The 71,558-nt window shown below is 42.0% G+C and overlaps 3 protein-coding genes and 2 long non-coding RNA genes across 8 annotated transcripts; all 5 read right to left on the bottom strand.

The window, feature by feature from the left end:
* Nucleotides 1–50,740: 50,740 nt before the first annotated feature.
* On the bottom strand, nt 50,741–51,458 carry LOC119559645. Its single transcript, XR_005220895.1, has 3 exons — nt 51,263–51,458; nt 51,140–51,201; nt 50,741–51,082 (listed from the first exon to the last, which is right to left on the bottom strand). It is a non-coding gene; the product is annotated as an uncharacterized LOC119559645 (long non-coding RNA).
* A 2,716-nt stretch (nt 51,459–54,174) lies between these two features.
* LOC119559643 lies at nt 54,175–55,901 on the bottom strand. Of its 2 annotated transcripts, XM_037872692.1 has the most exons (3): nt 55,607–55,901; nt 55,389–55,498; nt 54,175–55,318 (listed from the first exon to the last, which is right to left on the bottom strand). In XM_037872692.1, exons 1-3 carry the CDS (start codon nt 55,763–55,765, stop codon nt 55,009–55,011), a joined length of 579 nt encoding a protein of 192 aa, XP_037728620.1. In that variant the 5' UTR covers nt 55,766–55,901; the 3' UTR covers nt 54,175–55,008. The 2 variants fall into 2 exon arrangements, 1 of the variants encoding a protein (XP_037728620.1); XR_005220892.1 differs by having other exon boundaries at nt 55,178–55,318; nt 55,372–55,739.
* LOC119559644 lies at nt 55,898–57,908 on the bottom strand. Of its 3 annotated transcripts, none has more exons than XR_005220893.1 (4): nt 57,587–57,908; nt 56,990–57,529; nt 56,260–56,942; nt 55,898–56,193 (listed from the first exon to the last, which is right to left on the bottom strand). XR_005220893.1 is itself a non-coding variant. In XM_037872693.1 (3 exons), the coding sequence occupies exons 2-3, from the start codon at nt 57,394–57,396 to the stop codon at nt 56,873–56,875; spliced, it is 477 nt and encodes a 158-aa protein (XP_037728621.1). In that variant the 5' UTR covers nt 57,397–57,529; nt 57,587–57,908; the 3' UTR covers nt 55,898–56,872. The 3 variants fall into 3 exon arrangements, 1 of the variants encoding a protein (XP_037728621.1); XR_005220894.1 differs by having other exon boundaries at nt 55,898–56,171; XM_037872693.1 differs by having other exon boundaries at nt 55,898–56,942.
* Nucleotides 57,909–62,212: 4,304 nt separating this feature from the next.
* On the bottom strand, nt 62,213–62,872 carry LOC119559646. The gene is made up of 3 exons (XR_005220896.1): nt 62,735–62,872; nt 62,612–62,673; nt 62,213–62,554 (listed from the first exon to the last, which is right to left on the bottom strand). It is a non-coding gene; the product is annotated as an uncharacterized LOC119559646 (long non-coding RNA).
* Nucleotides 62,873–65,890: 3,018 nt separating this feature from the next.
* Nucleotides 65,891–66,838, bottom strand: LOC119559640. Its single transcript, XM_037872688.1, has 4 exons — nt 66,835–66,838; nt 66,524–66,780; nt 66,306–66,415; nt 65,891–66,235 (listed from the first exon to the last, which is right to left on the bottom strand). The coding sequence occupies exons 2-4, from the start codon at nt 66,680–66,682 to the stop codon at nt 65,926–65,928; spliced, it is 579 nt and encodes a 192-aa protein (XP_037728616.1). The 5' UTR covers nt 66,683–66,780; nt 66,835–66,838; the 3' UTR covers nt 65,891–65,925.
* Between the last annotated feature and the right edge of the window lie 4,720 nt (nt 66,839–71,558).

Raw genomic sequence — 71,558 nt, 5'->3', positions numbered from 1 at the left:
TTGTGTTGTTGTTGTCGCTGTTTCTGTTGTTGTTGTTGTTGTCGCGGGTTGTGGTGTTGTTATTGTTGTTGTTGTTGTTTGATTTGAAGTGATTTTAGCGACTGCGCATACTAACAGTAATAGGAATACGTGAAAATGCATTTTTTTTGTTCGAAATGCTGGAGAGAGAGAGTCGAGAATAATTTCCAACATACTAAATCTACTGACCAACATACAGTCAATTTTATAGCTGAATCTATATACTATTTTCCCATTTTCTTTGTTTCCTTTTTACAATCTCTCGCTCTATAATATACACACACACACACACACACACACAACACAGGAAGCCTCCCACTTATTATTCGGATATACTAGATGATGACGATGATGTCGATCTGAAATATATAAATCAAATAAAATAATTGATATATATAGTGACGTGTCTGCACTGCGATTTCTCAAACCGTTCACAAATAAACAGAATCGCCAATTTCGGCTTTGATTAAAAACGATACAGAAGCTCGAGATCCCGCAATGCAAACAAACAAAGAAAATTGATTAAGTCCGAATGTCAACAACGACGTAATTCCATAAACGTAAAAATCCAATAAGATCGCAAAATCTAATAAGACCGAATTATGTAAACATAAACAAAGAAGTGGCGATCGCATCATCCACTTGCGATTGCGTCACCTAATGCACTAACAGTAAATTCTAAGACGCAAACCGAGGTTTCATTCTAACCAATTCTGTAACATACAATTAGTCTTTTTCTAACGTTCTAATAAAGAATAACCAACCAATATAAAAAATCTCCTTATTTTTTATTCGGGCGAAGAACGACTCATGTAAATGGCGCAGTCGGTAGGATCTCTTTAAAAAAAAAATATCCTTGCGAAAAAACAAAGTCAGTAGCTTACTGATCAATTAAAAGGATATTTCTAAACAACTAGGATATCCAGAACAGCGCGTGGAATTGCCCACAAGTAAGCAATTTATTCGACTAGCTCGGAAGTGCAACTAAGAGATCCGCAAAAGAACCTAAGTGCAAATTAAAGGCACTGAACAAAAAATATAAAAAATTAAATTTCAATCGACTACTGAATAAATCCAATTCGCTCAGTAATAAAGTTGAGTGGAATTTAATTAAACACAACAAAATGGACCAACAACCACCAGCTCAAGGGCAACCACAAATTGGTGTGGCACCCAACCCATTGACGGAGCAAAACTTAAATCAGCTTTTGTCCCAGATCCGGAATATTCCAACGTTTGAAGGAGATCCATCTACCCTAGGAACCTTTGTCAGAAGAGTTAACTACCTTTTGCGTCTGTATCCTACAACCAATGATCGACAGACAAGCGTTATATTTGGAGCAATTGAACTTCAAATCACCGGTGATGCCCAGAGGATTCTGCAAGTTCTACAAGTCAACAACTGGCCAGATCTTAGAGCAGCCCTAATCGACGAGTACAAAACGCAAACACCTGTGGAGGAACTATTAAGGCGATTATACAATACTAATTTTCAAGGTAATCTAAGAAAATTTTGTAACGAGATCGAGCTTAAACAGCTAGTTATAAGCAACAAATTAGAACTTGAGGGAAATCCAAATGGATTAATATTGTACACAGAAGCAATGTTTAGGACTACAAAGAACCTAATACAACGAAAATTACCTGATAGAATTTTTATGACATTAGCAGGAAGCGATATTTCAACAGTACTTAAACTGAAACAAGCGGCTCAGCAAGAAGGGCTATACGAAGAAAATGAAAATTTAAAACATTATAACATCAATGTTAACAAAATTCAAAAGCATCAACAAACAAATTATACACGTAACCCCTACAATTTAATCCTGGCCCAGCTCTTTCAATTCAACCACACCCCAACCAACCCCAAAGAATGGTTCCACAAAATTATAGGTTCCAATCGAATAACCGAAATAATACTTTTGACCAAAATAGGGGAAGTTACCAAGAGTTTCGAAGAAATTTAATTCAGGGACAGCAAAATAATACAATGAATCAAAGCCAACAGCCAAGTGGACGATCGGGCTCAGTACCCAACCAATCACAAAAGAGAGTCAGAGAAAGTAATAGTGGACAATCAAGAATGCAAGTAGACGAAAATTATCAACAAAATAAGGAGTACAAAGAAGATGTTTATAATGAAAATGAAAATTGTCCAATGCAAGCCTCGGACCAATTACATACATAGAAATAACTATAAATAATCATAATTATCGTTGCCTCGTCGATACCGGTTCATCAATTAACTTAATGAAAAAGAATTTTCTCAACGGGAGCATACATAAAGATCCGACAACTATACTCACTTTGACAGGTCATTATGAACTAAATGAATTTGTAAAAGTTGCACCTAATAGTTTATTTACTCAAGAACAAATATTTTATATTCACGACTTTTCTTCCAATTATGACATACTACTAGGACGAAAGTTACTAGAGGCAAACCAGGCAAATATTGATTATTTAAATAGTCGCACTACTATTAGTGGCCGCTTTTTTTTACACAAAAACATTAGTTTGAAAAATCCAACACATATAAATGATTTTGAGGCATTTCTATAATCTAAAAATTATACTGATGAAATAAATTATGCTGTTCAAAATGAATTAGCAGAGGGAAAAAGTTATCGCTTAGAACACTTAAATGAAGAAGAAAAAGTTAAATTATTAAAATTAATTAACCAATATAAATGCATTCAATATCGTGATGGTGAAAATTTGACCTTTACGAATGTTGTTAAGCATGAAATAAAAACTCATCATGAAAATCCAATTTATAAAAAACCGTATGGGTATCCTTTTTCATTTGAAAAAGAAGTTGAGTCTCAAATACAGGATATGTTAAAGCAAGGAATAATTAGGCACAGCCAATCACCTTATTGCAGTCCATTGTGGATAGTACCAAAAAAAGAAGATGCTTCAGGTAAACAAAAATTTAGACTTGTAGTAGACTATAGGGGCTTAAATGAGATCACTATTAGTGATAAATTTCCCATTCCCAATATGGACGAAATACTAGGCAAGCTAGGACGGTGTCAATATTTTACCACCATTGATTTGGCTAAAGGTTTCCACCAGATCGAAATGGACCAAAATTCCATAAACAAAACAGCGTTTTCCACAAAGTACGGACACTACGAGTACACACGAATGCCATTTGGATTAAAAAATGCACCTGCAACTTTTCAGCGATGCATGAACAATGTCCTTCGTGAATTAATAAACAAGCATTGCCTTGTATACTTGGACGATATAATTGTTTTCTCTACGTCTCAAATCTTTTTCCGCGACACAAAAAAAAAATACTCTTTATCTCACATCACTTTCTCTGCATTTCTGTTTTTTTTTTTTTTTGAAGGCTTAAAAAATATATTTTTTTCTGATCGCGTAAAAAGATCTATTAAATATAGCAGATCTTCCTCATCGATACCGAAAAAAAATATACTCTTCAACTCACGTTACACACACACGCACACGATCGTTGAAGGTATTTGATATATTGTTCCTGTCCAACGTTCCAGTGCCATACTTTGTGAATATTAATACAAGCAATAGGTCGTTGTACAGAAACCATATTTTTTTTGTTTTGTTTTTAACAGTGTATATACTAGTTCTCACAAACCTCACATAATATTGTTTTTTTTTTTTTTTGGGGGGTGTAAGCTGAAATGAGAACGTTGCATATTAAGAGATTCTATTTTCAGGAGTAAATAAGTTTTTTATTAATTTTGATAATATATATATATGTATATAGGTTATTATTATTATATATGTGTATATAATTAATTTCGTCTTTCAATTCTATCAGCCAAATCCTGGTAGCGTTGTATTATAATATAAACTCCTACTTTGAAGCGTTTTCTAATGTTACGCAAAATCTTCATATCGGTGTCTGATATGTGTGCCCCTATCGTCATCAATTTCCTCATATTACGTAAGGTCTGTAGTTCAAAATCGGGTAGTATATCTTCATACTCAATACAAAATTCGTCTATTTCTTTTTTTAGATCATCAACTTCGTCTGCATTAACGAATGTTTCAATCTCATAACTACTTAATTCTTTCCTATTTCTGTATCCCATACCGAAAACGTCATCATCATCTTCAACAATAATTTTAGGATTTTTTTTTGATAAGTTTTCACGCAAAAAGCGATAGCGTTGCATTAGATTGAAGGCTCCCCACATGAATTGCCCCCTGATTGGGCGTAAGGCTCTGTAGTCCCCAGGCGTAATTACTGTTCCTACAGACAACAGTTTTTTTACGGTATCAGATCGCTCCTAGATATTACATCATCGTATAACGTACGAAATTCTTTAATTTTATCTTTTAACTCTCGAATTTCTCTCTCAGCAACATCAACAGCGTCTTCAATGTTGATAGATCCTCGTTTAGCAACCAAATTTTTGGGTCGAGGATCTTCCTATTCAACAGCAGCAGCAGCAGCACCAGCAACACCAGCAGCATCATCAACAGTAGTACCATCATCAGTACTAGCAGCATCACCATCACCATCAATGATAGATTTAGAAACTTGTGTTTTGGGGTCCTTTATTTTTTTTTTTTTTGATTAAAAAAATATAAATAAAAAAAGAGATGAAGAATAAATTGTAATTTTACATTCTTTTTTTATGTTTTTTTTTTTGTCTAGGCGCAGCAGGTATGGTTATGGTGGAGACCTACGTTATTATCCTCAATGGTGTCCTCAGGAATTTGTGTTAAGATCTTGTAGTCGTGGGCGGCGTAGTCTTCTTCTTCTTCTTCTTCTGAGGTTACGTAACCGGGGGTGTTGTTACACACGCTTTTGCAATTACCGCATCGAAGCGCTTTCGGTGGTCTAACCGATTTGCTTAACCAATTTGAATCGGATGCTTCTTCTGCTCCTACTACCACTTGCTTGAATTTGATCGTTTTTGACTCCATGTTTACTTCTGCTTGCTTAGTTCTGGTTCTAAGTCTGGATGTTGGTGGTGGCGGCGGCGGTGGCGGGCTATATATTGTTCACGTACTTAGTCAATGTAAGACAATTATGAACTGCCTTTGAATTTGACTGTCCCAGCGCTATTTATTGGCAATTTTTCTCTGATTGACTGTGTGTATGTGGACGCTATATTTTCTCGCAATCACTTGCAAATACAAAGTAAGTGCTTTCTTGTTTGAAATCCCTTTTGAACACCGGATGCGCGATAACTGCATCCAATGCAAAAAAAAAAAAAATTATTAATTTGTTTATTTCTACACCCACGCTCAATTTTCTTATTTAAGTAGGTGGCTTGCTGGATTTTTTTTAAAATTATGTGAAAGATAACGAAGAAAAAAAAGGGTTTTAATTTTTCTCTGATTGACTGTGTGTGTGTGTGTGTGTGTGTGTGTGTGTGTGTATGTGGACGCTATATTTTCTCGCAATCACTTGCAAATACAAAGTAAGTGCTTTTTTGTTTGAAATCCCTTTTGAACATTGGATGCGCGATAACTGCATCCAATGCATCCACGCTCAATTTTTTTATTTGAGTAGGTGGCTTGCTGGATTTTTTTGTTTTTTTTGTTTTTTTTAAAGTTATGTGAAAGATAACAAAGAAAAAAAGGGTTTTAAATTTATTGGCTGAGTGGGTGATTTAAATCCCCAACTGCGCAACAAGTGAGTGATAAAAAAATCCCGGTCTCGCCCTCCCTTCCGCTCCCGCTCTCCCTCTCGCTCTCCCTCCCGCTCTCCCTCCCGCTCTCCCTCCCGCTCACCCCAATATTAAATACGATTTTTTAATTTCACCACAATATGAAATATTAGTATTTTAATTTATTTTTAATTTTTTTGTTTTTTAAATATTTTGAGGACAATAAACATTATTAAGTTCGTGATTATTGTTATTATTATTTCGAAGTGCTGATGCTGTATCTTCAGTCATCGCAACTTTGATGCAGTCTATATAACAAGAAAAGATTATTTGAAATATTACAATTGCAAGATAGACTATCAAAAGCAATAATAAAAATATAATAGTATTGTTAATATGATAGACATATTTTGGTACAAGTGATGTTTTTGAAACATCATCGTCATCATCATTGTCTGCTGCTGCTGCTGTTGCTGAGGCTGGTGCTTTGGTGCTGGTTGTTGTTTGTGTTGTTGTTGTTGTTGTTGTGTTGTCTGCTGCTGCTGCTGATGATGAGTCTGGTTCTATGATGCTGCTTGTTGTTGTTTGTGTTGCTGCTGTTGTGTTGTCTGCTGCTGATGAGGCTGGCTCTTTGGTGCTGGTTGTTGTTTGTGTTGTTGTTGTTGTTGTTGTTGTCGCTGTTTCTGTTGTTGTTGTTGTTGTCGCGGGTTGTGGTGTTGTTATTGTTGTTGTTGTTGTTTGATTTGAAGTGATTTTAGCGACTGCGCATACTAACAGTAATAGGAATACGTGAAAATGCATTTTTTTTGTTCGAAATGCTGGAGAGAGAGAGTCGAGAATAATTTCCAACATACTAAATCTACTGACCAACATACAGTCAATTTTATAGCTGAATCTATATACTATTTTCCCATTTTCTTTGTTTCCTTTTTACAATCTCTCGCTCTATAATATACACACACACACACACACACACACAACACAGGAAGCCTCCCACTTATTATTCGGATATACTAGATGATGACGATGATGTCGATCTGAAATATATAAATCAAATAAAATAATTGATATATATAGTGACGTGTCTGCACTGCGATTTCTCAAACCGTTCACAAATAAACAGAATCGCCAATTTCGGCTTTGATTAAAAACGATACAGAAGCTCGAGATCCCGCAATGCAAACAAACAAAGAAAATTGATTAAGTCCGAATGTCAACAACGACGTAATTCCATAAACGTAAAAATCCAATAAGATCGCAAAATCTAATAAGACCGAATTATGTAAACATAAACAAAGAAGTGGCGATCGCATCATCCACTTGCGATTGCGTCACCTAATGCACTAACAGTAAATTCTAAGACGCAAACCGAGGTTTCATTCTAACCAATTCTGTAACATACAATTAGTCTTTTTCTAACGTTCTAATAAAGAATAACCAACCAATATAAAAAATCTCCTTATTTTTTATTCGGGCGAAGAACGACTCATGTAAATGGCGCAGTCGGTAGGATCTCTTTAAAAAAAAAATATCCTTGCGAAAAAACAAAGTCAGTAGCTTACTGATCAATTAAAAGGATATTTCTAAACAACTAGGATATCCAGAACAGCGCGTGGAATTGCCCACAAGTAAGCAATTTATTCGACTAGCTCGGAAGTGCAACTAAGAGATCCGCAAAAGAACCTAAGTGCAAATTAAAGGCACTGAACAAAAAATATAAAAAATTAAATTTCAATCGACTACTGAATAAATCCAATTCGCTCAGTAATAAAGTTGAGTGGAATTTAATTAAACACAACAAAATGGACCAACAACCACCAGCTCAAGGGCAACCACAAATTGGTGTGGCACCCAACCCATTGACGGAGCAAAACTTAAATCAGCTTTTGTCCCAGATCCGGAATATTCCAACGTTTGAAGGAGATCCATCTACCCTAGGAACCTTTGTCAGAAGAGTTAACTACCTTTTGCGTCTGTATCCTACAACCAATGATCGACAGACAAGCGTTATATTTGAAGCAATTGAACTTCAAATCACCGGTGATGCCCAGAGGATTCTGCAAGTTCTACAAGTCAACAACTGGCCAGATCTTAGAGCAGCCCTAATCGACGAGTACAAAACGCAAACACCTGTGGAGGAACTATTAAGGCGATTATACAATACTAATTTTCAAGGTAATCAAAGAAAATTTTGTAACGAGATCGAGCTTAAACAGTTAGTTATAAGCAACAAATTAGAACTTGAGGGAAATCCAAATGGATTAATATTGTACACAGAAGCAATGTTTAGGACTACAAAGAACCTAATACAACGAAAATTACCTGATAGAATTTGTATGACATTAGCAGGAAGCGATATTTCAACAGTACTTAAACTGAAACAAGCGGCTCAGCAAGAAGGGCTATACGAAGAAAATGAAAATTTAAAACATTATAACATCAATGTTAACAAAATTCAAAAGCATCAACAAACAAATTATACACGTAACCCCTACAATTTAATCCTGGCCCAGCTCTTTCAATTCAACCACACCCCAACCAACCCCAAAGAATGGTTCCACAAAATTATAGGTTCCAATCGAATAACCGAAATAATACTTTTGACCAAAATAGGGGAAGTTACCAAGAGTTTCGAAGAAATTTAATTCAGGGACAGCAAAATAATACAATGAATCAAAGCCAACAGCCAAGTGGACGATCGGGCTCAGTACCCAACCAATCACAAAAGAGAGTCAGAGAAAGTAATAGTGGACAATCAAGAATGCAAGTAGACGAAAATTATCAACAAAATAAGGAGTACAAAGAAGATGTTTATAATGAAAATGAAAATTGTCCAATGCAAGCCTCGGACCAATTACATACATAGAAATAACTATAAATAATCATAATTATCGTTGCCTCGTCGATACCGGTTCATCAATTAACTTAATGAAAAAGAATTTTCTCAACGGGAGCATACATAAAGATCCGACAATTATACGCACTATGACAGGTCATAATGAACTAAATGAATTTGTAAAAGTTGCACCTAATAGTTTATTTACTCAAGAACAAATATTTTATATTCACGACTTTTCTTCCAATTATGACATACTACTAGGACGAAAGTTACTAGAGGCAAACCAGGCAAATATTGATTATTTAAATAGTCGCACTACTATTAGTGGCCGCATTTTTTTACACAAAATCATTAGTTTGAAAAATCCAACACAAATAAATGATTTTGAGGCTAAAATCTAAAAATTATACTGATGAAATAAATTATGCTGTTCAAAATGAATAAGCAGAGGGAAAAAGTTATCGTTTAGAACACTTAAATGAAGAAGAAAAAGTTAAATTATTAAAATTAATTAACCAATATAAATGCATTCAATATCGTGATGGTGAAAATTTGACCTTTACGAATGTTGTTAAGCATGAAATAAAAACTCATCATGAAAATCCAATTTATAAAAAACCGTATGGGTATCCTTTTTCATTTGAAAAAGAAGTTGAGTCTCAAATACAGGATATGTTAAAGCAAGGAATAATAAGGCACAGCCAATCACCTTATTGCAGTCCATTGTGGATAGTACCAAAAAAAGAAGATGCTTCAGGTAAACAAAAATTTAGACTTGTAGTAGACTATAGGGGCTTAAATGAGATCACTATTAGTGATAAATTTCCCATTCCCAATATGGACGAAATATTAGGCAAGCTAGGACGGTGTCAATATTTTACCACCATTGATTTGGCTAAAGGTTTCCACCAGATCGAAATGGACCAAAATTCCATAAACAAAACAGCGTTTTCCACAAAGTACGGACACTACGAGTACACACGAATGCCATTTGGATTAAAAAATGCACCTGCAACTTTTCAGCGATGCATGAACAATGTCCTTCGTGAATTAATAAACAAGCATTGCCTTGTATACTTGGACGATATAATTGTTTTCTCTACGTCTCTTGACGAACACCTTACTTCATTAAAAATTGTTTTCGAAAAACTTGCGCTGCGTACAAGGCTACGGAATCTAAATCTGAAATCCCAATACTCTATCTTTGATAGTTTCCGAGATATCCGCGTTCATACTTACGATTTTTTGAAGTTTGTGGGCGGTTTGTGGGCGTTTAAGTGGGCGTGGCAAACTTTTTTTTGGGTCAATCGATAGGTATTGATGAGAACAATTCATTTCAGTTTAAATTTTTACTCTAGCATCAAAACTGTAGAAGCCAAAGTTTTGGGCGGTTTGTGGGCGTTAGAGTGGGCGTGGCACTCTACTGAAACAAACTTGCGCTGCGTAAGAAGCTCAGGAATCTGCTCGCCAAATCTCAATAGCCTAGCTCTCATAGTTTCCAAGATCTCAGCGTTCATCCGGACAGACGGACAGACGGACATGGCTAGATCGACTCGGCTAGTGATCCTGATCAAGAATATATATACTTTATGGGGTCGGAAACGCTTCCTTCTGCCCGTTACATACTTTCCGACGAATCTAGTATACCCTTTTACTCTACGAGTAACGGGTATAATTACAACTAGACAAATGTGAATTTTTGGAAAAAGAAACAGAATTTTTGGGACACATAGTTGGACCAAACGGTGTAATGCCAAATTCAGAAAAGGTTAAGGCAATCAATAAATTTCCAATTCCCAAAACTCAAAAAGAAATAAAATCATTTCTTGGTCTTTGCGGTTATTACAGAAAATTCATTCCAAACTTCGCAGACATTTCAAAACCTTTAACTAAATGTTTAAAAGCTGGTTCTAAAGTGACATTCAAAGATGATACATTTATTGCAGCATTCAATAAATTAAAAAAACTTATCATAAACGATCCCATACTGATTTGTCCAGATTTTGGAAAAAGGTTTCAATTAACTACTGATGCTAGCAACTTTGCATTAGGAGCAGTTCTTTCTCAGGATAACAAACCAATCAGTTACATTAGTAGGACTCTAAATGCACATGAAGAAAACTATAGTACAATTGAAAAAGAATTATTAGCTATAGTATGGGCAACAAAAACCTTAAGACCCTATTTATTCGGAAGAAGATTTGAGATATTAAGTGACCATAAGCCGTTAGTCTGGCTAAACAATATCAAAGAACCTAATATGAAACTGCAAAGATGGAAGATAAGGTTAGGAGAATATGACTTCGAAATAAAATATTTAGAAGGAAAGCAAAATCACGTAGCCGATGCATTGTCAAGAATCAAAATTAACGAAGTATACTATGGCAGTAACAAAGCAACAGCACATAGCGCTGAAGAAGATAATGAAAATTTAATAACAATTACTGAAAAACCAATCAATCATTTCGCAAGACAGGTAGAAATGATTCGAAGCAATACAGAAGGTGAAGAAAATGAAAATTATTTTAAGAAAGTCAAGATTAAAATAATGTTTAATGAATTAAACATCGAAAAAGCTAAGCAAATATTAATAAAACACTTTTGTACCAAGTCAAGTGCACTTTACATCGAACACGACTCTGATTTTGAAATCATTCAAGAAGCTTTTAAACAGGTTAGGAACACTACTACAAAAATTGTAAGAGCAGTAATTAAATTACAGGACATAAAAACTTACGCTGAATTTAAAGAAATTATTGTTAGCAACCACGAAAAACTATTGCACCCAAAATTGAAAAAATGGTAAGGCTTTTCAAAGAAACCTATTATTATCCCGACTACCAGAATTTAATTAATGAGTGTAATGTTTGTAACCAAGCAAAAACCGAACATAGAAAAACATCGCTTTTATTAAAAACAACTCCAGAAACAGAATTTTGTAGGGAAATTTACGTCGCAGATATTTACACGATTAAAAATCAAAATTACCTAACTTGTACTGATTTATACTCAAAATTTGGAAGCGCGATTGAATTAAACGGAAAGGACTGGATGGAAGTTAAAAGAGGACTTTTTCGAATATTCAATTCAATGGGAAAACCCAGAACCTTGAAAACAGATAGGGATAGTGCTTTTATGAGTATAGCGCTTAAAAATTGGCTGGACACAGAAAAAGTAAATATTCAGATAACAACAAGTAAAAATGGAGTATCAGATGTAGAAAGATTACACAAAACAATTAACGAAAAAATACGTGTGATCGAGACCAGCGACAATCCGGAAAATAAACTTATGAAAATGGAAGTAATACTGTATACTTACAATCATAAAATAAAACACAATGCAACAGGTAGAACCCCAGCTGATATTTTTATTTATGCAGGTACCCCTGCATATAATAGCCAAATTATAAAAGAAGCTAAAATAGAACAACTTAATAAAAAACGACAACATTTTGAGGTAAATACCAAATTTAGAAAGGCTCCCATAGTTAACGGGAAATTACACAATCCTTATAAAAAGACAGGAAATATAGAGCAAATAGATAATGATCATTTTGAGGAAACTAACAGAGGTCGAAAAATAAAACATTACAAAACAAACTTCCAGAGACAAAAGAAAGTTAATAAAAGTAAATATTTGCAGGAGGACCCAGATCAAGACCCAGAGCTTTGACTTTCATCTTTCTGACATCAATGTTAATAATAATGATGCCAATGGGTAACAACCAATTTATAGAAATTAACAATATAAAATCATACAATGGCTATTTTTATTTATGACCAACACAATCAACATCCCAGATAGTTTTGAATACCATTGCTTCACAATTAATATTACAAAAACGGAAGAAACTTACAAAAATTTGCTATCACAAGCGTTTGGCTTTAAGGAAATAATACAGATTAAATATTTAACGGAAAAACTACAAAGAGAAATGAATGGGTTAAAAATTGTTAAAAGAAACAAAAGAGGATTAGCTAATTTTGTAGGAACAGCTTACAAATATCTTTTTGGAACATTAGATAATAATGATAAAGAAGAATTAGAAGAAAAAATCAATGTAATAGCTCAAAACAGTGTACAGGTAAACGAACTAAATAATATAATCGATACAGTTAACAAAGGCATCGATTTAATAAACAAGCATCTCGAATACAACGAAAACGAAAAAATACTTGAATTATTGATTTTTAATTTAGAACATTTCGCAGAATACATTGAAGACCTGGAATGCAGTTAGCAAGATTAGGAATATTCAATCCAAAGTTATTAAAACACGACTACTTGACAAACATTAATTCTGAGATACTTCTGAACATAAAAACCTCAACTTGGCTTAGGTCAGATTCAAACGAAATTTTAATTATATCCCACATACCCAGAGAAATAATGAAACTTCCCGTATACGAAATATTACCTTATCCAGATGAAAATAATAGTTTGTATAACAAAGAAACAAAAAACCTGTTACCAACGCATGTCTTTTAGGTCCTGTTAATCAAACAAATACTAGTTGCAGCTTCACAAAAACGCTATTAACTACCCAAATTAATTATGTCGAACCAAATATCATAGTTACATGGAATTTGTCAAAAACTATACTAAATCAAAGTTGTATTAAAAATGAAATTGTAATTGAAGGAAACAATATGATCAAAATACACAATTGCTCAATTGCAATTAACGATTTATCCATAAGCAATTATAATTCTGACTACACACAAAGCATATACACAAAAAATAATGTCACCAAATTAGACCCAATATCATACATCCAAGCAAAAGAAATATTTTTTGAACAAAATAAAGAAAACCAGATTTACAAAATAATTGTAATTGTAACACTGGGTCTCTTAATATTAAGTGTATCACTGTACCTACTTTATAAATTTAAGGAAATACCTAAAAGAATACTTATAAAATACAATAACACAAAAGGTGACGACCCAACAATAGAAACACAAGAGTTACAAGAAATACCACAACTATACCCCAAAATCACATAAATAACCATACGATTTTGTCTAAGTGATGGGGGAGTGACGTGTCTGCACTGCGATTTCTCAACGGCCACCAGTTTAAAGAACGAAACCGTTCACAAATAAGCAGAATCGCCAATTTCGGCTTTGATTAAAAACGATACAGAAGCTCGAGATCCCGCAATGCAAACAAACAAAGAAAATTGATTAAGTCCGAATGTCAACAACGACGTAATTCCATAAACGTAAAAATCCAATAAGATCGCAAAATCTAATAAGACCGAATTATGTAAACATAAACAAAGAAGTGGCGATCGCATCATCCACTTACGATTGCGTCACCTAATGCACTAACAGTAAATTTTAAGACGCAAACCGAGGTTTCATTCTAACCAATTCTGTAACATACAAATAGTCTTTTTCCAACGTTCTAATAAAGAATAACCAACCAATATAAAAAATCTCCTGATTTTTTATTCGGGCGAGGAACGACTCATGTAAATATATATATATTTATTAGTAGTATACTTACAAAATTTGATAGGAGGTCATAATTTGTAATGCGTCATGTTCATCAACCAATTTTTGTTGTATGTACTTGGAATGTTGTTCTTTTTCACAATCTACTACATCATCAGCAGCAGCAGCATAAGTTGTACTCATCTCTTTGTTCGCTTCCATTTGATTAAAGGTAATATTTAAATTTTTAATATGTTCTAATCGCATATGTATACTTTGGAGAGTTTCTTTATCCTCGGGCGACAGAATGTGTAGATAATTATACCCGTTACTCGTAGAGTAAAAGGGTATACTAGATTCGTCGGAAAGTATGTAACAGGCAGAAGGAAGCGTTTCCGACCCCATAAAGTATATATATTCTTGATCAGGATCACTAGCCGAGTCGATCTAGCCATGTCCGTCTGTCCGTCTGTCCGTCTGTCCGTCTGTCCGTATGAACGCTGAGATCTTGGAAACTATAAGAGCTACAATACTGGGATTAGGCATGCAGATTCCTGAGATTCCTGCGCAGCGCAAGTTTGTTTCAAAAGAGTGCCACGCCCACTCTAACGCCCACAAACCGCCCAAAACTGTGGCTCCTACAGTTTTGATGCTAGAACAAAAATTTTAACTGAAATGTATTGCTCTCATCAATACCTACCGACTGACCTAAAAAAAGTTTGCCACGCCCACTTTAACGCCCACAAACCGCCCACAAACTTCAAAAAATCGTAAATATGAACGCGGATATCTCGGAAAATATCAAAGATAGAGAAACGAGATTTCAGATTTAGATTCCGTAGGCTTGAGCGCAGCGCAAGTTTATTACGCGAATATGCCACGCCCACTCCAACGCCCACAAACCGCCCAAGTCTGTGGCGCCCACAATTTTCATGGTAGATAAAAAATTTAAACTGAAATGTATTGGTCTCGTCAATACCTATCGATTGATTTAAAAAAAACTTTGCCACGCCCACTCTAACGCCCACAACGCTTAAATCTGTCTACCGCCGGTAGGTGGCGCATTTCCATTTTCCATTCTCCATTTTCCTTTGGTCCCTTTAGCTGAGTAACGGGTATCTGATAGTCGAGGTACTCGTTCTTCCTTGTTTTGAATGAAATCAATAATTTTTTTTGTAAATGTCATTTTTTTTTTTTGTGATGTTATTATTGAATATTCATATGCAAGACCTGTTGATAATCATTGATGTTATACGTTCCGATGTGTCTCTCTAACTGAAGGTTGGTGGGGTTGGCTTCATCGTAATAATCATCTCCCTCATCGATGGTAAAGTCTCGTTCAAAAAAATAATTTTTCTCTAACAGGTTTCGCTCATTGGTATTGCTTACAGCATTATAGTGATGACAAAAACTTCGTAATGTTTTATTTGTGAAATCGCTATGATAATTGCATCGAATATTGACAATACTTCTCAAGTATCTTAATTTGAAATATCTACAAATTACAGTGGGTGCATCAATTATTCCACCAATATCCTCTTCTTTTCTAATTAACTCTTGGCGGAAATTTTCCACTACCCCATCGATCGTGGGGAAAGTATGAGGCATTTGCTCGAATAGTATCAAATCTCGTTTAAATCTATTATCATGTTGATTTTTGTTGTTGCTGGTGCTGCTCTCTCGAATCACTTCCACAAATGCGGTATTAAGTTCAAAAATTAAATTTACTTTGACAGTCAATGTTTCGTTTACAACGAGATCAAAACTAGAGTATTTAATTTCCGTTTGATGGGGAATTTTTTTGATATCAGATTCGCTTTTTACTGGCGCTATTCCGACGACGATTCCAAGTACAAATAATAATATCAAAACCATAATTATTTTCATTTTTTTATGAATTTTATTAATTTTTAATATGCGATTATATACTTTCCCTGTGGGCGAATGCTTAGAGACTAGTTTTACAGAATTGTGATTAAAGTAAAAAATGCAAGAATGCATGTATAGTATATAGGTATAAAGAATATAAATTTTTTTTTTGTCGTCTCTCTCTCGGGCTCTGGCTTTGGCTCTCTACTGATTATTGAGTATTAGATGCATTTGTTTTGGGCTGATAGCTTAGCAACACACTAGTAAGTAAATGCATGAATAAAGTATGTGTATATATATATATATATAGGTATAAGTATAAAAAAGATTAAAAAAGTTTTTTTTTGTCTGCTCTCTTTCTCTCGGACTCCGGCTCTCTCCACTGATTATCGTTTATTGGCTGCGTCTGTTTGTTTGTGTTGTCATCGACTTCTAGCGCGTGCCCCTCTCTCAAGTGATTGTCATCGTCGCAGTTTGTACATAGTTGTTGATGTTTTCGTTGAGGACAATGTTCTTCAGGGTGTTGGGGTTTTTTTCAACAAATGTTTGTTCTACCTCACCGTTTGGTAATAAACGTCATATAGAATGGTACTGTTGCATTTAATAGTCCTCCAATATTTTTCTCCTTTTCTATTAGGTTTGCTTGAAACAATTCAATTACTTCATCCACCGTAACTTTAATATTATCCTCAGCATTGTCCTCATCGTTAGCTGTTGATGTTGATGCTGCTGGTGGTGGTGGTGGTGGTGGTGGTGTTGACGATTCAGTTATCAATTCCACCCGCTCAATGGGTTTTATTGTTGTGGTTGGTGGTGGTGTTAATGATGATTGTCTCAAAAATTGTAATGAGAGGTTTACTTTTAACACCTCGTTGTTCGATAATGTTATATTAAATTCTACACTTTTTGTATTTGCATTGATACTATTGGTGATATTCAGAATAGAAGCAAATTCAGGATTCGGAATAGGATTACAGTTTCCTCCCGAATTGCAACCGAATAGTAAAATTATTGTAATGATTATTATTCGCAACATTTTTATTTATATTTATTTTTTTTTTTTTTGTTTTTATTCTAGTTTTGATTGTAGTTTCTAGCTTGCAGTTCGACTTGCTACTAATGCTTGCTTGCTTGCAATCTCACAGAGAACGAAATAGAAAAAATATTCACATATACGTACATATATATATATATATATATATATATATATATTTATAATATTTTTCTAACCTCGTTTGATAGCGGTGTATATTCGAATAATTTATCATGAATTATGAGACAGTATGCAGATGTTTTTGAAGGGATATTACTTTGTGTTTTAATCTCAATTCGTATATCAATGGGTCCACTTTTTACTGCTTCATTTTGATGCGTAACATCTAAGACAATAATGGGAGCCTTATTTTTATAAGTCTCTAGCGATAATAACGGTTGTGACTCACAGCCGTAGTAACTTTTTTGAAAATTGATATACATATCGTATAATAGTGCATATCTATTATAAGAAAAATTTTGATTTAATCCGTCATACGAATATACTTCAGAATTGAGATATACTTTCACATCGACTAAATCACAATGAACATATTTCTTATTGTTTTTAAATGCGATAATAACATAGCGAGGGCGTTCAGTTTCAGCAGCTAATTTAACACTCCAAATTAATTTAGTAGTCTGTGGAACTACTGGGTTATAATATATATCCCAACTCCTGAAGGGAATCAATAATGGCGTTTGTTTGTTTATCACATTAAACATGTACAATTTATAAGCATTAGACAATTGAACATGAGGCATTTTCCAAACAATGCTCGAAATCGTCATTTTCAATTGACTCATTGTTAAAGCTACAGCAGTGCTCTTATAAACATCATCGTTATCTTTTCCTCTTAATAGAACTAGCTCGTGTTTCCCATTAAGCAATATTTTATTGTAGTCTTCAGCAAATCCAAGTAACAGATTCAACGGCACGCAAAAATTAAAGTTTCCTCTTTCAAGTTTTAAATTGTCTGTGATGGACCATCCGCAATTTTCGAGCAAGTGTTCTTGATTTCGTTTAATTGATAAATAATTTTTTCAATCGCTTGTTACACCCAAATGTCGTGTTCGATCAATTTCAATACCATTCAATTCATATCGAATTTCACTAAATAGATACGCCATACAATTATTCAATAAAGCTATTGTGGTTTCGATTTGATCATCAACTTTTGTGATATGCCCTTGAATGTGAAGAAAACTTTCGCTCGGCAACACATACAAATCTTGATTTTGTATGGCAATCCGAATTTCGTCATTGTTCTCATACGATCGCAAATAGGGTGAATAACTATGATAATCTTTCTTTATTATTGAATTATCAGTAGTCGGTTTCTCGAGCACGTTAATTATATGTGACATTTTTTTTTTTTAATTTGAATCCTAAACTCAATAAAAATTTTTTATTGCACTCCGTTAATGGGATTTGTTTTTGTTGTCGTCGCCGTCGTTGTTGTTGTTGTTGTTGAGTAGCTAATCTGGTCAGCGTTGGTGAAGCGAGTGAGGAAGAATTGAGTGATAATGCCTTTTTATAGACGTTGTTGTTGTTGTTGTATATAATCATCTTTTTTTATATTGGTTTTAAATGTAATCTTATTGTAATTCTTTCACCGCGAAAATTAATATGATTACCGTCTTGATCACAGATTTTTAAAGTTATCGAATGTATTTCTTTTGTGTTTACTGGTAGATATATAACATTTCGTGGTACCTCAGTTATTTTATATCCAGGACTAACGACAAGCGCAAACTGATGTAGTGTGTGTGTTGTTTCGTTGTTTATATATGTACCATTTATAATATTGCATTGTACACAAATGGTATTAATTTTTGTGATATCAATTGCCTTATCAGAAGTATGTAATATATTAGGGCTTAATATATTCGAAGTGAATCCCAATAAAGAGCCGATTGACTTTTCCTTATTGAAATATATTTCATCAGTTGCAGAGAAAATTTCCGAATGCAAAGTGTTATAGTTTGGAACTAGATAAAATTTGTGACTTCCGTCGGTCTCATTCTGTGTTAACTTTCTATATTTTCGCGTCAATAGGTCGTTAATATCGCTGATTTCGTAGGAACCTACGGGGATTTTTATCAAATGTTTGCCAATATGAAATAAATTATTGTCTACGTCAACGTTTGGAATCGAATTATAAGTGTCCAGGCTGATTAACGCACACTGATAGTTCTGTTCAAGTTCAATTGGAGGAAAATAATCTGCAACAAGTACTGACGTATTGCCTGTTAGTGTTAATGTTATCGACATCTTAACGGTTCGGGAGGGAATGAAATGTTTATAGACTTTACACATACACATATATAGTATGCTGCGTGTGTGTGTGTGTTTACAAATCAATCCAGGAATTATGCTCTGATGAGAATCCCAACCATTTAACGAATGCTCTACCATTTCGACGTCTAATAACCTTCTCCACTAGATATGTATCGGGAAATTTAGTTTTCATCAGCTCATATTCGTAAAATCCCCCCTTAATATCATTTCCCTGATAATCTTTCAATATATACGTGATGGGATTGGTATTTTGTATCCGTTTGATTTGGAATATCTCAGTTGTCCAGTTTGGAGTATAACCTTTTTCGAACACATGTTTATATTTACTTATTCGCACATAATCGTCAATTTTGAATTTTGGTTTATGTGTGATTTTCAGATGATTGTAAACGGTTTGGAGGAGTAATTCTTCATTTAGAAAACTTACATCGTTTGGCGCCATCAGAATTGTTTTATGGTATGTGTTATTATATTTAGCAATCAATGCCTTATAGATATTAATCCATTTGTAAAAAATTCTTTACCATCATCTGTTTGTAAGTTTTTCGGTTTTCTTTGTGCGTCATCGAAAATGCTTTTCATACTCTTTGTGACGCTGTCTCCTGTTTTGTTTTTAATAGCAACAGCCCATGCTTGCTTCGAAAACGTGTCAATAACAGTTAAAAGATAACGATATCCCTTATTATATAATTGATAGGGTATCATTTCAACTAAATCGACTTGCCATAAATCATCTATCCATTTCATTATCACACGTCGTCTGATAAAATTTTTTCGTCCTTGTCTATGCAACTCTTCGGTGAGTTGTCTTTTATCCGCATTCAAGTTATTGTTGTTGTTGTCACTCATTTTGTTTATTTTCAATACCTTTGATAATAATAGGGAACTGTACTTTAATTCTTTTCACCTCATCCGTAGGTAGCTGTGTAGAGAGTAATTTAAAGAAAACGTCCTCAAGCCGTTGAATATTTTCTTCTAATCGCTCTATATACTTAGTATAAATATCTTGAGAGTAGTCCTCTAGAGCTAATTTTATAAGATTCGCACTTTCAGTGACATCTGATTGAAGGTTTGTTTCCAATGAAATTATTTTGCTTTTTAAAATATTTATGCTCTGTCTCAAGCTGTTTAAATCAATATCCGTTTTCTCTTGTCGATTTAAAATATATTTTTTTAGACTTGCTCCTCCTCCTCCTCCTCCTACTCCTCCGGACGACAAGCTTTCTCCAAATTTATTAATCTGATTCATTTTATTATATTTGCCTCTCTAAGCTCTTCAATAATGGATATAATTTCGTTTTTCTGATTGGTATTTCCAGCACTCTCGGATGCTAATAGTAATCTTAATCTCTCGATTAATTCATTCGGATCATCCCAATACTTGTATCCTCTATCCTCCGTGGAGTAAGATTTTGTTGTTGCTGCTGCTGCTGTTTGTGTTGTAAGCAAACCTTTACCAATAAGTTGTGTTTTCGGTTTGAATAGATTTTTTATAATATGCTGATACTTTAATGATTTAGACCCCTTAACTTGTGGTATCTCGATAATTTTTCAAGTCCAGATTTGAATAATGCGCGGGCTTCGTGTGAAATAGCAATTGAAATAGACCAGGAGTCAATTTCCATTTTTCCTTATCAATAATAATTGTATTATTATTATATTTCAATTTACTATTGGCAAAATACCATTCACCATTTTCTTTTATATTCAGACCATACAACATGTCCAATTGTTTTTGACTTTTTAAGAGCTGAATATTATGCAAAAACGGTGATTTCTTGATCGAAACTTTTCTCTTGATTGCAATTTGTTTTTCCTTTTTGATCACATTGTTGTTGTTTTGTTGTTGTTGTTGTTGTTGTTGTTGTTGTTGTTGTTGTTGTTGTTGTTGTGGTTGTTGTTTTGTCTTGTTATATCTTGGATATCTGGGTCCATTTATCAAAAAACTTTTCTCAAGCATAGAATCCCTTTTTTCGATTAATTTTAATCTTTTATTAGAGGAAGAAGAAGAAGACTGAGGCAGAGGTAAATTTTCTGTGTGAGCACACCGTTTTTTTTTGTGTGAGTGTGATCTCGGTGTAAAATTTATAATGTTCGACGACGATGTCTGTGCTGTTTTTTTAAATCTATTAAATTTGGGACCATTGACCTTACGACTTTTTTCAAGCATAGAATCTCTTTGTAGCAGATTAAAAGGTAATTTGTATCTCTTGTTATTAGGCTGGAGTGCTGCTGCTAAGGATAAATTCTCAATGTTAGCATTACGTTTGAGATTTTTAAAAAGACTTAATTTTAAATCATAATCATCATCATCAACAGCAGCAGCAGCAGCAGCAGCAGCAGCAGCAGCAGGGAGAGCTGGGGGGGCAGGGGGAGCAGGAGGGAGAGGGAGAGGGAGAGCAGCAGATGTACTACTACTAACTACTGCATTGTGGTCGTCGTCGTCGTCGTCGTTGCCGTTTTGTGTGTACGCAGAACTGTTTTTTTGTATGAGAGTAGAGTAGAGTATTTTGCTCTTTGACTATCCAAAAATGAAGTATAGTCTGATAGGATATCGTTGGAAGTATCTATCAAGTCGGGTGGGTTGTTGTTGTTGTTGATTATTGGAAAACTCGTTATTTGCGGACGATTAAATTCCATATCAAACACATTAGCACATTAGCAGCAGCAGCAGCAGCAGCAGCAGCATCCTCATGCTGGATGTTTCTTCCTTGATAAGGTCTTCTTTTCCTTCTGTTTGCGTTATAGGATTTAAATTTTCTTACTTTTATCCCCAAATCGTTGTTTGTGTTGTCGGTGTCTAGTCTTCTTCGCATAACCCTCTTTGGAGAGTATCGTCTTTTGTGTTTAAGCATTTCAACATGTTGTTGTTGTTGCTGCTGCTGTTGCTGTTGTTCTCCTTCTCGACGTCCCCGATGCTGATGATCATCATATTTTATCAGTTCACGCTTATTATTGTTGTTGTTGTTGTTCGGGTTAGTCGGATTCTCAACGTTGTATTTATTTGCCTTCTTGTTCTTTTTTAGAAAATTTTCCGCAATCACATTCAAAGGTTTTGTGATTGGTTTAAAAGTATTTTCCAGCATATTAATTCGATCCATTTCATTCGACTTCATGCTCTTCAATTTCTGTGTCAACAACAATCTGGTTTGAACCAGATCATCCAACACTTTAGACTTATTTTTTGATTTCACCATTGCTGCTGTTGTTGTTCTTGCTGTTGTTGTTGTTTGTTTAAAAACCAATTATTTACTAGTAAAATATATGATATTATATATATATATATATATATATATATATAACTGATCCAAAGCTGATCCAAAGCTGATCTAGAGCTGATCCAGAGCTGATCCAGAGCTGATCCAGAGCTAATGCCGAGCTGATCCAAAGCTGATGCCGAGCTGATCCAGAGCTGATCGAGAGATGATGATGATTATAGATGTATAAAACTATCGAATCCTTTTCTATATCGTCCTTTATCAATATCATTATCTTTACTTATGAGAACAAATTCATATTTTTGCTTCCAGCATTCCTCACAAATTTTTATAAATTGCTTAAAAGTCATATCGCCTATAACATGATCATTGTAAATATGTTTAATATTCATTTCATCTTGTTTAAAAATTATAATCAAATTAGCGTTGTCACGTATTAAGTGTTTTGGTATTTTTGTATAAGTTTGGCATAGATAGAAGGAGTCTATGTGTTTGTGGCGACCCATACAGAAATAATCTCTTATTGCTGTTTGCTTATCACAGATTACGTCATCAAATATCATTATTGAGTGTGGTCTAGCCCTTTCTGGACTGACGACTTTACCCTTGTCTGAAAACGTGAACATGTGTATCCCCTTTATTGGTTTAATCAATTTCATTAAATATTGATACTTTGGCTGATACAACGATTTTGAATAAATGTATATATTTTGAAATTTAAGTCCATTGGGACTTTCGATCAAACTTATCATTACGTTTGTCTTTCCACAATTAGATGGTCCCACAATTAGAGCGCATATCGAATTCGGTAACAATGGGCTATGTGTAATTTTTCCGCTCCTCTCCCCCTCACCACAAATTTGATCGACATTTCGAACTTTAATTTGTCTGGTTTGTTTTATAAATCTCATTTTGTTGTTGTTGCTCTTGTTGTTGTTGTTGTTGTTGTTGTTGGGGTTGTTTTATTGAACAAATTTTTACAACTACTAATGAAAATAATATAAATATTTTAGTATATATTTCGTTTTTGTTTAATATACGATTGTCATTGAAACAGAATAGTCATAAACAAAAAACAGAAATGCAATAATGCGTATAAATCATAAACATAAATTAAATTCATATCAGTATCGAATTGGTAGTGGACTCGTTAACAACTTGATTAACACACTACCAATTGAACTTCATTTGCCAGGATATCAATTTTGTGGACCAGGCACAAAACTTGCAGAGCGTTTGAAACGTGGAGACAAAGGGATTAATCCGCTAGATGCAGCGTGTCGAGAGCACGATATTGCATATTCACAATTCAAAGACCTGAAAAATCGTCACCAGGCCGATGATATATTAGCTAATAGAGCGTGGGAACGTTTTAAAGCAAAAGATAGCGGTCTAAAAGAACGTTCTGCTGGTTGGTTTGTGACTAACGCCATTAAAACAAAAGTTAAATTCGGTCTAGGTATGTCTAAAATCAAATCTCGTCGACGTCAACGTAAGAGGAAACCAGCTAGTAATAAAAAAAAAACAACGTCGACGTCATCGACAAACAAAAAAAAATCATTCGCAAGCATTGTGAGTCAAACGAAGCGAATTTTGAAACGAAGAAATCCTACGAGTATCGATGAAGCAATTCAGATATCTCAACAATCAATCCCACCAAGTTTTCATCGAGGTTAACGGCGAGGACGAGGACGACGAGGTCGACTAGGTCTAGCGAATAATATCTCCAATATTCCGAGGGTGATACCATTACCAAAAATTGGGGGATTCCTACCGTTGATACCAATATTGACTGCACTTGGTGCAGTTGGTGGTCTTGCCAGTGGTGGATCTGCTGTTGCTAAAGCAATAAACGCTGTCAAAAATGGTAAAGAACAATTAGCCGAAGCGACACGTCATAACCGCTATATGGAATCAATTGCGATGGGAAAAGCACTTTTCCTGAAACCCTATAAGAAAGGATATGGACTATTTTATAAACCATATTCATCAAAAAACTAATAAATATGCTACCCAAACAAGCACTTACCGATATTGATTTAATTGATTTTGGTAAACAGCATTTTAGACACTTTCGTGGTGTTTTTATGCGTGATCGTCTCCCCAAGAAACCATGGACCAACGAATGTTGAAAGATATCGAAAGCGGTAGTGGCACGCATTGGGTAGCATATTTCAAGAATAGAAATTATAAAGAATACTATGATAGTTTTGGTGATTTGCAACCGCCCATTGAAATTGTGAAATATTTAAAACCACCCATTGAATATAACTATAGAAATGAACAAAAATTCAATACATATAACTGTGGTCATTTATGTTTAAAATTTTTATTTCGAAAAAATAAAATGTAATATATTTGTATAAAAAAAGACAATTTTTTTTTTATTTTTAGCTTAACTTAGTAGGCTATATCTTTGTGTCCCCATGCAAGTGTGTCTATATTATTCTCTTTTATATAGCGCTTATCATCTAAATAGTTTAGGGTGACTTTTGTATACTCTTGTGTATAAATTTGATGTAATTTCGATTTAAATAAGAACATTGTTCCAACTTGCTTATTTTTTTATACAAACAATCTCGAAAATCGTTAATAGTTCATTTTGAGGTCACACTCGCCTTTACTCGTTTAATTTTTTTGATCTCCGTTGTTTCAGCATTATTTATATTAGAGACTTGTGTTGAATACATTTTAGCTCTGAGTCATATAAATTCTTTAATTATCTCCCCCCTGCACTCATCTTTCATCATACCTAATTTTTTTTTGTTTATCAATGGTAATTTAAAAACATTATCCTTATCATATTCTGAAGTATCGAAATGCTCATTAATTTCAAACCGAATGTCATCATAAAAATCTATAGTCTTAATATCATAGATAAAAGAATCAGTATCCATATACATTAAATTGATATTTTCTTGATATTTCGGCTTCATATAGTCATAGTGAAAATTGTACATTTTAAATTTTGATAATTCTAGAACGGTGAAGCCAATGTAGACAGGCTTATCATAAACAACATGCACTTTTTTCATTTGAATTGCAAAGAAATCATCCGCTAGTTGCAATACATTCTTAAAATCAAATTTTGAGATAAGTACTCTAGCTCCCAATTTTTTACCATCACTCTCCCACCTGGACACTAATTTAATTGATTTTCTCTTGTCGACATTTAGCAGTTTGAAAAAATTCTTTTCAAAATCATTAACAGCCAATGTTCTGTGATGATTGTTGCAATCAATATATTTTTTAAACCAATCAGATTGATCAAATTGTAATATTCGATGAATTTTCTTTAAAATCAGTCCATGTTGAAGACATTGCTGCAAATTTCTATAGTGAATTATATAATTATATTTGTTTGTCAAGTCTGCAATCAATTTTGATTGTTGCATATTTTCATTTTTTTTGTTTTGCGGACAAAATGGTAAATCATTGTGTTGGCTGTGTAAGTTTTCAGTGTATTCCAAATCTACCTCTAAAATATAACCAATTGATTGATCATCTACGCACGTGTTTAAATCAAAATTTTCAAAATTTCCCTCTTCTGTTTCTTCTAGCCATTTAAAATTTTTATACGGAATAGCTTGTGACATAGCATACCCATATAAATTATTAACATCTAAGTATACAATATAATTTGATTCTTTTTCACAGTCGTAATCGTTATTTAGATATTTGTTATTTGCAATAGAATGACGTTTAGTACATTGAACAAGACCACCTCTAATACCTTTCATTATAAAATTATACATATCAATATCTGTGAGTAGTTCTAATTCAATTTTAGTTGTCTTCAACATAGCATCCCATGATAGACCAGGAGTTGTATAATATTGACAAGGATCTAAATTATAGATATTTTTACATACTTTTCTAAAATTCTCAAAAACATCGCATAGCAACAGCACATCTACCTTCAAATATAACAATAAATAATCTAATAAATTTGTGCACTCGAAGGCATTCCAAACGTTTTGAGCGTGCTGATAACTCTCTTCAGAACAGTGTCTACCAGTTAATTGATTGTAAAAATTTTCGCGCAACGGTAATTGTGTATCTGACAAGCGTTCAACTGAATTTAAATAGCTTTACGGAAATATGCCTTTACGTTTAACCATTTGAAATTTGTTCGGGTCCGTGAAAAATGACTTTATTGTGATTAGATTTTCTTCTTTTAAATAACTGGCTAAGCTGTCTAAACTGGAAGGCATAAATCTAAATGAATCTAAAAATCGAAGTTCTAACGTTTCATTGGGACTTTTATAAATTTTCTTTGAGATCGAAATATAAAAGTCTTTGTTTAGCGGAATTATAGAAATATCACCAGGAATTTTAATTTATTTCTTTTTTACAAATAAATGAGCATCGTATGCCGAGAGATTATGGAAAAATATTGGGAAAAATTTTGCTAATTTATAGTTTAAATTGCAATTATTATGAGCTACACCTCTATATTTGCCTGTTAAGTGACAATGGTCTAGAACTCTTTTAGATTGATCAGTGAATAAATTACCGCATATACTACAATTTTGTTGTAAGTCAATTATTTTTTGTTGCTCCATTGATAGCGGATACAAGGAAATCGTTACACTTAAGTGATTTTGATATAACACTAAACAATCATTATATATGCTCTCAACAAAATGTGCTGCACAATCTTCACCATAATATATTCGATATATGTCCAAACTATTGTCAAATGAACACTTTATATAATAACTATGTGCATACGGTATGTGCTTTTGAATTAAATTTATGTTATCCGAAGTTTTCAGATTCATCCCTTCTAAAATACACTCAAAATCAGCATATGCCACAAAAGGAACATCTAATTGATTTTTTAAATTTTAAAATCTTAAAATCGCTGTTTCATTTGAGGGCATCTCAGTTATAATTCTATTACACTCCATAATATGTCGTTCCAGTTTGTCGCTATCATCGATTGCATAGATGAATCTTCCTCGTACTTTTAGTTATTTGTTTGCGAAGTAATCTAATGGAGAAGCAAAGAAATAAATATAATTTTTTTTTTTTAATTTTCTAATTTAATACTTACTTGGAAAGATTTTTAATCCAAGCATAGTGATATTTGTCATCCTTCTCGAGAAGTAGTAGATATATAGTGTGTAAGGCGTTGCTAGTTTTATTATTAGTTAAATAATATGGGCCGATAATTGTCTTTTCATCGCTGTCTACACCCAACACAGTTATACTAATTTCAGGATTATTTTCTTCAAATATGTTTATGCTGTCGACCGGTGTGGGGAATTTTAACCCACTAAAATTTAACGATTTATTATTTATATTTATTATATCCGACCTAATGTTGTAAATGCCTTTACGTTTATATTGATTGGGTCGATTCTTATGATGAGGACATTTCACAAAAGCCGATATTAATGCCCATTTAAAACAATATTCGTCTCTATTTTGCACGTTGATGCAGGCTTTTCTGCTTACTATTTCTGTGGGCAAATTAATGAAATTCGAGCCCTTTATGAGTTGATATTTATTTATATTAACTTCTAAATGAACTATTTCAATTAGGGACCAACCACTGTCTCGTTCTTGAAACTCGCTCATCTCACTTTTTATATAGTCATTTAAATTATTGATTATTTCATTTAGACTTTCAGTCTGACTCGTTGTTGGATTTAAGGCTTGCATTTTTGTTTGAAATGACTTTAGATTTATTTCACAATGATTTTCACTCTCTTTAATCAAAACATAATTACAGAATTGTTCAAAATTTGATTGATTGTTGAAATAATTTGATATCCAAGCACTCTCTATTGTGATTTGTGATTATATAAGTTTCAATACGATTCCGAAATGCACTTCTTATACACCGCAAGTTATCACTTATTTGCGCACCAGATAATTGTTTATGCAAGTTGGTGCGTATGTGATGCGACCAACTAATTTTAGCAACATTTAAATTACAGACATCACAATATCGTATTTCACTAGCGACAGGATTTGTGTTACTAGGCCCAGGATTGTTATTGTTATGTAAAGCATCAGCCATTTTTGTTTTTGTTTTGTTTTAAATGTTAATTAAAAAAGTTTATTTTATTTATTTTTCTTATTCGTTACAAAAATTTAAAATATAATTATCCCCATCAGATCTAAGTTTGATTAGCTTGTAGCCCCCCGTCGCCATGTGCTCCACAGCGTTCGCTGACAGCGTACTAAACCGTTCTGGTAAGAACACCACAAAATCTTCAAATGTAAGCATAATTTTATCGCCGTAGCGTGTCCGCTTCACTTTAGCGTTCTGTATCACAATCGGTGTGTTAAACGGGAGAGCCTTAACACTTTTAATTGGGGGTAGAGAGACGGCCCCAAGCTCGTTAAACTGTTCTCCAAAGTCAGACATGTTGCTGCTGCTGCTGCTGATGATAATGCTGATGATGAAGGATTCTTTAAATAGTGCGAGTGACTTCTTGCTCTGAATTTGACTTCTGCTTTCTGAATTACTCCAGTACTCTACATCTCATATTTATACCAGTTTGCGAGACGAACAAATCTGAAAAGAAAAGAAAGAGAGATAAATACTTATGTATATTTAAATAAAATAAATACTTGTGGTAAGTGGGATAACAACAATATATATATATATATATACACAGCAATGTTTCACGATAACAATATATATACATACATAGCTTTTAAACGAGAGTGAGAGGTCAAGTGGGTGGGGAAGTGGGAGGGGAGGGCGGAGTGGGCGCTATCGCAAACGAGAGTGAGAGTCCGAGGACAAGCGGGAAGTGAGCGCAACCCCCCAGAGGGTCAAGCCCCAGGACAAGCGGGAGGGGATGTGGGAGGGGAAGTGAACGCAACCCCCCAGAGAGTCAAGCCCCAGGACAAGCGGGAGGGGAAGGGGGAAGGGGGAGTGAGCGCGGCCCCAGAAGCTTCCACAACAACAACTTCCGCTCTCGATAGGCGCCCCCGCACCAGCGATAAGAAAAGTGGTCCAGAACATACAATCAAAAAGTGGTCCAGAACATACATATCCACCCTACTCGTAGGCTTGGTGTGCAGTTCTTTCTAATGACCCTTAACGTCTCTTTCGTAGAATAGTTAAGTGGCCTCACCATCGTCTGCACGTCGATCATGTAGTCCTTGAACGACTCGCTGAAGCCTTGCTTGCTTTGGCGGGCCTGGTCCGCCAGCCTGGTGAAGAAATCTCTTGGGAGGAAATATGTGTGGAAGCTTTCAATGAATTCTGCCCAAGTTCTCCATTGCTTATTGTTGGCGATGAACCATTTCAAAGCCCTTCCTTTTAGCAACTCCGGCATCGCTCGAGGGATCATATCAAGCTCCAAACCGTACGTGTTGGCGGACCATTCTACCTGCTCCAGGAACTCGAATGGTTTTTCCGCCCCGTCGAACCTGAACGACCATTCGCGGACCTGTTTAGCAACCTTTGCATAGTCCGACTGGCTTGGTCTCGGGGTCAGCGCTGCTGTTTTCTTTTCTTGGCTTGATTCTCTCCTGTGGGCCTCTTTTTGCATGTTGTCAATGCTCAGGCTTGCCACCAGGTTGTCCCCTTCAGCGTTCGTTAAAGTAATGCTTGGGCCGGCTCTGTCGTGGTATGTCGCCTACAGCTCGGCCCAGATGTCGACGAGTTGTGGATCGTTCTCTGTTTCGGAGTAGTATTCCGATAGTGCCTTCCTCATGTAGTCTAGCCTGCCCTCCAGGGCGACATTGAGCCTCTGTGCGACATGGGCGAAGTCCTCCTTCTTGAGGCGGTAAATCCACTTCTTTCCCATTTTTATTGTGCTGTTCTCACTGTTGGGACAATCACGTTGGGCGCCAGATGTAACGAACTGATTTTGTGTGTCTGCTCGCTACGAGATTCGTGCGGCTAGCTCAGAAGATTGTGTGTTCGTCACACCAAATTTATATGACGTGACTGCCCCGTAGATCAGTGAGAAAACAAAGGGTTCAAATGGTAACAGTGGGATTTATTCTCGTAGTATTGGTACAGCGGGTGTGTGGCTGGGCTGGCTTCTGTATCTCCTTGCTCTGGATCCGCGGGCTGCTGGTGCTCCTCCTTCTGGCTTGTCGACGCGTTGACTCGGCTTCCGCTTGGCTCCTGGGTCTCGGGACGCTCGTAGTGGCCGCCTCTGCTCGCTCGCGGACGCGCTGCCTCGGGGTCGCTTGTTGCGCCTTAGATTCGCAGAGAGTTCGGCCTTGTGGGCTTAGGGAAGCGTCACCGTTCTCAGACTAGGGTGAACAAGCCTTGCTCTCCAGGCCGACGCCTTTCGAGGCAATACCTGTCCCTTGCTCTGTCCCGGACGGTCCCGCTAGGTTCTTGCTCGGATCGCGCTGACAGTCCAGGCTGCCGCCAGGAAGCTGCCTAGCAGTTCACTTTGCTTTACGCCTAGCGCAGACCAACGTTCCACCCGGCTTCACCCTAATGCTTATCGTCCGTGACGCGCCTGCGCTCCCCAATGAGCTTCGCGCGGCGATGGTAACGTGGCTGCCGGAAATGTCTGCTGGCGTCGCTGCCGATGTCCTCTGCGTTGTCTCCTGACCAGTAGCTTGTCGTTCTGGCACTCGGGGAGTTGGGCAGTTGCTGTTCAGGAGCTTCGCCGGTAATCGCAGGGCTCTCCAGGCGACCGCCTCTTGAAACCGCCAATCGATCTACCGCTCGTCCGTCACGCCAGGTCCTGCTTGGTCGGGCAAGGTACGCTGGGTCTCAGACAACTTTCCACCCCAAACTGACGGTTCTTAGTCGTAGGACTCTTCTGCTTGTCTCTGACAGACCCGCCGGGCGACTCGCCAGGGTGTGGTCGTGACAAAGTTGGAAAACGAACGCCTTGACTTAGCCGTGTGATGCCTTCCGGAACTCAGCCACTTGTGTCTCAATTCGGAGATTCCTGATGTCCCAATCCCGAACGTCTCGACGTGGCGATCTTGCTCCTTGTGTGCTTCCCACGGCGCTGCTTCCGACGACTCGCTTGGTTGTAGCTCCCTCGTAGATTACTTGCTTGACTGACTGTTCACTTGGTACTTTAACTGATCTTGAAGGTTTGACTCCTCGTAATCGACTGATCCAGCTGCCAGCTCTCTGCGGCCTTATATAGGGCCTCCGGGAACCGTTATTTCACTTTTGCGCACGGCCCGCTGGATCTCTCCACTCCGGGTCCAAAGTCCGTGCCTCCTGGTTGACCCACTTGTCCTTCACGTACCGCTTCCACCCGATGCTCTGCCCCCAGCTGCCGTCCCGCTGATTCCCGTGATGCTTGTGGCACGCCTTTGTGCCGCTCCACTGCCGAGATGTGGCACTTCTTCTCCCGGTCCAAAGTTCACGGGAGAGTCCAAGGTCCGGTGGAGTTCCGTTATCCGCTTTTGCACACGGCACTCTTGCTCTGCTCGCCAAGTCTCTATTCTCTCACTCTCCGCTCCTTGGTCTCCAATCTCTCCTGATCTCCAACCTCGGTCTCCAAACTCTCTCGTTCTCCATCCAAGTCTCCAAACTCTCCTGTTCTCCATCCAAGTCTCCAAGCTCTCTTGTTCTCCCTCCAAGTCTCCAAACTCTCTTCGCCGCGCCGTTACTACGCGAATTCGCCGCGTATCTGGTAAGCGGCCGGCCCTCTGCTGCTGCTTCTATTTGTGGGGAGTTATTCAACTCCTCACAATCTATATCTTATCTTTTTAACGAGCTGGCAACAATTTATAAGTCCTCAGTCTCGTAAATAGCTGAAATAATCGTGCAGCCTCACGCTTAAGCCTAGTACTCACATCGACGAAAAATGCGAGCTAACCATAGGAGGGAGCGAGGAACAAATAGGCGGCTAGCGCTTTTCGTCGGATCTGTTTATTATCGAGGTCTCAGGTGATCTAAGGAAATACCAGAAAAATACCAGATTTCGCGAGAGACTTTCGATGAACGCCGTTAGCCGCCGCGCAAGGAATACAAATTTTAAACCTTTGATGTATTCGTGCAGAAGAGGTGTTGAAACGAAAAATTAACAAGGAAGGGCGCTATAGTCGAGTACCTCGACTATCAGATACCCGTTACTCTGCTAAAGGAACCAAAAGGAAATGGAAATATGCAAGCAGCAAAGCGAGATCGAAATATGGGGATGTGGACGGCTGACAGATTTAAGCGATATTGGCGTTAGAGTGGGCGTGGAAAACTTTTTTTGGGTCAATCGATGGGTATTGCCGAGACTAATACATTTTAGTTAACAATTTTTTGTAGCATGAAATTTGTTGGCGGTACAGGCTTGGGCGGTTTGTGGCGTTAGAGTGGGCATGGCAAACTTTTATTGGATCAATTGGTAGGTATTGATAAGAACAATACATTTCAGTTAAAAATATTATTCTAGCATAAAAACTGTAGGAGCCACAGTTTTGGGCGGCTTGTGGGCGTTAGAGTGGGCGTGGCACGCTGCTGCGTAAGAAGCTCAGGAATCTGCATGCCAAATCTCAATAGCCTAGCTCTTATAGTTTCCGAGATCTCAGCGTTCATCCGGACGGACAGACAGACGGACATGGCTAGATCGACTCGGGGTCGGAAACGCCTTCTGCCTGTTACATACTTTCCGACGAATCTGGTATACCCTTTTACTCTACGAGTTACGGGTATAACTACTCTCTGCCAAATGCAGAGTGCTTAGATCTGAGGCCGATTCGATACTTTCCGTTACGTTGTTTATTTGGATCCTTGATAAAGCATCCGCTACAACGCTTATTGCCCCTGGCTTATTAATATTTTTGGCTGAACAACTTTCAGTGAAGGAATATTATCTCTTCATTCATTGAATGAGGTTGATGATCAGTGTAGGTCTCGATGTTGTTAACCCCATATAAGTGGGTCCACAGATTTTTAAAAGCACATAGTTGTTCGGTTTTAGTTAAAGTTGTTAAAATAAATGTAATTTAGAAGCATCAGTTGTTAGAGTAAATGGTTGTAATAGTTCTATTTGTGCGATTAAATTATCTTTCAAGTATTACGTATTCAAGTTTTACGTGATGCTTTTTTAAAGTAAATATTTTATTAAAGTTTTCCCAATCTTTGCGTAATTTTCCACAAATTTTTGTAAGGCCAAGAAAGCTTCTAAACTCTCGAATACTTTTAGGAAGCGGGAACACATTGTGAAAAACAACGTAACCGAGAAAGTTAGCTTCTAGTTTAAAGAACTTTGATTTTGTAATCAAAATTTTCATGATTGCGTTCAGCCAAATTTTTTATTATTCTAAATCTTTGAAATGTTGTTCAATCGTCTTTAAAAATGTAATAATGCCATCCATATAAACATAACTCGTTTTACCCACTAGTTCTCTTAAAATAATATCCATTGCTCGTTGGAATATTCTAGGAGCGTTTGTTAACACGAAAGGCATTCTTAGGAATCAGTATTTCCCATTGTTTATTGAGAATGAGGTTCTCTGAATGCCTGTTTCATTCATAAGAATCTGATGAAATTCAGATTCCAAATCAGTTGTGGAAAAGTATTTAGCTTTTTCAAGATTTGACAAAATCACCGAAGGTTCCTTCATTTGCATTTAGTATTTTCATTGAGTCTTGTATAATCTATTACGAGTCTGAGTTTTGGAGTTACATCTTCGTTGAAACGCTTTTTTAGTACCACTAGTACAGGGAAACTATAAGGTCTTCTACTTGGCCTTATAATTTCTTCTTTTAGCATTCCACTAATTTCAGAGGATAATGTTTACTGTAAATAGCTCTATCATTTTCGGTATTTATTTCACCGAGAATATCCGTTCTTAAAGGGATCTGCATATTTATTTTTGAATGCTCCTCATTGATAATATTCAATATTTCATTCTCCAAATCTTTTCTTTGATCTGCAGATAATATTTTTATGTTTATTTTTTTTTTGTCGGATATTTCCAAGAGGGCGTGTTCAGAATTTTGAAATCCAAAACTTTTATCTTTTTCGGGTAATTCAACGACGGCGTGTTCAGGATTTTTATATCCCAAACTAAATTCGCTTTGAATACCCACTTCAGATTCAGATCTGATTTAAGCCCTTAATTAAAGTATTTTTTTAATAAGAAGTATATACATATATATATTTAATGGAAGAATGGTGTTTTCTTCTGTTATGGAAAGTTGGCTTAAAGTGTCCCCGTTATCATTAAATTTCTCTTCTTCTCTGTTATATTTATTCACTCCTATAGCTGTATCAGTCAAAGCTCCCATTTTTTTCAAAAGGTTATAACCAACTAGTACCCTTTTATTTCATAAAGTGTACATCGCTTACTTAATATAGGTATCATGTGATAGTACTTAATTATTGAATATCTATTTACTGTGATAGTACTTAATTATTGAATATCTATTTACTGTGTATACTCTTTTAAATATTGGAAGATCATTCATATTTTTATAAATTCGTGTTTTAATAAAGCACGAAATTGCCCCAGTATTTTAAACTTTTAATTTATTTTACTATCATTTCTTATTAAGTAGGGTAAGCCTACTCCTGACTTTTGCCTGAAAAATGGTCCTCCTCAATATTGTTCAATCGTCTTTCTAGCCGGATGATTAACAGTTCCAGTTGGTACCCTTTTATTTTCGGGTTGTCCTTGCTGAGTGTACTGGGTTTCATTTCTTTTAATTTGATCCAACTTTTTATACCCTTGCAGAGGGTATATTGATTTCAGTCAGAAGTTTGCAACGCAGTGAAGGAGACGTTTCCGACCCCATAAAGTATATATATTCTTGATCAGCATGACTAGACGAGTCGATCTATCCATGACCGTCTGTCCGTCCGTTCCTACGCAAACTACTCTCAGTTTTAAAGCTATCGGGTTGAAACTTTCCCAAAAGTCTTATATCTTTTGCAGGTAGTATATAAGTCGGAACCAGCCGGATCGGACAACTATATCCTATAGCTTCAATAGGAATAATAGAGAAAAAAAAATTTTTTTAATTATATCTTTGGTGTTTTTTAACAAATAACCTCCAACGCTTGGAAATAACATTTTTTAATTAATTCTGAATTTCGAATTTAATTTTATCAAAATCGGACGACTACATCATATAGCTTTAGTGTTTTTATACCCGTTACTCGTAGAGTAAAAGGGTATACTAGATTCGTAGGAAAGTATGTAACAGGCAGAAGGAAGCTTTCCGACCCCATAAAGTATATATATTCTTGATCAGAATCACTAGCCCAGTCGATCTAGCCATGTCCGTCTGTCCGCCTGTCCGTCTGTCTGTCCGTCCGGATGAACGCTGAGATCTCGGAAACTATGAGAGCTAGGCTATTGAGATTTGGCGTGCAGATTCCTGAGCTTCTTACGCAGCGCAAGTTTGTTTCAGTAGAGTGCCACGCCCACTCTAACGCCCACAATCCGCCCAAAACTGTGGCTCCTACAGTTTTGATGCTAGAATAAAAATTTTAACTGAAATGTATTGTCCTCATCAATACCTATCGATTGTTAAAAAAAAAGTTTGCCACGCTCACTTTTACGCCCACAAACCGCCCACAAACTTCAAAAAATCGTAAGTATGAACGTGAATATCTCGGAAACTATCAAGGATAGAGAATTGGGATCTCAGATTTAGATTCCGTAGCATTGTGCGCAGCGCAAGTTTGTTACGCAAATATGCCACGCCCACTCTAACGCCCACAAACCGCCCAAGCCTGTGGCGCCCACAATTTTTATGCTAGATGCAAAATTTTAACTGAACTGTATTGGTCTCGTCAATACCTATCGATTGACCCAAAAATAACGACACGCCCACTCTAACGCCCATAACGCTTAAATCTGTCTACCGCCGGTAGTTGGCGCATTTTAATCTCGCTTTGCTGCTTGCATATCTCCATTTCCCTTTGGTCCCTTTAGCTAAGTAACGGGTATCTGATAGTCGAGGTACTCGCCTATAGCGTTCTTCCTTGTTTGACATATTATCGTATACTGTTGGGAATATCATTTTTTGTATTTTTAAATTTAATAATTATACCTGCAAGGGTATACAAACTTCGACTTGCCGAAGTTAACTTCCTTTCTTGTTATGATTAAAGTTGTTATTTTTATATTTATTATAGCCTTGTTATTGGCCCCATTCTTAACCTGAACAGAGTCGTTTGTCTCCATTGGCTCTGGCTTATTTTGTGGCTGCCCATAGATGTTTCATTGATTTTGTTGATTAAACCTGCCCGGGTTCCAGGAATTATTTTTATTTTTATTTAAATTACAAAAAGTATTTTTGATCTGATTAGTGTCTTTGTTAAACCGTAAATTGTTATTGTTCCTCTGGTTGCTAAAATTATTGTTTTGTTGTTTGAGTTTGTGGATTAACTGTGTTTGTCCATTTCCACCCGAGTTTGGCTCGTTTTATTTTCTCTGAGAAGTTGAGAAACAATTTGTTGTTACTTTCTAACTCTTGAACTATTACCATTGCATTTGGTAAGTCACGAGGATTAATTGAGAAAATATCCATTATGGATAATTTTCCCTGAATCAATACACTCAATTCTTGTTCGATAGTATGAATGGGACGTTTGTCACTAGAGACGAAGTCAAGTCTGGCCATTATGGCATCGAAACATAATACCGTACCATTATGGGTTAATAACATACATCATTTGCCATTCCCCTTATTTTATTTCTCAAAATAGATAAGGAGAATAAAACCTTTCACTGCCTCTGGCATATTGCCCATAGCTATTTCAGCTGATTCTCTGCAACTTACATATTTTCATCCTCACCTTTATACTCTCTAACCGATGATGATCTCATAAGACGTGTCGCATTTAATATTGGGATCAATAATCTCTATCTGAAAATCTTCAACCTTTTTTGTTTTGTGAGATAGCTGCCGATCTTCAGTTCACAATCTCCTCTCCCAATGGACTCAATTCAAAATTTACATTTTTTTAAATTAAATGTCCTGCATTTAGCATTATTTGTTACCGCCTGTACGCCGGGGGGTAGCGGGGTACCGTCGAGGCGCTGGTGGAATGGCGTGGGAGGCGACGGCGGCAAAACTGGCGGCGTCGGCGGGCTGATGCGCTGGGCTTCGATGGCTTGCTGCTGGTGCGGTTTGCTGCTGGTGCTGATGAAGCTGTAGGGGAGAAACCACTCGAACGCGTATTTGCCCCTTAGTCGGAAATAAAAGTGCACAAGAAGTTAAACTGGTAACAAAGTAGGCGGGGGTACGACCGCGGTTTATTTCAATTGCACTCCAGAAATCGAACTGACTTAGTCTAAGCTCCGCTCTGCGCTCCAAAGCGCAGCGGAGACTTCATGGCGGGAGCTAGGAACAGCGCAGGAGAGCGGGAGCGCGAGAGAGCGGGAGAGCGGGAGAGCGGTAGAGCGGTGCAGCTGGTGCAGCTGGTGCAGCTGGATAGCGGGGCCAGTCCAGATTCGCCGGACAGTGGGCCTGAACATTCCGCCCCCCTTGCAATCGCTAGCGTTGCAAAAATAATAACGGAGACGGAACTTCGGCCAGCCGCCTACGCCTCAAACCTGCGTACAGGCGCCGGAGACGATCCACCCGAACACCGTCTTCTGGGCTACCGGCAGTCCCTCGTCGATCATGTGAAAGCCCGGCTTTATCACCTTCGGGTAGACGTCTGCGCCCAGGATCAATGAGATCGTGGCTGGCCGGTGGAAAACCTCATCCGCGAGCGGTAGCTCCTTAAATTTTTGAACGACGCTCTCACTGAGCGCACGGATGGGAGTGCGGATGCGCACGTTCGGCTCGATCTTGAGGACCACCTCCAGCTTGATGGCCTCGTCGACCTTCGAACGAATCGTCGCCGTGCATATGCTCTCGTCGCCCACGTTTGTTGTCGGCAAACGCAACGCGGCGGCCAGGGATGCATCAATGGAGCTTGTCGGGGTGCACGGATCGATGAGTGCGGCGGTGTCGAACTTCTTCTCTCCGGTCTCGACGATCACCACAGCAGTCGGGAGGACATTAACGCTATGCCGCTGGAGAAGTGCGGCGAGCGACGGAGCTGGTGTCAAGGATGCTGAGCGCGTTGGAGGAGCAGGCGTTTGGCGAGTTGGCGGATCTTGCCGGCGCGAACGCTGCGGAGAAGCGGGCTGTTGCTTGGAGCGGGACTTTTGCTTGGAGCCGGACTTTTTCCGGGAACCAAGGTCATGCATGTGCAGCAGCGTGTGATGATCCCGGTTGCACGTTCTGCACCGGTCACCGCTACGACAGCTCCCAGTGGAGTGCTCGTGTGCGAGACAGTTCGCGCAGTACTTGTTAATAAGCACTGCCCGCAGCCGCTTCTCTGCGCTCAGCTTTAGGAACCTCTGACACTTCCGAAGAGGATGGATTCCGCGGCAGACTCGGCATCGGTAGGACTGAGTACCTCGAGTACGTCTGCTATCCAGAGCCTGAGCGCTACGTGGACGGGGAGCCATTTTCCTGTTTAGAGTGTGGATAAGGAAAAAAACAAACAGGGCTGATTAACACTGACGTGGATAATGGCTACGGACTAGGGTGTATAAGAAACGCGGCTCGTTACGAGGTAGTTTTGGGCGGCTCTCTTGGAAGAAGAACCACCTTGGTCACTGGACGTTTGACAATGCCGCGTGTCGTACGAATGTCGACTACGCGGACATTACCATCGGCTCCCGGAAAAACGGAGTCTATTCTTCCGAGTCGCCACTCATTTGAGGGCAAATTGTCATCCTTAACGACGACCAGATCGCCAACACGCAGATTTTCTGTGGGGACTTGCCACTTGTTGCGCTTGTGGAGCTCCTTAAGGTACTCATCCTTCCATCGAGTGCGGAATTGTTGATGGAGAGACTTTAAGTGCTGCCACCGGTTCAGAATGGACTTGGATTCGCCCTTTACTTCAGGTTCCACTATGGATAGAAGAGGTCCACCAACAAGAAAGTGCCCTGGTGTCAACGCTAAGAGATCAGTTGGATCCTCGGACATGGGAGATAGCGGTCTGGAATTCAGACAAGCTTCGATTCTCGCTAGGAGGGTGGACAGCTGTTCAAAGGTGTACTTCCGCGTAGCGGTGGACTTGTAAAACAAGGTCTTGAAGCTCTTGACACCAGCTTCCCATAGGCCTCCCATATGGGGTGCCCCAGGAGGAATGAATTGCCAGGTGAGCTGCTGATGACTATAGGCATCGGTCACAGACTCCTTAACGGCTTGCAGGAAGTCTCGGGAAAGCACGGTGGAGGCGCCGACGAAGGTCTTTCCATTGTCGGATTGGACTTGGCGAGGACACCCTCTTCTAGAGACGAAACGAGCGAAAGCGGCGAGAAACTTTTCAGTCGTTAAGTCGGATGTAGGCTCTAGATGGATGGCCTTTGTAGAAAAACAAACGAAAACCAACACATACCCTTTCGTAATGAGACAAGCTCTTCCGGTATAATTTTTTATGTCAAACGGGCCGGCGTAGTCCATCCCTGTGTACGTGAACGGGCGGGAAAAGGACACTCGCTCTTTCGGAAAACTTCCCATCATCTGGACTTGCAATCTCTTTTTGTGGATAACGCAGACCTTGCAGGAGTTAACCACTGCCTTCACCAAGTTCTTTATTCTCGGAACCCAGTATCTGGACCGAGTGAGACGCACCACTAACTGGTTGCCACCATGCAACGTAATGAGATGCGTGAATTTGACCAGAAGCCGCGAGAGTGCACATTCGTACGGCAGGATTATCGGATGTCGTTCATCATACCGCAAACTGTCGGAGGCCGTTACGCGGCCGCATGCCCTGATTACCCCTTTCTTATCTAGAAAGGGGTTCAGGGAGAGAATCGAACTCGCCGCGGGCACAGGACGCTTCTGACTCAAGCAGCGGTATTCTTCAGAAAAATACCTGCGCTGAGTGCAAATCGTCATGAGTTCTTCCGCGGCGGCAACGTCCTGGGCCTCTAGACGGACCCCGGAAGACGGTGATTGTCTTCGACATCGTTGGACAAATCGATGGACATACGCGAGGACCCGCAAAGCTCTATCTAACTTGGAAAAGCGATCTAGGAAATCTTCTGACGGCATAGACGCCACATGGACTTTAACGGCACGCTTTTCGATCTCAGTCACCGGCAGGTCGGTTCCCTGGCCGGGCCAATGATCGCGTGGACGTTGCAGCCAAGTGGGTCCATGCCACCAAAGCGGGTTATCCACCAGCTCTTGGAGGGGAACTCCTCGACTAGCCAAATCAGCTGGATTATGTTCGGATTGAACGTGCGACCAATTAGCCGCCTCAGTGGACTCGGTGATCTTCGTCACCCTGTTGGCAACGAACGTAGTCCAATGACACGCTGGTTTTGCTAACCATGCTAGCACAATCGTGGAATCGGTCCAACAATGGAATTTTGAGGTCAGCCTCGGCATATTTGGAAGAATGGCTTCGGCCATCTCGGACAAAAGGAGAGCCCCACATAACTCCAGCCTGGGAAGGGACACCGTTTTGACTGGCGCCACACGCGTCTTGGCCGTGAGCAAGTGCACCATCGTTTTATGGCCCACTTCTACGCGCACATAGATCGCAGCACCGTATGCCTTTTGCGAGGCGTCACAGAATCCGTGATGCTCTACGCGGAACTCTGGACGAAAGGAAACCCATCTGGGTATTCTGACCTGGTCTAGGACCGAATAGCTCTGGAGAAAGCTGTTCCATCTTTGGCACAGCTCAATTGGAAGTTTATCGTCCCAGCCTAGATCCTGAAGGCAAATCTCTTGCATAAAGATTTTGGCACACACAACAAATGGAGCGAGCCAGCCTGCTGGATCAAATAGCTTGGCAATTTGGGAAAGGACTTGTCGTTTCGTGTGGGAGATTTCCGTTGCTAAATCTGGTGGGACGAAAAAGAACTCATCGGACGTCGCCTTCCATCGTACGCCGAGAGTTTTGGCTGTGCTCTCAGTGTCGATCTCGAGGAAGTCGGCTGTCAGAAGATGATCGCTTTGGATATGAGCTAATATTTCTTTGTTGTTGGAGGTCCATTTTCTCAGTGGAAACCCCGCGGAATCTAGAGCACTTTGTAGCTCGCGAACAATGGACTTAGCGTCCTCGGCGGAGTCAGCTCCCGAAAGGACATCGTCTACATACATATTATTTCGAATGACATTGCTCGCTCTTGGATGGCTGAGCTGCACGTCAGTTGCCAACTGTTGCAGGACTCGAATGGCCAGGAATGGCGCGCAATTGACTCCAAAAGTTACCGTCTGTAATTCGAAATCTCGAATGTGCCCCTCGCTATTGCGGAATAAAATGCGTTGGAACGGGGAATGCTTCGGATCTACCCATATCTGCCGATACATTTTCTCGATATCGGCACTGTAGACGTATCGGAAATATCGCCATTTCAGGATCTGGATAGTTAGATCGGACTGTAAGACTGGGCCATCATGAAGGATATCATTTAAGCTGACCCCATTCTCTGAAGGGCTGGAGGCATTGAAAACCACACGTAACTTAGTGGTTGTACTTTCCGGCTTAAGCACGGCATGATGCGGAAGGTAATAACTGGCAGAATTATGGGTAGGACGGACCTCTTTCATGTGATTGAGGTCGAGATACTCTTGAATCACGGAGTCGTATTTGGCTTTCAGCTGACAGTCCCTCTTCAGGCGTTGCTCGGTTCTTAGGAACTGCGACAACGCGGAGGATCTGGAGTGACCGAGGGCGGATTTTACGTTCTGAGGATCACGAAACGGAAGACTTAAGACATACCTGCCGTTATCGTCTCTCGTAGTCGTTCGGAGAAAATTTTCCTCACAAGCCAAATCGGAAGATTTTGTCACTTTTACTGGCAGATCCTCCACCTCCCAAAATTTGGTGAGAAGCCTATCCAGGGACGTGTCAACTGTATGGGAGATTCGTGTGGAAAAAACGGAAATCTGATTTTCCCTTGGAGCAGGAACGGGTCCTGTTAGAATCCACCCGAAAATGGTTTCTTGCCCGAGGAGAGAGCCACAAATATTCGGCCGGGTGCCGCTTAGGAGAATGGATGGCAGTATGTCGGCCCCGACCAGAATATCTATCTGTGCACTCTCGTAGAACTTTGGATCCGCTAGTGACAGTTCGGGAAGATCCCGTAGAAACTGTTGCGGAATCGGACAAGATGGAAGGTTTCCAGCTAATTGAGGAAGAACATAGGCCGTAGTGTTTATTTGCAAGCCAGGCCTGGTCGGAGAACGGATGGTAAACTGACAGAGCTTTTTGGATTCAGCGGATACTGTCTGGTTTAAGCCTGATACTTGGGCTCGGATTACCTGGTGAGGCAACTTAATCAGTTTGAAAAGCCGCTCAGAAATAAAGGTTGCCTCTGATCCTGAATCTATCAAGGCGCGAGCTTTAAAATCTGACCCCAGGTGACATATGTCAATTATGGCGGTGCCCAGCAAGACGGATCTATACCCCGTCGCGAAGTAATTTTGGACTGTAGAGTCCGTGGACCGGGAAGCGGTGGCAACTGGTGTACTTGGTCTTGATCTGGGTCTTGGGGCGGGATTCGAAGGCGATTGGGAGAAGTTGCCTCTATGTAGTAAGGTGTGATGGCGGCCGCGGCACGTAAAGCAACTATGAGTGCTCTCACAATCACGCAGCTGATGCCCTCGTGCGAAGCAGTTTAGACACAGCTGCTTCCTCTTTATGTATGCCGAACGCTCGTCGACCGTCATCTGGAGGAACCGTGCACATGTGCGGACAGGATGGTTTTCCTTCTTACAAAGGTCACATCCTTTTGGCTTGGGTGCTACCCTTGTCTCGTAAGAATTTATTCTTCGAGGCGCTGCAGTGGGGGCGGATGTTTTTGGCAGAGATTGACTCGAGCCCGACGGCCGTACGTCGTCTATGGCTTCTAAGGTCCGGTGACGCTCCGTAAGGAAGGCGTTCAGTTCCTGCCACGTCGGAATCTCTGCCTTGTTGTGCAGGGACTGTTCCCACAAGGATAGCGTGAGCTTAGGAAGTTTGGAGGAGCACATGTACACTAGGAGGCAATCCCAATTTTCTGTTTCAATTCCGGACATTTCTAAAGCCGTAAGGCAACCCTGGATGGTACGTTGAAGTTCACGGATAGCTGACCCAGATTCCTGATTAACGGACTGCACATTGAAAAGTATTTTCAATTGGCTATTTACTAACAACCGCTTGTTTTCGAAACGCTCAGTTAGGTTAGCCCAAGCTGAGCGAAAACCGTCGTTAGTAAGGGGGGAGTTCGACACTATCGTGTGTGCATCGCCGCTTGTTTTGGCATTTAGGTGAAACAATTTTTCGACTGGCGTCAGCCTTGGATTATTTATATAAATGGCCGTAAACAGATCCCTAAAGGTCGGCCACCGCAGATAATCTCCGGTGAAAACCTCTGTATCGCACGGAGGCAGCCGACATCCAGAGGAAATATAATTCTGGGTAGGAACAGCTTGAACTTGGGGAGCCTGGGCTATCATATCCGCGATCTGAGCCCCACATCTCTCATAAACGGAATAGCAGTAGCCGTATTTAGCCTTGAGAACTGGCAAGCTATCAGCTGCACTGTCTCCGGCTGCTGCTATGCACCCGGTGCATTCATCGTATTCTGCCTTGATGCGGTCCCATAACGCGCGTATTTCTTCGCGGCGGATGTTCAGCATGGACAGAGTAGGAGGGATCGGCGAAGGAGTGTTTGCTCTGGATTCAAACTCACTCAGCCGATCTGAGACCTCAGTAAATTTGTTGAGAGCGATTTGGGGAGGTGTTAGTGCCATTTTGACGTTTGCACGGGTGGCCCTTTTTCGGGGCGACGAGGTCTTGCCGGTTAGTTCGGGTGTGGGCGGATCTACGGATATGCCTGGGACTACGGCAGGTGGAATAGACAACTTGTTGTTATCACTTCCAACGGACATTTAAGGGAAATGACCTTTTTTTCTTTTTTTTTGTTTTGGATCAGAATCTGCTCGCCTTTATTTATGTCGGATAAATAGGAAACCTGGCCCACTTTTGGAACAGTGGAACGAGGTGTCGACAAAAAAGGTAGTGGGTCGGAGAAATAGAAATTGGAAGCAAGTACCGACTTGGTTACTTTGCGGAATTAAACCCAATGATACGGATTAGGAACGGTGAGAAAGGAGTTCGAATATCACCCGTTGAGAAGTAATACTATATTATTTAAACCTTTTGGTATATGTATTGGATGGGATCAAGTTTGGTATATTTTTGCTGGTATTTTGCGTTTGGATAAATTGAGGGGGAAAAATACCAACTATGTGTTAATATATAGTCCCCGGTGGAGTAATTGTACTATTTCGCCTTTATTTAAACTTCTGAATGCAGAAAAAATACCAAATTATGCCAATAAGTTGTTGGCCGGAGAATGCGATCGGTTGATTATTTAATTGCTTTAATTTGATTTAATATTCCCAGGGAAAAATACTAAAAATATACCAAAAAAATTGGTGGACGGAGGCTGCTATGCATGCAGTGGAGTGCTGGTATTTTTCGCGTTTAAGTAAAATAAATTTTACGGAGTAAATACCAAATACCGAAAAAAATACTAAAAAAGTTGGATGGTAAATAAAACACAATGACCAAAAAATTTTCACGTCGGTTGGTGTAATTTTTTATTTTATTATTTTTTACCGGATGGCCGACGGAAAACTTTAATTAGTCGGAACGGGATGGTGGAGTTAAAAATTATATGTGACTGTATGTAGATATGTGTATATATGTAGATATTTATACGTATGTAGATATTTGTATGGATGTAGATATTTGTATATATGTAGATATTTGTATGGATGTAGATATTTGTATATATGTAATTTTCGCCGGTTTTAAATTTATTAAATAATTATTACCGGCGGGGTATGTGTTGTTATGGAAGTTTTCGATTTATTGTGTGTGGACTGTATTTGGAAAAACGAAAAAATATGTGCAAGTATTTTAGCGGCTGCGGATATACAGTGAGAAAAATTTTGAAAAGTTTTGGGGGCCTGAATTGGCAGAACACTGGAAATTAAATAATTCTCACTGTATGCTTGGCTTATATTTGCACAATATTTTTTCAAGCTTGGAATATTTTTTCTCGATTTTATACAAGTGTATGTATGTATGGATGAGCGGCCAAATGCAATTAAAAAAGGAGTCGGAAAAAATTGGCAATATGGCCGCACGTAGAAAAAGGAAAATCGAAGAAAAAATGGCGAAGTAATTTATTAATTGCCGTTGTCGGATTTAATCGGACTAGGATTTTGGACAAATCGTACAGAAAGTCAAACGAATTATATTTTCGAGTGGCTGACTGCAGACCGGCAATTAATAAGACGAAAAGCTTTACTTATCTTATCGGCTCGATTGGAGCAAAATGTACGACGGGGGGTAGCGGGGTACCGTCGAGGTGCTGGTGGAATGGCGTGGGAGGCGACGGCGGCAAAACTGGCGGCGTCGGCGGGCTGATGCGCTGGGCTTCGATGGCTTGCTGCTGGTGCGGTTTGCTGCTGGTGCTGATGAAGCTGTAGGGGAGAAACCACTCGAACGCGTATTTGCCCCTTAGTCGGAAATAAAAGTGCACAAGAAGTTAAACTGGTAACAAAGTAGGCGGGGGTACGACCGCGGTTTATTTCAATTGCACTCCAGAAATCGAACTGACTTAGTCTAAGCTCCGCTCTGCGCTCCAAAGCGCAGCGGAGACTTCATGGCGGGAGCTAGGAACAGCGCAGGAGAGCGGGAGCGCGAGAGAGCGGGAGAGCGGGAGAGCGGTAGAGCGGTGCAGCTGGTGCAGCTGGATAGCGGGGCCAGTCCAGATTCGCCGGACAGTGGGCCTGAACACCGCCTGATATGGCGGATTCATTATGTGTGGTCTTTTATTATTTGTTTCAGCGTAGCTGGTTGAATTTTATTTATTTAAGAATTTTTTCAAAATCAGATATTAAAGCTTCCACTTTCTTTTATTATTTTCCTTATAGAAAATTCTTGTATAATAATAAAATATTATTATCGCTCTCGAATCAACTTCATTAATTGCCTTCTTGTTGCTTGATGGTCCTGGATCATCCGACAGGATCATCCTTCTCGTGATGGATGATCCTCTCGGTGTCGTTCTTCTCTGCTTCTTTTTAGATGTTAAACATTTAGGTCTTCCTGCTTTGTAGCGGTGTTTATTTAAATTGTTTTTTGATGATGGTTTCTTTTGTTTTGATAGAGCAGTGAATTTTTTTGTTACGGTCACTATTTTGAAATTTGGAGACTTAAGGGGATTATTATTAATTATTTTCCACCTTATTTTATTTTATTTTATTTTATTTTATTTTATTTTATTTAATTTTATTTTATTATTCCGGTAAGCTAAATCAGTAAACCGATCTCTGGCTGCAGTTTTGCGACCTAGATGAAGAAGTCCAGCAAGCGGCATTACTCACTGGAAGTGAGTACTCTTCACGACTAGTAGCACTTAAGGAGCCGGTTGAAAAATATCAAAAAATCTCTCTGGACAACATGCCGACTGGAAGCGGGCTTTCGAAGGCCCCAGACGAACTTCGGCCAATATCAAGATCACAACAGGAGATCAAGTCAAAGGAGACTCCGCAACTGACACGATGAACCGACAGTTGCAGAGAAGATGCAACGAATTGGAATCATTATTAACATTAGCCTCGAACGCCCCAACCGTCACTCCAGCCCTACAAAGGCACCTGGACCTCCATTGAGCGTTACTGAGGCAAGCTCACGACGAATTGGATAGCACACCTGGGGCCGCAGCTCTGGCAGAAGCAGAGCTAGCCCAATTCCACACATTATTCGAGGAATACGAAATGAACCTGCTTCGAGAAAACGACGCGCCAATGAGACTTAACTTGGCACTTCCGCCAATTAGCATTCCGGAGTTCAACGGCGAGTATCTAGAATGGCCACGGTTCCATGATCTCTTTGTGGAATTGGTACATAATAAACTATATTCAGCCAGTCAAAAACTACATATTCTACAGAGTTCGCTTCATGGTGAAGCGAGGAACGCTTTGACAGACACAGCCTTCTCACAGGGTGGCTATGACGATACTTGGTTGCGATTGAAGGCCAGGTACCACAACGGAAAAATACTAGTATTCGCCGCCATAGCAAAAATTATTGACCATAAGCCTTTAGACGGCTCCTCGCGCCAACTTAGGGCCTAACATGACACTATCAAAACTCAACAAGAAAGGAAGTTAACTTCGGCATGCCGAAGCTTGTATACCCTTGCAGCTATAACTATTAAATTTAAAAACACAAAAAATAATATTCCCAATAGTGTAAGATAATATGTCAAAAAACACCGAAGCTATAATTTGTTTCATATTATTTTCCCACCAATTTCCCGGTCGTTCCTATAGCAGCTATATGATATAGTCGTCCGATTTTGATCAAATTAAATTCGAAATTCAGAACTTATTAAAAAAAGGTTATTTCCAAGCGTAGGAGGTTATATGTTGAAAAACACCGAAGCTATAATTTGTTTCATATTATTTTTCCACCAATTTTCCGATTGTTCCTATGGCAGCTATATGATATAGTCGTCCGATTTCGATAAAATTTATTTCGAAATTTAAAGCTAATTTAGGAAGTTATATGCCAAAGATATATTTAAAAAAAAAATTTTTTTTTCCTATTTTTCCTATGGGAGCTATAAGATATAGTTGTCCGATCCGGTTGGTTTCGACTTATATACTACCTGCAAAAGATATAAGACTTTTGGGACAGTTTCAGCCCGATAGCTTTAAAACTGAGAGACTAGTTTGCGTAGAAACGGACGGACAGACGGACAGACGGACATGGCTAGATCGACTCGTCTAGTCTTGCTGATCATGAAAATATATACTTTATGGGGTCGGAAACGTCTCCTTCACTGCGTTGCACACTTCTGACTGAAATCAATATACCATCTGCAAGGGTATAATAAGTACTCTTAAAAACCTCGATGTGAGCACAAAAACCTGGGATCCAATCCTGTGTTTTATTATCAGCAGTCTCTAGCTGCTCTGGAAAATTCAGCGGATGCACCAACGGAAATTCCAACGTTAAGAAGTGTACTGACGTTTATTAAGCGGCGCGCTTGCATACTGGAGACGATAAGCGCTCAACCTACAGCAACACTCCGCCATCAGTCAGTTCAAAACGAAGAGACCAAATAATCTTAGAGTATGTAGCAGTTTCCAGGAAATGGACCCAAGCCATTATTCACGGCGCCAAGCTATTATTCAAGTAGGAGCATGCCCAAGTTGTTTGTCTACAGCTCATAAGGTTAAATGCGGTGGATTAACGACCACTTGTCGAGTCTGCCAGCAACGGCATCATTCGCTGTTACACCAAGGACCGACTAGCAATCCAGTGGCCGGCGCAGCAACCATTGCAGGCTACGACAACCCTAGAGGATATACTCTGCTCGCGACCGCCAAGGTATCATTACAAGGGCCAACCGGTCAACTACAAACATGTCGCGCTGTAATAGGTGCTGGATCACAGGTGAATCTTATCTCGAGGAGAATGGCAGATCTGCTATCTCTTAAGGAAATGTCGTCACCGATTGAAATATCTGGAATTAAAGGAAAACAACATTAGGAATTGGATCAATACTAAGGCTCTCATCATGTACATCAGGTCTTGAAACACTAGTAGAGGTATTTATCATTCCCACAGTCATTACAGACCAACCTTCAGTACCGATTGCAACCGATCTTAATATACCCGAGGGACTGCCGTTAGCAGATCCTGACTTTCGGAAACCTGCACCCATTGCCCCAACCTTAGGGGTTGATGTATATTCTCGTGTAATAACCGGTGATCTTCTTGAACTAGGACCTAATAAACCTTTGGCACAAGGCACATGGCTTGGTTATGTAATCACAGGTTTTCTCAATAAGGAAACCTCATCTGATTCGGAAATCAACCCTATTCTGGTAGAAGACAGAGATGATCTTGCAGGACTGAACGCTGCTTATGAGCCAACGAAAGATAAAAATCCGATGAATGATAATCAATTTGATATAGAAGATAGCAAATGGCAGAATGAGATTTCACTCGGTGAAGAAGGCATTCATTTATCGAACTTAGCATAGATGGATCATAAAATAAAGGAGCATGAAGATATATGTAGCCAATCAAGAACTAGCGACACTGACTCGTCCGAAAGAGAATCAACCGCTATACATAATAGTTCATTGCAGCTGACTGAACTTTATACTACAAGAAAAAAAAACAATTAATACAGAACCGACTTCTCATCAACTTAAAACCTACAAGAAGCCTGACTTTTGATTAACATTTCTAAATTTAACCAATAAATATCTAAGTTTTGTTGCAGAAAGTTCACATACCATTGACGTGCCAAATGATCAAATTCTACGAGGGCTCTATTTCAGTCCCCACGGTAATGTCAATTTTATCGCAAAGAGGAGTGTTAAGCAGCATCAAGAAGGTATGAAGGACCTTAATCACAAACATGAATCTCCGCAGCTGAAGGAAGGATCCTCCATGGTCCTCCGATTTGCAAATGTGGTTGACCGACATCACGCCTTAATTGAGGGTACCCCTCAATGGGGGAGAATGTTCGTACCCAAAGATGCTAAACATGACCAGCACCAAACAAATCAAGCAATAGCAAAGTTGGAAACAGTACCAGGCGCTCGGTAGCACCCACAGAAGATGAGAATTGCTGATCAGCATATTTTACGTCTCACTAACTCACCGTCTGTCTCAACGGTACACTGACCCGCCAACGCAGTCAGCACATTTTGCAGTGTCAGCCGAGCCAACTACGCAAGCTGCTACCATAATCAAAACTCCCTGACCTACCTAACTACCTACCTACTTTAGAATATAGCTTATTTCACTAATCATAACACTAAACTTCCGTGTTCCAAGTAGTATATAAGCATGTATCAAATGAAGAATAAATCAGTTATCAACAGAACTCATAACTCCGCGGTTTTACTTCCTACCTCTGGGGATGGGGCTCGTAATACACCATCTCAACTAGCAGCTAACCACGTTAGCTCAGCGCAGCTCAGCATCGCCTGTGGTCCGCCATCGCAGTAGCCATCGTTAACATTTGTTGCAATTGGAGTCGAATGGGAGGGACTTTATCGATAGGTTAGGTCGATACGGCGATAGTTGCAGCAGCGGGATGAGTCTGGCGGGCGATCTGGCCATTTGAAGATTAGTCCCGGCTCGCTCTGGGATTACTTTAAATGGACCCATGTATCCAATGACCCAATTTTGAGAGAGGCCATGTAATATGGCGGGGAGTATGAACGACGATCAGCAGATATCGAGATAGTCGCGGCCATACTGTCCAACCAGGCAGATGCAGCTAGAAGTGATACTAAAAATTTTTTTGTGCTTAAAATTAAATAGTGACTGATGTTAAAGTTATATAGTAGTTCGGTTTTTAATATTTATTATTTATAAAGGCAGCCGGGGTCCCAAGGGCCCTGGAATATTTATATGGAGTTCTACTGACATCTGCGCGACTTCGCCATACCTACCAGCCCGACTTGGCTGTCCAGCAACCGGTGTCCGTTCGACCCGTACCAACGACCATCCAGAAAAGCCTTTTGCAGTCGACGCCGACGACATCACACATTTCCCGGTAAGTCCGTTCCGGTGTACCGCGTCCACCTCATCTCGGGGACTTCCAGCCGTCGCATCGCGGCGCTGAGAAGTAACTCCATTTTGTCTGGCAGCCGAACCTCGGACTGCCATTGCACAAATCACCGGAGAGCGCCGTTTTTCTGTGTGGAGATCCGTATCGCTGCTGGCCTCCGGCGAGAAGTCTTCCACCCGGGCTATCTTTGCCGCCCGGCTTAATAGTGGCTGAAATTTAGAAAAATTAAATACACGTGTATTTTGATTATATATATTGATATTTACTTCCCTGTTTGTGAATTTATCCGGAGTTAGACCCGAGAGCCTTATTTGTCCTCGTTGTTTGCCTAAAATTAAAAAGGTCGCGAGCATTAGTTAGATGGTATAGCTTACAGTGCAGTTACGTACCTTTTGGCCTGTCCCTTCTTTTCCCCTGGAGCTCCTCAGGATTAGGTGACCATACACACGCGCATCGCGCGGCCGCGTTTCCATGTGAGCTCTACCAATACATGACTGGTAGAGCATAGTTTCCGCGGCGCCTGTACCCTATTCCAGCAAAACAAATCCTCTGGTTTGACCGCGTAAATATTTCAGACGGCGGCCAGGTTTCGGTCTTAAAGGTCATGTATATAAACGATTGCACTTACGATATTTATTAAACCTTTGTAATACTCACAATGTGTGAGTAAACTTTCCCAGTGGGGGAGATGGAACCGCCGTAGTCGCGAGGAGGGGGCTCCTGCCGACTGAGAATGGGTGGTGCCCTGTAGCATCTTGAGGGCATCCGTGGTTGGGTGGGAGCGCTTGGCTAGGTCACCGATAGCCACCAAATGTAATCCATTTTTCCGTCAATATTTGTAGATTTTTGCTTTGCTTACATTTTTGGTCATTAGTGATGACCGATAGTTTAGTAATGTGAGACCGTGAAGTTATCGATATTTATGTTGCGAGCTGTGGCATTAGGGGTACTCAGCCTTGAGAAAAGACTGAGCTAGCGGCACTGCCACCGAAAAAAGCAGTTCGTAACATATTGGCGCCCAAATTAACCAAAATAAATTGTCGAGGCGACGACGTCTCGCCCATTTATGACCCTGACGCCCCCGCCATCACGACCTATGTCTTGCAACATAGATGGCAATTGCAAGGGAGTGGTGACGGGGAAGTCAGCTGTGTAGGGAAGTTGGAAGTAGAACGGGAGGCGGGTCGGCGGACATTGCCGACGATTTGCTCCTGGTTACAGGTTTACCAGTGAACCGGTGATGGCATCTTGGAGCAAACCAAGATTTACATCACGGGATGCACTGAAGAAAATCTGTGATAATTTCTGTGATAGAGTAGTTTTAAAGCTTGTATTTTGTTATTTATTTATTTGAAATGTTTTTTGTTAGGTTGTTGGGTTCCTGGGTTTTTTTTCCCGTCCTGGATTTCTAATTTTATGTCGGTTGTAAACTTAATTGCGTAATCGTGACCCGTAGCAACCCTACGCGCTGCACGGTTGCCTCGATTTAAAATAGAACAAGGAAGAACGCTATAGTCGAGTACCTCGACTATCAGATACCCGTTACTCAGCTAAAGGGACCAAAGGAAAATGGAGATATGCAAGCAGCAAAGCGAGATTGAAATGCGCCACCTACCGGCGGTAGACAGATTTAAGCGATGTGGGCGTTAGAGTGGGATAAGAACAATACATTTCATTTAAAATTTTTATTCTAGCATCAAGACTGTAGGAGCCACAATTTTGGGCGGTTTGTGGGCGTTAGAGTGGCGTGGCACTCTACTGAAACAAACTTACGCTGCGTAAGAAGCTCAGGAATCTGCACGCCAAATCTCAATAGCCTAGCTCTTATAGTTTCCGAGATCTCAGCGTTCATCCGGACAGACAGACGGACAGACGGACAGACGGACATAGCTAGATCAAGTCGGATAGTGATCCTGATCAAGAATATATATACTTTATGGGGTCGGAAACGCTTCCTTCTGCCTGTTACATACTTTCCGACGAATCTAGTACACCCTTTTACTCTACGAGTAACGGGTATAAAAAGGGGGCGGGAAAGAAAAGCCAACAGGAGCCAAACCAGCCGATGTCCTTAACTGGCGGCTATCACCACGGGTGATAGCTAGTCCAGTTGACGAACGGCTAGGCGGTGACGGGAAAATAGGAGTTTTGAAGAAAGCGCAAGACAAGTTAGGTCGGAAGCCCACCGGCGAGGGTCAGTTCCATCTCCCCAAGTCCAGAGTAGTAGGAAAAAAAATAATAGATTTTGAAAGGTGTTGGGAAGTGAGGAAGATTTTTTTATTGTTATTTATTTTTGCTATTAGTTATTTTTGTATTTATTTCGATATTTATTTTATTATTTCTTATCGTATTTATTTTTTGTCTTATTTATTTATTTATGTATCATATTATCTATTATCGTATTAGTAGTTATTAAGTATTTATTTCAAAATTCTTGGGAAACATGTCCGAGGGTAAGGATGCAGGGATAGGCACGGCCAGCAGCTCAGGTCGATGGGTCCTCCTGGCGACGACAAGGACGATGTCTGGTCCACGGACGTAGAGGGTGCCGCGAAGTTGCCGCGGATGTCGCTGGCTGGGGGTTTACCCAAAACGCCGGTAGGCGGTAGTGCGGTGGATCGGATTAGGGATCAACCGGCGGATCTGGAGCACCAGCGGTCGCCCAGGGTCCTGGATTTTAAGGGAATTGTCGAGGTGCAGGATCGATTTCTGGGTCCGTAGCAGAAGAGTCCGCAAAAGCTGAGCCTGGGACGGGATACAGCGGCGGAGTCGGCGATGAACGCAGCTCTTGCACAAGCGGCCCAAACGTATCGTGCATCGCAGGAGTCGGGAGTGAGCCAGGCGTTGAGGGAGGAAATCCAGAACGGCTTCATGGACATGATGAAGTTGCTGAACGATGTCCTTAGGCCAGCCGATAACAAACCGCAGCCGCTCCAGGAGGGCGCGAGTCGCCAAGTGTCAATGGTGCCCACTCCGTCGTGCCCGGAAGGCGGCGCAAATGGTCCAGCTGCAGGAGAGAGGAGGAGGCTACCGAAGGCCGCCGGAATTGCCACCCAGGCAGCGACCGCAGATGAACGACTCTCTGGGGATCGACAGCAGCCTGAGCCAGGAACCAGAGTATCATCCGGCAGGCAGGAGTGATCGCCTGCCACGGCCGTGGCGCATCGAGGACCGGAGGACGGCAGATTTCCGGGACGAGCCGCGGTTGTACGCAAAAGCAGGAGTCGGCAACGGGAACCGCTACATCCGAGTAGACCGCTGGAACCTCTCCTTCGGCGGCGAGAACGATGGCCATTCCGTGGACGATTTCGTGTTCAGTCTAGAGTTCCTGCAGCGGCAGCATCAGTGCCGTGGAGTGAAGTCCTGCGCAACTTCCACGTACTCCTATCGGGAAGAGCGAAATGGTGGTACTTGGTACACGTACGCCAGTCCAGAGTGGACTCATGGGCCCAGCTGCGCAGGGCTCTGATGGATCGGTGCCGTGGTCACCAGACGGAACAAGAAAGGATGCATGAGCTTCTACAACGTAAGAAACAGCCGGGAGAGAGCGCGGATGACTACATCCGTTCGATGTAGCATCTCGCCTCACGCCTAAAAAACCAATGCAAGAGCGGCAGTTGGTGAAGGTGGTGAAAAAGGGCTTGAGGGACGGCATCGAAGTAGAGAGGAGTTTCGGTCGTCGAGGGCGTGCTGCTTACTTGCAGCAGAGCAAGTTACGGGTCAGCGAGGCGCACGTACAGGACGAAATCGACGAGCAGCGAAACCTGGAAGTGGACGAGCTACGTGGGCGAGTCCGAAATCCATTCAGGCCAGGTTGCTGGAATTGCGGGCCTGCGGAGCACGGATTCCAGGATTGCGAGTCTACGGAGTGGAGGAGGTTTTGTTTTCGGTGCGGCAAGCCGGGCGTGATTTCTCCGAAATGTCCCGATTGCGCAGAAAACGGTCGGCTGGGCAGTCCGAAAGCGGGAGGGGACTCGCCCAGGTTGGAGTCCCGCGAAGTAGTTCCGAAGAAAGAAGACGAAAACAAGAATATACATAGTCCATCTAATAGTCATAAGTATTTGTTAAGATACCTACTGGAGGATGAGAGGCTTCGCCGTTATATGGAGGCACGGAACCGGATCTTTGCGGAACATCAGCTGAGCGGCATGCGTCTTGTCTCACGGAGAGTCCAGAAGGCGAGGGAGCGCTTCAGGGTGAGGAGATCAAGACGACGAGAGGTGGTGGCAGCCGTTAAACGCATAGATTCCGCCGATCCTAGACCCTTCGCCGACGTGGAAGCCTTGGGCAAGCAGCTCACCGGCTTGTTGGACACAGGCGCCAGCGTAAGTGTGCTGGGCAAAGAGAGCTCGTGGAAACGCTGGGAGTTACCGTCCAACCGTATTTTTCGGTAGTCCGGACGGCTTCTTGCGAGGATCGATCCATCATCGGACGCTTGGAGCTGCCTGTGAGGTACAAAGGCGTAAGTAAGCCGGTCACGTTCTACCTGTGCCCATACCTGGACAAACTGCGTACTTCGGAGTCGACTTCTGGCGAGCCTTCGGACTAGCTCCAGCCGTCGTGGGGAAGCCGGTGACGAGAAGCGTCAAGGCAGCGGAGGAAATCCATGCCAGCCAGATGGAGCACTATGAAGACCAGGAAGATGAGGACGAGGTAAAGGAGGAACCCGAATCCTAGAGCCTTTCTGCGGAGGAAAAGCTGGCGTTAGGCAAGGTCAAGGAGGAGTTCCTTACTCTTGAAAGGGAGGGCCTCGGAGTCACCAGCATGGAGAGGCATTCCATTGAGCTGATGGAAGGAGCTCGGGTCTTTAAGGATCGTCCGTATCCGATGTCTCCGGCGAAGCAGAAGGGGGTCGAAGATGAAATCGACAAGATGTTGGAGCTGGGTGTCATTGAGGAGAGCAAAAGCCCGTGGAGCAATCGCACAACAGTGGTGTCGAAGCCAGGGAAAGACCGGTTCTGCCTGGATGCCCGGAAGTTGAACGCCTTGACTGTTATATAGAAGTATAGAAGGAATCCTTTCCAGGATAGATCAGACGCATTACATCTCAAGCGTAGACCTGAAGTTTGCGTTTTGGCAGATTGAACTGGATGAGAGAAGCCAGGAGTATACTGCGTTCACGGTTCCAGGCAGGCCGTTGTACCAGTTTCGAATGATGCCATTCGGGCTGTGCAACGCGGCACAACGCTTGGTGCGGCTCATGGATCGGGTGATACCAGCGGATCTCAGATCCAACGTCTTCCTCTACTTGGACGACCTGCTAATCCTCGCTCTAGATTTTCAGACGCACTTGAAATACTTGCGTCGAGTAGCCCACAGTCTGAAATCAGCCGGATTGACCATAGGGTTAAAGAAGTCGAAGTTTTGCTTCAAATCTTTGACTTACCTAGGGTTTATAGTCGGAGGTGGACTGCTGCGGGTGGATCCTGAACGTGTTTCGGCAATCCAGAAGATGCCTTACCCGAAATCCATGAAGGAAGTACGTGCCTTCCTCGGCACAGCAGGATGGTATCGAAGGTTCGTCAAGAACTTTGCTACGCTAGTCGCACCACTCTCCGAGTCCTTGAAGAAGGCACCACCCAGGCAGTGGATGACCTGAAGTTGGCCTTGATGAGCGCGCCGGTCCTGGTTCATGCGGATTTCAGGAATCATTTAAACATCCAGTGCGACACATCCCACGTTGGCGTCGGCGCGGTATTGTTTCAGCGGAACCAGGACGGAGACGAGCAGCCCATCGCGTTCTTCTCGGCCAAGATGAACAAACACCAGGTTAACTACTCGGTCACGGAAAAGGAATGTCTGGCGGCCATCCTAGCTATTCGGAAGTTCAGACCGTATGTGGAAGGGATGCCCTTCACATGCATCACTGATCACGCCAGCCTTAAGTGGTTGATGACAGTGAAGCATCTGTCCGGACGACTCGCAAGGTGGTCTCTCCAGCTGCAGGGCTACGATTTCAGCATTGAACATCGCAAAGGCAGCGAGAACGCTATCCCGCATCATCGAGGAAGTCCGGATAGATCCAACGGAGTTACTGGGATTCGAGACGACCGATTTTGCTGCGGAGGACTACAAGGAATTAGTGCAAGACGTGGAGTCCAACAGGGAGCACTTACCGGACCTCAAGGTGGACGGCGGACTCATCTTCAAGCGCATGAGTAATCCGAAGATGGACGAGGAATTGGAAGGATCCGAATGGAAGTTGTGGATTCCGCAAAACCTGACGCACACCTTGGTAGAGCGTGCTCATTCGGACCCCAAGGCTGGCCATGGTGGGGTGACGAAGACCTTGGAGACCCTGCGACGCCAGTTCTATTGGCCAGGAATGACTATCCAGGTACGGGAATACGTCCGGGGTTGCGAGGTGTGCAAGGAATCCAAAGCGCCAAGCTTCCGGATGCAGGTTGGAATCGGAACAGGGTTTGAGACGGAGAGGCCATTCCAGAAACTGTACATCGATTTCCTGGGCAAGTATCCGAGGTCCAAGAGCGGACACGCCTGGATATTCATCGTGGTGGACCATTTCTCCAAGTACACCTTCTTAAAGGCGATGAAGGAAGCGACGGCGTCGAACGTTGTAAATTTCCTGGTAAACAAGTTTGGGGTGCCTGAGGCGATACATTCGGACAACGGCAAACAGTTCGTATCCAAGGCGTCTGAGGAGATGATCGATGGCTTCGGTATACAGCATATGAGGAGTCCCGTATACTCACCACAGAGCAATGCCGCGGAGAGGGTACACCGGAACGTCTTGGCCGCAATTCTCAGCTTCTTGGACGAAGATCACCGGGAATGGGACGCACATTTGCCGGAGATTGAGGTGGCCATCCGAAACACCGTCAACTCAGCCACAGGGGAAGCGCCGTTCATCACCGTATTCGGCCATCACATGTTCCTCAACGGTTCCAGCTACCAACTAGCCAGACGACTCAGGTCTCTGATCGACCATGAAATGGCCGGAATGCAGACCAAGGACAAGCTTCGGGTAATCCACGCCAAGGTGCAGAAGCAACTGGAGGGTGCATACCAGATGAGCCGGCAGCGCTACGATAAGCGAGCCCGTACGCTGCTAGCCAAGCCAGGCCAAGAAGTCTTCAGCAAATCTTTCAACGACAAATTTTATCGCAAGTTCCTTAAAGCCAGGGTGGTAAAATCCGTCGGCAGCAATGCATACTTGCTGGAGGACCTCCAAGGCCGCAGTCTGGGAGTGTATCACGCCAAAGACATCCGGTTGTGATCTGAAAGAAGGACAAAACAAAGTATACGAGCAACGCGGTCACATCTGCAATACTTCCCGTCATGCGTGGGCCCGGCGTTAGGCGCCGATCGAACTGCAGGATGGTATCAGTGCCGTGTTGAATCCCAACGTATCTCCAAAGCTACCAATTATTTCATCGTTCTGCTGAAACTCCGGGCAGCGCCTCTCGAAATCTTTGGTTGATGTTGCAATTGGAGTCGAATGGGAGGGACTTTATCGATAGGTTAGGTCGATGGGGCGATAGTTGCAGCAGCGGGATGAGTCTGGCGGGCGATCTGGCCATTTCAAGATTAATCCCGGCTCGCTCTGGGATTATTTTAAATGGACTCATGTATCCAATGACCGAATTTTGAGAGAGGCCATGTAATATGGCGGGGGGTATGAACGATGATCAGCAGATATCGAGATAGTCGCGGCCATACTGTCCAACCAGGCAGATGCAACTAGAAGTGATACTACAAATTTTTTGGTGCTTAAAATTAAACAGTGAGTGATTTTAAAGTTATATAGTAGTTCGGTATTTAATATTTATCATTTATAAAGGCAGCCGGGGTGCCAATACAAAGGGCCCCGGAATATTTATTTGGAGTTCTACTGACATCTTCGCGACTTCGCCATACCTACCAGCCTTACTTGGCTGCCCAGCAACCGGTGTCCGTTCGACCCGTACCAACGACCATCCAGAAAAGCCTTTTTGCAGTCGACGCCGACGACATCAAACATTTCCCGGTGAGTCCGTTCCGGTGTACCGCGTCCACCTCATCTCGGGGACTTCCAGCCGTCGACCCGAGAGCCTTATTTGTCCTCGTTGTTTGCCTAAAATTAAAAAGCTCGCGAGCATTAGTTAGATGGTATAGCTTTCAGTGCAGTTACGTACCTTTTTGGCCTGTCCCTTCTTTCCCCTGGAGCTCCTCAGGATTAGGTGACCATTCACACGCGCATCGCGCTGCCGCATAGTTTCCGCGGCGCCTGTACCCTTTTCCAGCAAAAAAAATCCTCTGCTTTGACCGCGTAAATATTTGAGACGGCGGCCACGTTTCGGTCTTAAAGGTCATGTATATAAACGATTGTACTTACGATATTTATTAAACCTTTGTAATACCCACAATGTGTGAGTAAACTTTCCCAGTAGGGGAGATGGAACCTCCGTAGTCGCGAGGAGGGGGCTCCTGCCGACTGAGAATGGGTTGTGCCCTGCAGCATCTTGAAAGCATCCATGGGATGGGAGCGCTTGGCTAGGTCACCGATAGCCACCAAATGTAATCCATTTTTCCGTCAATATTTGTAAATTTTTGCTTTGTTTACATTTTTGGTCAATAGTGATGACCGATAGTTTAGTAATGTAAGACCGTGAAGTTATCGATATTTATGTTGCGAGCTGTGGCATTAGGGGTACTCAGCCCTGAGAAAAGACTGAGCTAGCGGCACTGCCACCGAAAAAAGCAGTTCGTAACACATTGCCGCGACGCGATCGACTTGCGAGTGTCTACTTCGGTTAGGCACAGTCACTTTGAAAATTGAACTATTTAGACCTAGCTTAACTTAAGCGTTCCAGAGCGGTGCGGAGACTTAGGGGAGTGATGGAGAGAGGGAGCAGAGGGCAGTGCGAGCGCGCGAGATGTAGACATCTCGATTAAACTGCCGCTCGACACTGCCTCCAGAAATTAAACGCCCTTTTTGCGTGAACAGGACTAAATTTATAAAACTAAACTAAAGAGTTATATTGTAATAATAAAGTATAATATGTAAACATAACATTATAAGTAAAATAAGTAAATTCAGTTAAGTTAATTTTCTATAATCAAATAATTTACTTCTATAAAACCATATTTGTTGTTTTTTTTTTAGATACAATAATGCTCCTAAGATATTAGGGCACTCACATGTCGCTGCTCCACAAAAATGTTTTCGCCGAAATGATATTAAGTATTTTACAGAGCCTTCTCACAGGGTGGCTATGACGACACCTGGTTGCGATTGAAGGCCAGGTACCAGAACGGAGAATTACAAGTACTCGCCGCCATAGCAAAAACTATTGACCATTAGCCTTTAGACGGCTCCTCGCGCCAACTTAGGGCCTTACATGGCGCTATCAAAACTCAATGAGTACACTTAAAAACCTCGATGTCAGCACAAAATCCTGGGATCCAATCCTGTGTTTTATTATCAAAAGAAACTAGAAAAGCAGTCTCTAGCTGCTCTGTCACCGATTAAAGTATCTGGAATCGAAGGAAAAACAACAACAGCAATCGGATCAATACTAAAGCTCTCATCATGTACATCAGGGTTTGAAACACTGTTAGAGGTATTTATCATTCCCACAGTCATTACAGACGAACCGTCAGCACCGATTGCAACCGATCTTAATATTCCCCATCTGGACCCATTGACCTAACCTTAGGGGTTGAAGTATTTTCTCGTGTAATAACCGGTGAACTTCTTGAACTAGGACCTAATAAACCTTTGGACAAGGCACATGGCTTGGTTATGTAATCACAGGTTTTCTCAATAAAGAAACCTCATCTGATTCGGAAATCAACCCTATTCTGGTAGAAGACAGAGATGATCTTGCAGGACTGAACGCTGCTTATGAGCCAACGAAAAATAAAAATCCGATGAATGATAATCAATTTGATATAGAAGAAAGCAAAGGCAAAATGAGATTTTACTCGATGAAGAAGGGATTCATTTAACGAACGTAGCATTGATGGATCATAAAATAAAAGAGCCTAAAGATATATGTAGCCAATCAAGAACTAACACCACTGACTCGTTTGATAGAGAATCAACCGATACATATAATAGTTCATTGCAGCTGACTGAAATTTATACTGCAAGAGAAAAACCAATTAATATAGAAACGACTTCTCATCAATCAATAAACTTAACCAAGAAATATCTTAGTTTTGTTGCAGAAGGTCCACATACCATAGACGTGCCAAATGATCAAATTCTACGAGGGCTCTATTTCAGTCCCCACGGTAATGTCAATTTTATCGCAAAGAGGAGTGTTAAGCAGCATCAAGAAGGTATGAAGGCCCTTAATCACAAACATGAATCTCCGCAGCTGAAGGAAGGATCCTCCATGGTCCTCCGATTTGCAAATGTCGGTTGACCGACATCACGCCTTAATTGAGGGTACCCCTCAATGAAGGAGAATGTTCGTACCCAAAGATGCTAAACATGACCAGCACCAAACAAATCAAGCAATAGCCAAGTTGGAAACAGTACCAGGCGCTCGGTAGCACCCACTGAAGATGAGAATTGCTGATCAGCATATTTTATGTCTCACTAACTCACCGTCTCAACGGTACACTGACCCGCCAACGCAGTCAGCACATTTTGCAGTGTCAGCCGAGCCAACTACGCAAGCTTCTACCATAATCAAAACTCCCTGACCTACCTAACTACCTACCTATTTTAGAATATAGCTTATTTCACTAATCATAACACTAAACTTCCGTGTTCCAAGTAGTATATAAGCATGTATCAAATGAAGAATAAATCAGTTATCAACAGAACTCATAACTCCGCGGTTTTACTTCCTACCTCTGGGGATGGGGCTCGTAATACACCATCTCAACTAGCAGCTAACCACGTTAGCTCAGCGCAGCTCAGCATCGCCTGTGGTCCGCCATCGCAGTAGCCATCGTTACCATTTGTTGCAATTGGAGTCGAATGGGAGGGACTTTATCGATAGGTTAGGTCGATACGGCGATAGTTGCAGCAGCGGGATGAGTCTGGCGGGCGATCTGGCCATTTGAAGATTAGTCCCGGCTCGCTCTGGGATTACTTTAAATGGACCCATGTATCCAATGACCCAATTTTGAGAGAGGCCATGTAATATGGCGGGGAGTATGAACGACGATCAGCAGATATCGAGATAGTCGCGGCCATACTGTCCAACCAGGCAGATGCAGCTAGAAGTGATACTAAAAATTTTTTTGTGCTTAAAATTAAATAGTGACTGATGTTAAAGTTATATAGTAGTTCGGTTTTTAATATTTATTATTTATAAAGGCAGCCGGGGTCCCAAGGGCCCTGGAATATTTATATGGAGTTCTACTGACATCTGCGCGACTTCGCCATACCTACCAGCCCGACTTGGCTGTCCAGCAACCGGTGTCCGTTCGACCCGTACCAACGACCATCCAGAAAAGCCTTTTGCAGTCGACGCCGACGACATCACACATTTCCCGGTAAGTCCGTTCCGGTGTACCGCGTCCACCTCATCTCGGGGACTTCCAGCCGTCGCATCGCGGCGCTGAGAAGTATCTCCATTTTGTCTGGCAGCCGAACCTCGGACTGCCATTGCACAACTCACCGGAGAGCGCCGTTTTTCTGTGTGGAGATCCGTATCGCTGCTGGCCTCCGGCGAGAAGTCTTCCACCCGGGCTATCTTTGCCGCCCGGCTTAATAGTGGCTGAAATTTTGAAAAATTAAATACACGTGTATTTTGATTATATATATTGATATTTACTTCCCTGTTTGTGAATTTATCCGGAGTTAGACCCGAGAGCCTTATTTGTCCTCGTTGTTTGCCTAAAATTAAAAAGGTCGCGAGCATTAATTAGATGGTATAGCTTACAAAGCAGTTACGTACCTTTTGGCCTGTCCCTTCTTTTCCCCTGGAGCTCCTCAGGATTAGGTGACCATACACACGCGCATCGCGCGGCCGCGTTTCCATGTGAGCTCTACCAATACATGACTGGTAGAGCATAGTTTACGCGGCGCCTGTACCCTATTCCAGCAAAACAAATCCTCTGGTTTGACCGCGTAAATATTTCAGACGGCGGCCAGGTTTCGGTCTTAAAGGTCATGTATATAAACGATTGCACTTACGATATTTATTAAACCTTTGTAATACCCACAATGTGTGAGTAAACTTTCCCAGTGGGGGAGATGGAACCGCCGTAGTCGCGAGGAGGGGGCTCCTGCCGACTGAGAATGGGTGGTGCCCTGCAGCATCTTGAGGGCATCCGTGGTTGGGTGGGAGCGCTTGGCTAGGTCACCGATAGCCACCAAATGTAATCCATTTTTCCGTCAATATTTGTAGATTTTTGCTTTGCTTACATTTTTGGTCATTAGTGATGACCGATAGTTTAGTAATGTGAGACCGTGAAGTTATCGATATTTATGTTGCGAGCTGTGGCATTAGGGGTACTCAGCCCTGAGAAAAGACTGAGCTAGCGGCACTGCCACCGAAAAAAGCAGTTCGTAACATATTGGCGCCCAAATTAACCAAAATAAATTGTCGAGGCGACGACGTCTCGCCCATTTATGACCCTGACGCCCCCGCCATCACGACCTATGTCTTGCAACATAGATGGCAATTGCAAGGGAGTGGTGACGGGGAAGTCAGCTGTGTAGGGAAGTTGGAAGTAGAACGGGAGGCGGGTCGGCGGACATTGCCGACGATTTGCTCCTGGTTACAGGTTTACCAGTGAACCGGTGATGGCATCTTGGAGCAAACCAAGATTTACATCACGGGATGCACTGAAGAAAATCTGTGATAATTTCTGTGATAGAGTAGTTTTAAAGCTTGTATTTTGTTATTTATTTATTTGAAATGTTTTTTGTTACGATGTTGGGTTCCTGGGTTTTTCTTCCCGTCCTGGATTTTTAATTTTATGTCGGTTGTAACTTAACCCGTAGCAACCCTACGCGCTGCACGGTTGCCTCGATTTAAAATAGAAAAAGGGGGCGGGAAAGAAAAGCCAACAGGAGCCAAACCAGCCGATGTCCTTAACTGGCGGCTATCACCACGGGTGATAGCTAGTCCAGTTGACGAACGGCTAGGCGGTGACGGGAAAACAGGAGTTTTGGAGAAAGCGCAAGACAAGTTAGGTCGGAAGCCCACCGGCGAGGGTCAGTTCCATCTCCCCAAGTCCAGAGTAGTAGGAAAAAAAAAGAGAAATTTTGAAAGGTGTTGGGAAGTGAGGAAGATTTGTTTACTGTTATTTATTTTTGCTATTAGTTATTTTCGTATTTATTTCGATATTTATTTTATTATTTCTTATCGTATTTATTTGTTGTCTTATTTATTTATTTATGTATCATATTATCTATTATCGTATTAGTAGTTATTAAGTATTTATTTCAAAATTCTTGGGAAACATGTCCGAGGGTAAGGATGCAGGGATAGGCACGGCCAGCAGCTCAGGTCGATGGGTCCTCCTGGCGACGACAAGGACGATGTCTGGTCCACGGACGTAGAGGGTGCCGCGAAGTTGCCGCGGATGTCGCTGGCTGGGGGTTTACCCAAAACGCCGGTAGGCGGTAGTGCGGTGGATCGGATTAGGGATCAACCGGCGGATCTGGAGCACCAGCGGTCGTCCAGGGTCCTGGATTTCAAGGGAATTGTCGAGGCGTAGGATCGACTTCTGGTTCCGGAGCAGAAGAGTCCGCAAAAGCTGAGCCTGGGACGGGATACAGCGGCGGAGTCGGCGATGAACGCAGCTCTTGCACAAGCGGCCCAAACGTATCGTGCATCGCAGGAGTCGGGAGTGAGCCAGGCGTTGAGGGAGGAAATCCAGAACGGCTTCATGGACATGATGAAGTTGCTGAACGATGTCCTTAGGCCAGCCGATAACAAACCGCAGCCGCTCCAGGAGGGCGCGAGTCGCCAGTGTCAATGGTGCCCACTCCGTCGTGCCCGGAAGGCGGCGCAAATGGTCCAGCGGCAGGAGAGAGGAGGAGGCTACCGAAGTCCGCTGGAATTGCCACCCAGGCAGCGACCGCAGATGAACGACTCTCTAGGGATCGACAGGAGCCTGAGCCAGGAACCGGAGTATCATCCGGCAGGCAGGAGTGATCGCCTGCCACGGCCGTGGCGCATCGAGGACCGGAGGACGGCGGATTTCCGGGACGAGCCGCGGTTGTACGCAAACGCGGGAGTCGGCAACGGGAACCGCTACATCCGAGTGGACCGCTGGAACCTCTCCTTCGGCGGCGAGGACGATGGCCATTCCGTGGACGATTTCGTGTTCAGTCTAGAATTCCTGCAGCGGCAGCATCAGTGTCGTGGAGTGAAGTTCTGCGCAACTTCAACGTACTCCTATCGGGAAGAGCGAAATGGTGGTACTTGGTACACGTACGCCAGTCCAGAGTGGAGTGCGCAGGGCTCTGATGGATCGGTGCCGTGGTCACCAGACGGAACAAGAAAGGATGCATGAGCTTCTACAACGTGAGCAACAGCCGGGAGAGAGCGCGGATGACTACATCCGTTCAATGTAGCATCTCGCCTCACGCCTAAAAAACCAATGCAAGAGCGGCAGTTGGTGAAGGTGGTGAAAAAGGGCTTGAGGGACGGCATCGAAGTAGAGAGGAGTTTCGGTCGTCGAGGGCGTGCTGCTTACTTGCAGCAGAGCAAGTTACGGGTCAGCGAGGCGCACGTACAGGACGAAATCGACGAGCAGCGAAACCTGGAAGTGGACGAGCTACGTGGGCGAGTCCGAAATCCATTCAGGCCAGGTAGCTGGAATTGCGGGCCTGCGGAGCATGGATTCCAGGATTGCGAGTCTACGGAGTGGAGGAGGTTTTGTTTTCGGTGCGGCAAGCCGGGCGTGATTTCTCCGAAATGTCCCGATTGCGCGGAAAACGGTCGGCTGGGCAGTCCGAAAGCGGGAGGGACTCGCCCAGGTTGGAGTCCCGCGAAGTAGTTCCGAAGAAAGAAAACGAAAACAAGAATATACATAGTCCATCTAATAGTCATAAGTATTTGTTACGATACCTACCGGAGGATGAGAGGCTTCGCCGTTATATGGAGGCACGGAACCGGATCTTTGCGGAACATCAGCTGAGCGGCATGCGTCTTGTCTCACGGAGAGTCCAGAAGGCGAGGGAGCGCTTCAGGATGAGGAGATCAAGACGACGAGAGGTGGTGGCAGCCGTTAAACGCATAGATTCCGCCGATCCTAGACCCTTCGCCGACGTGGAAGCCTTGGGCAAGCAGCTCACCGGCTTGTTGGACACAGGCGCCAGCGTAAGTGTGCTGGGCAAAGAGAGCTCGTGGAAACGCTGGGAGTTACCGTCCAACCGTATTTTTCGGTAGTCCGGACGGCTTCTTGCGAGGATCGATCCATCATCGGACGCTTGGAGCTGCCTGTGAGGTACAAAGGCGTAAGTAAGCCGGTCACGTTCTACCTGTGCCCATACCTGGACAAACTGCGTACTTCGGAGTCGACTTCTGGCGAGCCTTCGGACTAGCTCCAGCCGTCGTGGGGAAGCCGGTGACGAGAAGCGTCAAGGCAGCGGAGGAAATCCATGCCAGCCAGATGGAGCACTATGAAGACCAGGAAGATGAGGACGAGGTAAAGGAGGAACCCGAATCCTAGAGCCTTTCTGCGGAGGAAAAGCTGGCGTTAGGCAAGGTCAAGGAGGAGTTCCTTACTCTTGAAAGGGAGGGCCTCGGAGTCACCAGCATGGAGAGGCATTCCATTGAGCTGATGGAAGGAGCTCGGGTCTTTAAGGATCGTCCGTATCCGATGTCTCCGGCGAAGCAGAAGGGGGTCGAAGATGAAATCGACAAGATGTTGGAGCTGGGTGTCATTGAGGAGAGCAAAAGCCCGTGGAGCAATCGCACAACAGTGGTGTCGAAGCCAGGGAAAGACCGGTTCTGCCTGGATGCCCGGAAGTTGAACGCCTTGACTGTTATATAGAAGTATAGAAGGAATCCTCTCCAGGATAGATCAGACGCATTACATCTCCAGCGTAGACCTGAAGTTTGCGTTTTGGCAGATTGAACTGGATGAGAGAAGCCAGGAGTATACTGCGTTCACGGTTCCAGGCAGGCCGCTGTACCATGGATCGGTGCGGCTCATGGATCGGGTGATACCAGCGGATCTCAGATCCAACGTCTTCCTCTACTTGGACGACCTGCTAATCCTCGCTCTAGATTTTCAGACGCACTTGAAATACTTGCGTCGAGTAGCCCACAGTTTGAAATCAGCCGGATTGACCATAGGGTTAAAGAAGTCGAAGTTTTGCTTCAAATCTTTGACTTACCTAGGGTTTATAGTCGGAGGTGGACTGCTGCGGGTGGATCCTGAACGTGTTTCGGCAATCCAGAAGATGCCTTACCCGAAATCCATGAAGGAAGTACGTGCCTTCCTCGGCACAGCAGGATGGTATCGACGGTTCGTCAAGAACTTCGCTACGCTAGCCGCACCACTCTCCGAGTCCTTGAAGAAGGCGCCACCCAGGCAGTGGATGACCTGAAGTTGGCCTTGATGAGCGCGCCGGTCCTGGTTCATGCGGATTTCAGGAATCATTTAAACATCCAGTGCGACACATCCCACGTTGGCGTCGGCGCGGTATTGTTTCAGCGGAACCAGGACGGAGACGAGCAGCCCATCGCGTTCTTCTCGGCCAAGATGAACAAACACCAGGTTAACTACTCGGTCACGGAAAAGGAATGTCTGGCGGTCATCCTAGCTATTCGAAAGTTCAGACCGTATGTGGAAGGGATGCCCTTCACATGCATCACTGATCACGCCAGCCTTAAGTGGTTGATGACAGTGAAGCATCTGTCCGGACGACTCGCAAGGTGGTCTCTCCAGCTGCAGGGCTACGATTTCAGCATTGAACATCGCAAAGGCAGCGAGAACGCTATCCCGCATCATCGAGGAAGTCCGGATAGATCCAACGGAGTTACTGGGATTCGAGACGACCGATTTTGCTGCGGAGGACTACAAGGAATTAGTGCAAGACGTGGAGTCCAACAGGGAGCACTTACCGGACCTCAAGGTGGACGGCGGACTCATCTTCAAGCGCATGAGTAATCCGAAGATGGACGAGGAATTGGAAGGATCCGAATGGAAGTTGTGGATTCCGCAAAACCTGACGCACACCTTGGTAGAGCGTGCTCATTCGGACCCCAAGGCTGGCCATGGTGGGGTGACGAAGACCTTGGAGACCCTGCGACGCCAGTTCTATTGGCCAGGAATGACTATCCAGGTACGGGAATACGTCCGGGGTTGCGAGGTGTGCAAGGAATCCAAAGCGCCAAGCTTCCGGATGCAGGTTGGAATCGGAACAGGGTTTGAGACGGAGAGGCCATTCCAGAAACTGTACATCGATTTCCTGGGCAAGTATCCGAGGTCCAAGAGCGGACACGCCTGGATATTCATCGTGGTGGACCATTTCTCCAAGTACACCTTCTTAAAGGCGATGAAGGAAGCGACGGCGTCGAACGTTGTAAATTTCCTGGTAAACAAGTTTGGGGTGCCTGAGGCGATACATTCGGACAACGGCAAACAGTTCGTATCCAAGGCGTCTGAGGAGATGATCGATGGCTTCGGTATACAGCATATGAGGAGTCCCGTATACTCACCACAGAGCAATGCCGCGGAGAGGGTAAACCGGAACGTCTTGGCCGCAATTCTCAGCTTCTTGGACGAAGATCACCGGGAATGGGACGCACATTTGCCGGAGATTGAGGTGGCCATCCGAAACACCGTCAACTCAGCCACAGGGGAAGCGCCGTTCATCACCGTATTCGGCCATCACATGTTCCTCAACGGTTCCAGCTACCAACTAGCCAGACGACTCAGGTCTCTGATCGACCATGAAATGGCCGGAATGCAGACCAAGGACAAGCTTCGGGTAATCCACGCCAAGGTGCAGAAGCAACTGGAGGGTGCATACCAGATGAGCCGGCAGCGCTACGATAAGCGAGCCCGTACGGTGCTAGCCAAGCCAGGCCAAGAAGTCTTCAGCAAATATTTCAACGACAAATTTTCTCGCAAGTTCCTTAAAGCCAGGGTGGAGGACCTCCAAGGCCGCAGTCTGGGAGTGTATCACGCCAAAGACATCCGGTTGTGATCTGAAAGAAGGACAAAACAAAGTATACGAGCATCGCGGTCACATCTGCAATACTTCGCGTCATGCGTGGGCCCGGCGTTAGGCGCCGATCGAACTGCAGGATGGTATCAGTGCCGTGTTGAATCCCATCGTATCTCCAAAGCTACCAATTATTTCATCGTTCTGCTGAAACTCCGGGCAGCGCCTCTCGAAATCTTTGGTTGATGTTGCAATTGGAGTCGAATGGGAGGGACTTTATCGATAGGTTAGGTCGATGGGGCGATAGTTGCAGCAGCGGGATGAGTCTGGCGGGCGATCTGGCCATTTGAAGATTAATCCCGGTTCGCTCTGGGATTACTTTAAATGGACTCATGTATCCAATGACCCAATTTTGAGAGAGGCCATGTAATATGGCGGGGGTATGAACGATGATCAGCAGGCAGATGCAGCTAGAAGTGATACTACAAATTTTTTTGTGCTTAAAATTAAATAGTGAGTGATGTTAAAGTTATATAGTAGTTCGGTATTTAATATTTATCATTTATAAAGGCTGCCGGGGTGCCAATACAAAGGGCCCCGGAATATTTATTTGGAGTTCTACTGACATCTTCGCGACTTCGCCATACCTACCAGCCTTACTTGGCTGCCCAGCAACCGGTGTCCGTTTGACCCGTACCAACGACCATCCAGAAAAGCCTTTTGCAGTCGACGCCGACGACATCAAACATTTCCCGGTGAGTCCGTTCCGGTGAACCGCGTACACCTCATCTCGGGGACTTCCAGCCGTCGACCCGAGAGCCTTATTTGTCCTCGTTGTTTGCCTAAAATTAAAAGGTCGCGAGCATTAGTTAGATGGTATAGCTTACAGTGCAGTTACGTACCTTTTTGGCCTGTCCCTTCTTTTCCCCTGGAGCTCCTCAGGATTAGGTGACCATACACACGCGCATCGCGCGGCCGCGTTTCCATGTGAGCTCTACCAATACATGACTGGTAGAGCATAGTTTCCGCGGCGCCTGTACCCTTTTCCAGCAAAACAAATCCTCTGCTTTGACCGCGTAAATATTTGAGACGGCGGCCAGGTTTCGGTCTTAAAGGTCATGTATATAAACGATTGTACTTACGATATTTATTAAACCTTTGTAATACCCACAATGTGTGAGTAAACTTTCCCAGTGGGGGAGATGGAACCTCCGTAGTCGCGAGGAGGGGGCTCCTGCCGACTGAGAATGGGTGGTGCCCTGCAGCATCTTGAGGGCATCCATGGTTGGATGGGAGCGCTTGGCTAGGTCACCGATAGCCACCAAATGTAATCCATTTTTCCGTCAGTATTTGTAAATTTTTGCTTTGTTTACATTTTTGGTCATTAGTGATGACCGATAGTTTAGTAATGTAAGACCGTGAAGTTATCGATATTTATGTTGCGAGCTGTGGCATTAGGGGTACTCAGCCCTGAGAAAAGACTGAGCTAGCGGGACTGCCACCGAAAAAAGCAGTTCGTAACATATTGGCGCCCAAATTAACCAAAATAAATTGTCGAGGCGACGACGTCTCGCCCATTTATGACCCTGACGCCCCCGCCATCACGACCTATGTCTTGCAACATAGATGGCAATTGCTAGGGAGTGGTGACGGGGAAGTCAGCTGTGTAGGGAAGTTGGAAGTAGAACGGGAGGCGGGTCGGCGGACATTGCCGACGATTTGCTCCTGGTTACAGGTTTACCAGTGAACCGGTGATGGCATCTTGGAGCAAACCAAGATTTACATCACGGGATGCACTGAAGAAAATCTGTGAAAATTTCTGTGATAGAGTAGTTTTAAAGCTTGTATTTTGTTATTTATTTATTTGAAATGTTTTTTGTTAGGATGTTGGGTTCCTGGGTTTTTTTTCCCGTCCTGGATTTCTAATTTTATGTCGGTTGTAAACTTAAATAAACCCGTAGCAACCCTAAGCGCTGCACGGTTGCCTCGATTTAAAATAGAACAAGGAAGAACGCTATAGTCGAGTACCTCGACTATCACATACCCGTTACTCAGCTAAAGGGACCAAAGGAAAATGGAGATATGCAAGCAGCAAAGCGAGATTGAAATGCGCCACCTACCGGCGGTAGACAGATTTAAGCGATGTGGGCGTTAGAGTGGGATAACAACAATACATTTCAGTTAAAATTTTTATTCTAGCATCAAAACTGTAGGAGCCACAATTTTGGGCGGTTTGTGGGCGTTAGAGTGGGCGTGGCACTCTACTGAAACAAACTTGCGCTGCGTAAGAAGCTCAGGAATCTGCACGCCAAATCTCAATAGCCTAGCTCTTATAGTTTCCGAGATCTCAGCGTTCATCCGGACAGACAGACGGACAGACGGACATAGCTAGATCAAGTCGGATAGTGATCCTGATCAAGAATATATATACTTTATGGGGTCGGAAACGCTTCCTTCTGCCTGTTACATACTTTCCGACGAATCTAGTACACCCTTTTACTCTACGAGTAACGGGTATAAAAAGGGGGCGGGAAAGAAAAGCCAACAGGAGCCAAACCAGCCGATGTCCTTAACTGGCGGCTATCACCACGGGTGATAGCTAGTCCAGTTGACGAACGGCTAGGCGGTGACGGGAAAATAGGAGT

This window comes from Drosophila subpulchrella, unplaced genomic scaffold (assembly GCF_014743375.2).
Source record: "Drosophila subpulchrella strain 33 F10 #4 breed RU33 unplaced genomic scaffold, RU_Dsub_v1.1 Primary Assembly Seq27, whole genome shotgun sequence".
Taxonomy (NCBI): Eukaryota; Metazoa; Arthropoda; class Insecta; order Diptera; family Drosophilidae; genus Drosophila; species Drosophila subpulchrella.
Note: the sequence above shows the minus strand (reverse complement) of the source record. Positions and strands in the feature narration are given on the sequence as shown.

What these genes read in the sequence shown, in the direction of transcription:
- LOC119559643 (XM_037872692.1), bottom strand. Translation starts at nt 55,765, where the DNA reads ATGACACCCAGCTCCAACATCTTGTCGATTTCATCTTCGACCCCCTTC. An exon ending in CGAGGCCCTCCCTTTCAAGA is followed by an intron (nt 55,499 to 55,606) that starts GTAAGGAACTCC and finishes TGGTCTTCATAG; the next exon opens with TGCTCCATCTGGCTGGCATG. An exon ending in CGCCAGAAGTCGACTCCGAA is followed by an intron (nt 55,319 to 55,388) that starts GTACGCAGTTTG and finishes TGTACCTCACAG; the next exon opens with GCAGCTCCAAGCGTCCGATG.
- LOC119559644 (XM_037872693.1), bottom strand. Translation starts at nt 57,396, where the DNA reads ATGGTCCACCACGATGAATATCCAGGCGTGTCCGCTCTTGGACCTCGG. An exon ending in GCCGTCCACCTTGAGGTCCG is followed by an intron (nt 56,943 to 56,989) that starts GTAAGTGCTCCC and finishes AATTCCTTGTAG; the next exon opens with TCCTCCGCAGCAAAATCGGT.
- LOC119559640 (XM_037872688.1), bottom strand. Translation starts at nt 66,682, where the DNA reads ATGACACCCAGCTCCAACATCTTGTCGATTTCATCTTCGACCCCCTTC. An exon ending in CGAGGCCCTCCCTTTCAAGA is followed by an intron (nt 66,416 to 66,523) that starts GTAAGGAACTCC and finishes TGGTCTTCATAG; the next exon opens with TGCTCCATCTGGCTGGCATG. An exon ending in CGCCAGAAGTCGACTCCGAA is followed by an intron (nt 66,236 to 66,305) that starts GTACGCAGTTTG and finishes TGTACCTCACAG; the next exon opens with GCAGCTCCAAGCGTCCGATG.